The 71,273-nt window shown below is 45.5% G+C and overlaps 4 protein-coding genes across 4 annotated transcripts; 2 read left to right on the top strand and 2 right to left on the bottom strand.

Annotated features, from left to right (window-relative positions):
- Positions 1 to 23,706: 23,706 nt before the first annotated feature.
- Defb118 (defensin beta 118) lies at positions 23,707 to 29,038 on the top strand. Its single transcript, XM_041670739.1, has 2 exons — positions 23,707 to 23,776; positions 28,788 to 29,038. Exons 1-2 carry the CDS (start codon positions 23,719 to 23,721, stop codon positions 29,036 to 29,038), a joined length of 309 nt encoding a protein of 102 aa, XP_041526673.1. The 5' UTR covers positions 23,707 to 23,718.
- Positions 29,039 to 30,669: 1,631 nt separating this feature from the next.
- On the bottom strand, positions 30,670 to 37,353 carry LOC121459988 (beta-defensin 19-like). The gene is made up of 2 exons (XM_041670074.1): positions 37,296 to 37,353; positions 30,670 to 30,860 (listed from the first exon to the last, which is right to left on the bottom strand). Exons 1-2 carry the CDS (start codon positions 37,351 to 37,353, stop codon positions 30,670 to 30,672), a joined length of 249 nt encoding a protein of 82 aa, XP_041526008.1.
- A 12,140-nt stretch (positions 37,354 to 49,493) lies between these two features.
- Positions 49,494 to 53,228, bottom strand: LOC121460032 (beta-defensin 122-like). The gene is made up of 2 exons (XM_041670150.1): positions 53,174 to 53,228; positions 49,494 to 49,639 (listed from the first exon to the last, which is right to left on the bottom strand). Exons 1-2 carry the CDS (start codon positions 53,226 to 53,228, stop codon positions 49,494 to 49,496), a joined length of 201 nt encoding a protein of 66 aa, XP_041526084.1.
- Positions 53,229 to 62,301: 9,073 nt separating this feature from the next.
- On the top strand, positions 62,302 to 70,423 carry Defb123 (defensin beta 123). The gene is made up of 2 exons (XM_041670045.1): positions 62,302 to 62,359; positions 70,278 to 70,423. The coding sequence occupies exons 1-2, from the start codon at positions 62,302 to 62,304 to the stop codon at positions 70,421 to 70,423; spliced, it is 204 nt and encodes a 67-aa protein (XP_041525979.1).
- The last annotated feature ends 850 nt before the right edge of the window (positions 70,424 to 71,273 follow it).

Raw genomic sequence — 71,273 nt, 5'->3', positions numbered from 1 at the left:
TCAGGCTCTCTTTCTTCTTAATGGCTGGATAATCTCGAGTTGATCATATCTGTTGCTCCACACCGCACACTCCCGGGGGTTTTTGCTATTGGATCACCTGCAGTGGACATGCAGGATGTTTGTTATGCCTTGACCACTGTGATGTGAGAGAATAAATGTCTTTAGAAGATGCTGGCTGCATTTTCTCTGTGTAAATTCTCAGGACTTGGACTCCTGAATCATACAATAGCTGTTCTGAGTTTTTCTAAATGCCCCCAAAACTACTCCGTATAAGGGCTGTACCAATTTGCATTTGTCAAACTGAAAAAAATAAATAGTGTAATCATTTAAAAAATGCAGTTGTCCTTTCCAGCTAGGCACATGCAATCATGGAAAGTTTGGGGGTGAGTCGGTGTATTTTTAACTGATACATAAAAGCACATAGATAGTACGTCTCATAGGGCCCATGAGATGTTCCGATGCTGCCGTGCTCTGGTGCAGGATTTAAGCCAGGGGAAACAAATCCATCCATTTTCAAGCAATCACTATCTCTTTCGTGGTGAAAACACCCAGAACGCTGCCTTCTAGCTTTTTGAAACAGAACATATATTTACTGTTAGAGGAGAATGTTGAAAACGAAAAACTGCCCCCTTCAGCTGTGAGAGCCTTTCTGGAGCCTTCCTCAGGCCTGAGTGTCCAGTGTCACAGATGCAGGGGGCAGGCTCAGGAAGACCAGGCATGGGCCTGAGTTTCCAGAGTCACAGATGCAGGGGATGGGCTGAGCTCAGGAGGACCAGACACGGGCCTGAGTGTCCAGAGTCACAGATGCAGGGGGACAGGCTGGGCTCAGGAGGACCAGACACGGGCCTGAGTGTCCAGTGTCACAGATGCAGAGGGACGGGCTCAGGGAGACCGTGTTGACTTTCCCCAGGGCCCCACAGCTCCAGAGAACACACATGGGGATTTAGCTTTTTCTTGAACAACATACGTTTTCCTCATTAAGACAGGAATCAAACAATGCAGTTGTACCCATATTCTTTATAATCATTCAGAGTTTAAATGTGCCTAGCACTGGACTTAGGTTAGAACCCTCTGGGATCATTTTTCTTGGTTATTCTGTGTTGTAAGGAGGCGTTGGAAGAGCCAGTGAACCTCTCTGATTTTTCATCTTCCAGAAAAGATAAAATATCACAGATTCTATCAGTGTGACAACATCTTTTGATTGCCTCAATGGAGGGAAATGTGGCTTTAAAACTTGTAATATAGCTGAGTGGTGGAGGTCCATGCCTTTAATTCCAGCACTTGGGAGGCAGAGGTGGACCACTGGGTTTGAGGCAGCCTGGTCTACAGAGCAAGTTCTGCGACAGCCAGGGCTACACAGAGAAACCTGTCTTGAAAAACCAAAACAACAAAAACTTGAAATATAGAAATAAACACGTGATTTTTTTTAACAATGGAAAATGCAGCTGTAGGAGTTCCATGGCAGAATTTTTGGGGTCACTTATGTATACTATCAGATCATCTGCAAATAGCAATAGTTTGACTTCTTTCTTTCCAATTTGCATCTCCTTGATCTCCTTTTGTTGTCTTATTGCTCTAGCTATAACTTCAAGGACTATATTGAATAGATAGGGAGAGAGTGGAAAACCTTGTCTTGTTCCTGATTTTAGTGGAATTGCTTTGAGTTTCTCTCCATTTGATGCTGGCTGTTGACTTGCTGTATATTGTCTTTATTATATTTAGGTACATTCTTGTATCCCTAATCTCCCCAAGAGCTTTATCTTGAAGGGGAGTTGTATTTCGTTAAAGACTTTTTCAACATCTAATGAGATGATCATTTGGTTTTTTCTTTCAGTTTGTTTATATGGTGGATTACAATGACAGATTTTCGTATGTTGAACCATCCCTGCATCTCTGGGATGAAGCCTACCTGATATTGGTGGATGAACTATACATCAAAAACAAATAATCCAATTTAAAAACGGGGTGCAGATCTAAACAGAGAATTCTTAACAGAAGAATCTCAAATGGCCAAAAAACATTTAAGGAAATGCTCAATTCTTAGTCACCAGGGAAATGCAAATCAAAACGACTCTGAGATACCATCTAACACTTGTCAGAATGGCTAACATCAAAAACACTGACAACTTATGCTGGAGAGGATAAGGCTAAGGGGAACACTCCTCCATTGCTGGAGGGAGTGTAAACTTGTACAGCTACTTTGGGAATCAGAATGGTGATTTTTCAGAAAATTGGGAATCAGTCTACCTCAAGACCCAGCATTACCACTCTTGGGCACATACCCAAAGGATGCTCAATCATATCACAAGGACCCTTGCTCATAGCAGCGTTATTTGTAATAGTCAGAACCTGGAAACAACCTAGATGCCCCTCATCAGCAGAAAGGATAAAGAAAATGTGGTACATTTCTACAATGGAGTATTACTCAGTTGTAGAAAATCAATGACATCACGAAATTTGCAGGCAAATGGATAGATCTAGAAAAAAAAATCATCCTGAGTGAGGTAACCCAGATCCAGAAAGGCAACCATGGTATGAACTCACTCATAAGTGGATATTAGATATAAAGCAAAGGATAACCAGACCACAGTTCACAGCTCCAGAGAAGTTAGGTAACAAGGAGGACCTAAGAGGGATGCAGGGATCACCCTGGGAAGGCAAAATAGGTGAAATCTTCTGAGTAAACCGGGGGCAGGCTAGGGAGCGAGGGGATGGGAACATAAGGGAACAAGATGGTCGAGTTGGGGGAGGGGCGGAGTGGGAGAGCAGTAATAGAGATATCTTGATAGAAGAAGCCGTTGTGGGGTTATGAGAGAACTGGTGTTAGTGAAATTCCCAGGAATCTACAAGGAAGACCCCAGCTAAGACTCCTAGCAATAGTGGAGAGGGCACCTGAACTAACCTTCCCTGTAATCAGATTGGTGAATACCCTAAGTATCATTATAGAACCTTCATCCAGTAACTGATGGAAGCAAATGCAGAGATCTACAGACAAGCACCAGGCTGAGCTCCCGGAGTCCAGTAGAAGAGAGGGAGGAAGGAATTATATGAGCAAGAGGGGTCAAGATTATGAAGTGGGGGGGGGGACCCACAGAAAGAGCTGACCCGAGCTCGTGGGAGCCTACAGACTCTAGATCCCTTACCATTTCTGAGGAGTGAATTGGGGATGGGTTAGGGAATCAAACTCAGGCTCAGTTCTGACAAGTGTTATACCATGTTGAAGAGTTTGCCCCCACCCCCCGTAGTTTGTGCTTTCTTATCTTTAATATGTACAGTATTGTGAGGGTTAGGGATGGGTGGGAGGAACAGAAAGAGGAGAGGGAGGGGAAACTGAGGTTGGTATGTAAAATGAATAAAAATTTAAAAACAAAAGAAAAACCCGGTCACAGAGAGACGACGTTCCTCTCTGTGGCCACTAGGTAGCGCTGCATCTCACACTTCAGTTTGCAGTAGCGGCTTTGCTTCCTCTCTAAATCCTTCCCAACATGCTGCGCTCCACTGGAACTAGCAGATGTGGAGTTTTGTAGTCTCTAAGTCAAGGCTGCAGAGTATGCATTGCTGCTGGAGTTATCTTTTCAGCATCCTCACAATATTGTACATATTAAAGATAAGAAAGCACAAACTACGGGGGGGGGGGGGGCAAACTCTTCAACATGGTATAACGCTTGTCAGAACTGAGCCTGAGTTTGATCCTCAGAACCCACGTTAAGAGTTGGAGAGCACCAATCAACAAAGTTGTCCATGGTGTGCGTGCAAACACGCTAACATTATTCCCATCCCTCCCTCCCCCTCTGGCTTTCTCCTCTTCCAAGGAACTCACCGGTAGTAGAGAATAACTTTAAACCCCTGATCTCCCTGCCTCCAGCTGTGTGGATTATAGGGATGTACCACCACACCTGATTTTTGTGTTGCTGGCGATGAAACCTTGGCTTCGTGCAAGAGAAACATGCAATCTATCAGCTCAACCTAGTTGCACTTCTTTCTATTCTTTATTGAAAACGTCTTCAGTTGTTTGGAACTTTTCCTTTGACCCAGCGCACCCCTCCAGAGCCCACAGACACTTCGTCCCCCACTCTCCTTTTTCCACGTTCGAGACTTCCTAAAGTCCTGTCTTCGTCATTCTCATTGCTCCTCTCTCTTTCATAAGCGAATCCGTCCTAGAGATCAGTCTCATCATTAACGTCACGTTGCTTTTCCCTCGGGATGCTCATTTGAGGTGAGAATTTGGAAATTGTGGGTTAAAAGTCAATACCAGCTGCAAAACCAAAACCCGTCTGGTCTGTATGCCATGAATTAACAGCACATTATGTGGATTCAAAAAGAATATTGTGGAGGGCTGGAGAGATGGCTCAATAGTTAAGAGCACTGGCTGTTCTTGCAGAGGACTTGGGTTTGAGTCCCAGTACCCACATGGTGGCTAGCAACCATCTGTAACTCCAAGCCTAGGAGACCCAATGCCTTTTTGGGACACCAGGTATGCACATGGTGCCCAGACATACATGCAGGCATCACATAAAATAGAAATAAATAAGCCTTATAAAAAATAAAAGAGATGGAGCAGGAGGCTTGTTCTTCCAGTTGGAAAGTGCACATCTTGGTCATGGTAGCTAGTCACGGTTTCTTCAGATTATTCACCAGGTTTAAGAGGTCAGCACCGAGAGGATTCTTAGACTCTGGCATGGCGTGTGTCTCTGAATGAACCCTGGGATGGAGGACCTTAGTGAGGTCCTTCTTGCACTGAAACAGCGAGGCAGGATCTTACCCTATCTTTAGATCCTATGTCGGGCACTAGTTGCTGGAGTCCAGCTCGGGATAAGGACAGGGTCTGAGGATGGGTGGATGCAAGAGCAGCAACGGAGAAATCAGACATGGGCACCTCTGAGTTTTGTTTTAGAGAGATGGACAGAGAGGAAGCACATCTCAGTATGGCTTTACCGACTCTGACAACCTGTATCTCACAGGCTTTACTTGCACACGAACTCATTTCCTTGTATACTTTAATCACTGATTACAAAGTCTTTTCACGGTCCATACTTTTTCTAAAGTCTTCCGTGAGTGCATAAGCATATTCAAAGTAAAAGAAACAATATGAGCAACCAACAAAGTTCATGAGAACTAAAATCTAACATTATGATAAAACCAATTCTTTTAAAAGTATCTTTTCTCTTTATTTGGTGTCTTAAAGCCTTGCAGTTACAGAAATACTAGACAGGATGTCTTTATTTAAGTTTGACTAAGTTTATTGATCAGAAGTTATTTCCTACTACCTGTTATAGCAAACTTTTCCTATATTATTCTATTGATCTATTACAATGAATATTTGACCTTTCCATGGAAACCTAATTGCTCAGCCCCTTGTTGAAATTCTTTCTTTTATGTCTGAACGACTGTGTTCTGCTCTTTAGTCCTCCTGCAATCAGAGAAGTCTGCTCTGACAAGACTGCCCAGGCAGCCAGGCAGCCAGCTGAGCCGAATGTTTCTCTTTGTGTCTGAAGCATTAACTCCGGTTTCAATCTAGTCTCTGCCTTTATTATAATCCTGCTAAAGGTAAACGAACGTCAAGATTCCTAAATCTTCTTACTTTACCTCCAGGACGGTACCAAGGCCTATCATTAATTTTATAATCAAGAATCTTTTCCTGTCCGTGCTATTTCCGTGTTTCTGAGACAAAACACAAAAACCCAATGATTCAGTTATAGTTTTTCAGCTTCAAAATTTTCCTGAGATCTTCTTCTTGAATGATTTGTGCCAGGTCGTATTCTTATGTTTACTAGGACCACTAAATTAATAAATTCTTAGAAGACTCAATTTCTTGTACAGCCAACTCTCCCAGGGAATCACTGTAAGCTTTATTCTTATAACATCAGCCTTCATAAGAATTGTTACATTGGCTCAGTTTCAGCCTTCGGTGAGGGGCCCTTAACAGCAAGGAGTTCAAACATTAGATGTGCCAAAGACACGGGCAAGAGCTATGCAGCAAATTCCAGCAGGGCAGTGGAGGGTCAGCCCAAGCTGCCCGAGCACTGTGATCTCTGTCAGGCCAAGCCTGTTCATAACAATAATTTGGCAGAGCAAAAAAGGACACCATAAATCTGCACCCGGAGCTGGCATGGTGGCTCATGTATGGAATCAGCACTCAGCAGGTACAATGAGGATGACAGATGCAAACTCGAGGACAGCTGGGGCTGCAGAGCAAGAAAAAAGAGAAAAACAAAACTCAACAAACAGAGAAACAATGAGACAGCCTACCTCTACCCAGTGGCATAAATACCCAAATTAATAACATGCGTATGGATGAAATACTGCCTACAGGTTATGAGAACCAAGTTCATAAATGCCATATACTGACATCATGATGCAGTGTACCCAAAGACCCGTTTATGTTTGTATTTATATTCCTATACTCTGATAATTTATTATAACAGACAAAACCCTGTCCGATCTACAAGCCAACTGTGAGGAATCTGGGGATTTACTTCAACCAGTTTGCAAAATGATAAACAACCTAAAAGTCTCTGGCAAAGTGAAAATCTCTTATTTGCATTTCTCTTTCCCACGAGACAAATTCAAAGAGAATAAATATAGACTTCTTTTAACCCACACTTCATCAAACAATAAAAGTAAAAACACTTCCCCTGCTTGGGAGGATTAATGGGAACTCACTATCGCTCTAACAATCTCTCAGCCAAGTATTCTCACAAGGGATATCGAGATGGCATTTCCAGTTACTCATAAACCTAGCCATGGCTCGTCTGTGTTCCTCGTGTCCCCTCAGAGGAACACAGTGAGGTTATTAACTAATATTAGAGTTTTCTCTCTCATCTGAAATCTCTTTCAAGTAGACGCCATTAAAATAGTTGTGAAGATCTTGGAGATTTTGATCAGGTCGGCACTTGTTCGTTATTTATATATTTGCTATTTTACTTCTGAAAGATCATAAAATGTCTTCATTTCTAGCAGAAGAAAACTCTCCATGAAAAATAAAATTGAATCATTTTTCCGACCTTTTGTGGTGTCAGTTTAGCCTACCACATCCTCTTTTTCTTTTTTTTAAAGCACTTTGAGTTTTACGTGTATATATTTAAGGACTGGAGACACGCTCGGCCATTAGGAGTGCTGGCTGCTCTTGTAGAGGCTGGACTCCCAGCGCCCACATGCCGGTCACAACCATTTGTAACTCTTACTCCAGGGGATCTGACACTCTCTTCTGGCCTCCACAAGCACCAGGTATACTGTGGTACACAGACGTACAGGCAAGCAAAACACTTGTGCATACTAAACAAAGTTTTTATAAAGTGTTTATTTTAGTGCTGTGATGCTTTGATATAGTAAAGGATTATATGATTTTAAACAATTATTCGATTTCTTTACTTGCAAAGAGCTTTTCCAAGCAGACACCTGACTGTCTCTGAAGACTTAGTTCTTTCATTGACTTGCTGTATTTGCGTGTTAAAAAGCTTATCTGGTCGCTCAACTCAATTGCTTACCACCTTCCTGGGCAGGAGAATTTTCCCATGAACTTATAATATCAGGAATGCGTTAGTGTGTTTTCTGAGTCAATCAAACCTTTATCCCCTTTCTGGTAACCCAGAGACAGTCTGGAAAGGAAGTTCTGGGCGCGGAGTTATCATTTCTGTGCAGCCGTCAGAGAAAAGGCTTCTGCGATGTCCGGTGCCCAGGCAGCCTCAAGGAGACAGAGACCTGGTTTACGTACTCCTCGCGCGTCCTCCATTCGGTCTTTCGATTCTCAGGTTTAAACACAGAGGAAAGACTCACAATCAAACAACAGAAGGAAACATAAACTCTCAGAGAAGTTCAAAATCGCATAGCAATTCCTTTCTGAGACCAAGGAGAACTGCAAGAGGCAGCATTTTAACCTGAGTGTCCTGTGATTCCGAAACCGACCTCCAGGAGGCAGCAGCTTCACACATTGGACGAGGCAGCACACGTGTGATTTTGCTCACTAACCCTAGACTAAGAGGACTCATTTACCTGGGAGCAGATAAAATCCCACCCCAACCATCACCCACACCTAGAGGGGTTACTGCAGGAAGACAAAAAACAGGGTTCCCTTCTGCCACTATGATGCTCAAATACAAACACCCCAGAACGTACATCAGACCAAAGCGATCAAACGACAACAGTTACACCATTTTAAAATCCCCAGTAGCTTCACAAGTTCCTGGAGAAAGTGCTCTGTTAGTGTTTTCAGATCCCCAGAGGAATTACTCTTGCCCTCTTTTGACAACTCCCTGAGCTCAGCTCTGTATTGCTTGCTTGGTTTAGCCTGTTGAATGGCATCATTTGTTAGGTGGTTAGAAGCTCTCAAAACTTTGTTGGAAAAAAAATGGGGGGGCTATTGTGTTCTCTGCATTCATGGAGAAAGTAAGAAAATACCAATCAATAACCGCTTTTGAGTATAATGAAGACAAACCACCCTATTCATGATATTGATGAAGCAGAATTGTCACTTTAGATGGAACCTTCTAGAATATATGTGAGTCAGGGTAAATGGAAACAGGGAGCAGATTGAAAGGAATTGCTGTCCCAAGCAATCTGAGCATCAATTTGAGTTAAAATCAAAACAAGTTGAGCATCAGAAAGAACATTGTTGCCTCAAGTATCAATCATTGTGGCCTCTCTCTTCTGCGGGTTAAAATACTTGGCCCTAGACAAGAAGCAACTGTATGAGGAAGCTGAAGGGTTAAAACAACCTGTGAGAGGCTGGGGCATGGCTCCACTGGCAAATACTTCCAACGCAAGCCTGAGACCCAAGTTCAGATCCATATCACCCACATAAGAAGCTTGGTGTGGCGGTGCACACTTCCAATCCTGGTGCTAGAGAGACTGAGACAGGAGGATTTCCTGAAGCTCACTGGCCAGCCAGTCTAGCCGAATCACTGTGTTCCAGGCTCAGTGAGAGACCCTGTGGAGGGCAACAGATGAAATCCCACCACGAACTCTGATGTCCACAAACATGTGCGTACGTGTAGATGTCTACTGTTCATATACATGCATGCACCTTCTACACACCCTATAATCTCCCCTGCCAGCTCATGCGGCTGCTGGGACTCCAACCCAGGACCTCTGCAGGAGCAGTCAGTGCTCTTAACCATGGGGCCATCTCTGCGCCCTCCTTTATTAATGTTTGAAGTTGGCCTGCAAACTGATTGGGTCCATTCTGTGTTTATCTGCTTTGTTCTAGTTGATTGTTCCCCCCACTGCCCTCCCATGTGTCACCTGCCCCTCTAGCTGGCTCCCTTTCTTCCCATAGTGTCCTCTTCTACTTTGCTGTCACGAGCATTTCACTACCTCTCATTCCCAACCCGTAAGGTGCTTTTTCCCCCACTCCCATGATTCCCTTTCTAGTTTCATCTCTCTCTCTCTCTACACACACACACACACACACACACACACACACACACACTGGAGCGGGGGCTGGGTTCCTCAAGTGGTGTATATGTGAGCCTGGCTTCTTTCATTTAGCATCATAATTTCCAGTACCACCTGCTTTCCTGTTATGTTTTATGTTTCCTATGTATGTTATGATTTAACTTTTCTTTTTTTTAATATTTATTTATTTATTATATATACAATATTCTGTCTGTGTGTATGCCTAAAGGCCAGAACAGGGCACCAGGCCTCATTACAGATGGTTGTGAGCCACCATGTGGTTGCTGGGAATTGAACTCAGGACCTTTGGAAGAGCAGGCAATGCTCTTAACCACTGAGCCATCTCTCCAGCCCTGATTTAACTTTTCTTTATGGCAGAGTAATTCTCATGTAGCTCTGGGTGGCCTTGAACTCACAATGCACCACCATGCCTGGCTATCATTCGATTTCCTGATCATGGCCATTCTGACCAGGGCCAGATGGATCTCAAAGCAGTCTTAATTTGCATTCGTCTGATGGAGCCAATGGAAGTCCACTCAGTTAAAAAGGAGATAGATATGTGTAGTAATAAGGGCGGCGGGGCCGCTTCCCCAGCACCCCAGCCGCCCGCTCGGCTAGCTTATGCCCCAAAATAATTACACAGACACTGTATTCTTTTAAGCACTGCTTGGCCCTTTAGCTCTAGCACTTACAGGCTAATTCTCACATATTAATTTAGCCCATTTATAATCATCTGTGTGTAGCACCCCAAGGTGCGCTTACCAGGGAGATTCTAGCCTAGTCCATCCTGGGTCGGAGCTTCATCCCGGGAGCGGGGCATGGCGTCTCTCTCAGGCGTCTGCTCCCAGGAGGAGAGCAGAGCTGTGGAGTCTCTGAGCTCACTTCCTGTTCCTCCCAGCATTTTGTTCTGTTTACTCCTCCCACCTATCCTCTAACCAATAAAATGGGCCAGGGCAGTGCCTTTATTAGCCAATGACCTTCCTCCATCATTTCCCCTTTTTCGGTTTAAACAAAAAAAAGGCTTTAACATAGCAAAATTACATATAACAAAACAGTTATCAAGTAAAAGTTACAATAATCTTTATCATAACTAAGGAAAACTATAACTATAACTAACTATTCTTAACTCCATCAAAGACTCCAGAAAGATATATTACCTAAGTAAACAAGAACTAAGAAACTTCAAACTCTAGAAATGACAGAGACATCTCGCTGCCTGGATAGTCACCCAAAGTTCCTCTGTACCGTTGGGGCATCCATCTTCAGCCTTCAGGCCCATGGTATCCAGCAGACATTTCCATAAAGCAGGAAAATTCAAAGTCAGTTCAGTCACTATCTGTTGTGTCCTGCAGAATGTCTCGCAGACTCTTTCATGAATCAGGAACCCCGAAAGATCATCTCAGCTTAGGCAAGTTCAGTAGTCCTCTCTCTGCGGGTTCTCTGTGTCCAGTTTATGCAATAGACAAGGCAAGAGCAGTTTTTTGCCCAAATGGTTATCAAACTCCATAAGGTGCCTCTTCGATGCCCATCTTCCTCTTGAAGTACATTGGTGCTGCCAGGAGCAGAGTGTCTCATTGTCATGAAAAGTCCGAAATTATTAAAACATTTAAAATGCCATATACTATAATCTTTGAAAAATATGAAGAATGCCTATCTAAAATATATCTATGTACATCTAGAAAATCTTAACTAACATGACTACAAACTTGACTATTATGATTATCTATTAACAATCTATATTTCTAATTATACATTACATTTTTTTTTTTGGTTTTTCGAGACAGGGTTTCTCTGTGGCTTTGGAGCCTGTCCTGGAACTAGCTCTCTAGACCAGGCTGGTCTCGAACTCACAGAGATCCGCCCACCTCTGCCTCCCGAGTGCTGGGATTAAAGGCGTGCGCCACCATCGCCCGGCTATACATTACATTTTTAAATGAACTACACAATCACAGTTCCTTAATCAAGATCAGAAACACATATACATATAACAAAATTGACCTTAAATCACTAAAACAAAATCCATATCAATGTAAATTATTCATATCTCTATCAGATATGGATAAAGTATCACTTAGCTTTTCAAAACTCTGACCAAAATACCTGGCATGAACCCTTAAAGGAAGATAAGTTTAATCTGACTCACAACTTCAGAGGGCTCAGTCCATGGTTTCTTGGCCCTAAGTATGCAGTAAGACATTCATGGTATTGGGCGATGGGGGAGAAAGGCTCTCACCTGTCGGACAGGAAGCAGAGAGGAAGGGGGAAGGCTGGTACATCACTGGATTCTTCTATAGTCTCCTCTTATTACAGCTGGGTCTCCAACCCATGGGACCGTGCTGCCCACATTCAGGTTAGGTCTTCCTGCTCAATTAATCCTCTCTAGAAATGTCCTTGCAGAGACAAGCCTTACAAATCTGCTAGGTGATTTTTAGATCCATTCATGCTGACACGATTACCCATCTCCTGTACTAGCCATGCTCCCATCCCCGCAACCCATTAAAATCCTTTCCCATCCCAAAGTCTCTAAAGCTCTCCATTCCCTGGAAATCTGTTACCTTATTCTCAGGTAGAGAGGAGAGGCCGACCACCAGCAGCCAACATAAGTTTATCTTCCATATGAAAGAGCAATTTCCCATTCCCCCGGAGGTTTAAGGTCACTGTTGCCCTGCTGATTTCTTAACTGCCACCTCATGAAAGGCCACAGCCAGAAACAACCGTCCCAATCATACCTCACCCTGAGCCGCAGATACTGGGAGAGATGTGTCCACTGCCGCCTTTGGTCACTAAGATATGGGTATTGGAGGCAAGACTACAGTAGAGAGGACAGGAAGATAGCTCAGCTGGGAAGGTGCTTGTGGTACAAGTGGGGGGACCTGAGTTGGGTCTCCAGAACACACACAAAAGAGCCAGATGTCATGGCATACATTTCTAATTCCAGTTCTGGAGAGGCCCTGGGGTACACTAGTCAGCTAAGATAGCCAAATTGATAAGCCCCAGACCAGTGAGAGACACGGTCTCAAAAAGCGAAGCGGATAGTAATCCTGAGAAATGACACCTGAGGTTGGCCTCTGGCCACAACACACACACACACACACACACACACACACACACGATAAAGAAATAAGCTAAATGGTTAATTAAATTCAACAAAACAGCAGTAGATGCTCAATATGCTTGCTGCGTCCCAGGTATCAGAAGCCTCGGCTTGGTAAGTCATCGCACAGGTGAAGGCACCACCTGGCTATTCACTCCCCTAACTGAGAGAGAAATTCAGCAAAGAGGAGCAATCTCTGGCGTCTCTGCACAAGATGGAGGTCCACTTCTGTGTTTGTGAGCTTGCCACCGTGATCTGCTAGATAAAGAGCAGTATCTTGGGTCACTTGTGTGAACAACACAATGAGATCGTTATTTGGTTAACTGAAGAGGATGCTAACGCTCATCAAGGAGATTATTGAAACCTGTCACAAAGTGCTGAAGGGCACAAGAACTCTGGGCTCCCGAGATGAAGAGCAGAGAAGGAAACCTCTCCTAGAAAGGGAGAGAAACCATAGAGAGAAGCCGAAACTGGAAAAGGGCGGGGGGATGATTCATGATACAAAGGCCTGGGGCTGCTGGGGGGACATGATGCCCTGGAAGGGACTGGCATTCTCTTCTAAAACGTGTGTGTCACAGAAAGTGTGTCAGTGTCCTAAACCTCTGATGGCAGATGGTGTGGGTCTGAATCCTAGCCCTTAGCCCAGGGGAGGTAGTGACGGTCATCTGTTTTAGATGCCCAATTCACCCTGATTTGTGTCAGAGTGATTATCATGAGATGAAGAGTGAGACCAAAGATGAGGAGGCCATAGCTCTGTCCCTCTGGCTCTCTAGGATGAGAATGTGTGACCACCTGTCTCTGCTTTCCTGCTCAAGATGCAAATTCCAGGATCAACTCACCCATCACAGTGCCTGAACCTGCCTGGTATTTTCAGAAGCGATTGTCCTGTGATTATCGGCTCCCCAAAGGGTCAGGGAGTGCCGCCAAAGCCATTCACACCTACTGTATCCTCGAGGAAGCAAGACTAATAGAATAACCAGATGAAAGTTTAGATGTCGGCGCGACAATGACTTTCAAGAAAGTACAGGTAGAGCAGACGAAAGATCTTCTAGAACTCGAAACAGTACAGCCAGTTGAAACTCCCAGTGAGTGGAAGGACAAGGGGTGCTAACGATAACCAAACCGTTGATGGATAAAGCAAGTGGGAGAGAAGGCTCACGGTGGCCAGCGAAGCTGATTTCCACAACTGAAGAGAAGTGTCAATGTTTATATGGCAAGGGTTCACCAAATCCCAGGTATATGGAAGGAAGAAGCACGGATATGACACAAATTCTTTCTTAATAAAGAATTTTTACTTTATGTGCATGTCGGTGTGAGGCTGTCAGAGTGAGGCTGTCAGATCTTGGAGTGATAGATAGGTGTGAATTGCCACAAGGGTGCTGGGAACTGAACCCCGGTCCTCTGAAAAAGCAGCCAGTGCTCTTAACCCCTGAGCCATCTCTCTCCCCACCCCTCCTTTAAGTTACAACCTCAGGATCTTCCACTCATTTGAACCGAAGAGGTAAAAGGTGCAGTGTTAGTCACTTTCCTGTTGTTGTGGTAAGATACCATAACCAAGGCAGGTTATGGAATGAAGGCTTTGTTTGGGGCTTGTGGTTCCAGGGAGATTGACTCCATCACTAGTATGGCAGGGAAGTGGAGCAGCAGGCAAACATGGTGGCAAGCTGGAAGCTGAGAGTTAACACCTTGATCCACAAGATAGAGCTGAGAATGAACTGGGAATGGCATCGTGTGACTTTAAACCTCACTGCCCTTCCCCAGTGATGCACTTCCTCTGGCAAGACCACACCTCCTAGCCCCCCCCCCCCCAAACAGCTCCACCAACTAGCATCAAGTATTCAAACCCCCCAGACTATGTGGAGAAGTTGGTCTCCAGCCAACTATGATGGGAAGTGGCATGCGTAGTATAAGAAGCTGACCTCATGGCATGGAGATTAGGCTAGTCTCCGGAAGTTATGAAGAGCAGGAGCAGGAGGGGCTGGAGAAGGGCTGGCCACAGGAGATTCAGCTACTGTTACAGGAAGAGTGCACTCTGGGCTTCTGTTGCCCAACACTATGTAAAAATACATTCATTCATGTTGTTAAAATATTCTTTCATGAGGTACCTATATTGACATCTCTACCCTTAGAAACACAGCAATAGGACAATTTCTGCCCACAAGGAATCTTCAGCTGGCCTCCATGCAATGTCACACATGTTGATGTACAATGACACGCCCACACATGCAAGGAAGACTTTCTAGTGTGCATGGCCTCTCTGTGTATATGTCCATGATGTGTTTGAACGTCTCTTCCCTTCTCCGCCTTCCCTCCGAGTTCTTCGAAAACTGTGTGGAGCAGTGAACAACCGCTTACTGCTGTTTGCCAAGAGCCAATGCTCTTAATACTTCTACATCATTCATCACTCATGGCTCACCTTCTGGACTCCACCCCATGGAAGTAAATAAAACCCGAGTCCAGAGCCCCATCACAGAATGTTCTGGACTCTTGGGTGTGTCACATCCTTCTCAAATATCATGAAATACTTGCTCCTGACTCTTATGGTATTTTTTATCCTGTTCCAGCTGTTTCCAGGTAAACAGAACCAAGGAAAAGGATGAGAGAGTTAGGTTGGTGGAGTTGCTGGTGGGATGTTTGCTGTCCTTCCATCCATTGTGGGCATGGTTCTCTGGTGTGGCTGAAATCTGCTGGACTACTTGAGCTGAGCAGAATGCTTTGGGAGTGTGTCTGACCAGCATCTCTGGAGCTGTGGGATTGGGCAGAGTGTCTTTTAAGAAATCCCTTTCATATCCGGCTCTTTACCCTGCTACTTTGTTTCAATCAATGTTCCGATGATCCAGCCAGAGGGCTGTCTTACTTCAGCAATTTTCCCGGTTTCCCCTGACGGCGAGCCCTGAAGCCTTCCTTAGATGCCGGGTTCTATTATTACTTCCCATGAAGCCCCTGTTCTGTTCTGGGATGAAAGTGTCCACAGAGCGGTCATGTGGAAGAGAATGTAGACCACACTGCATCTTTTCAGCCACAGAAGTCTGATGTTTGGTTAATGATTTACAATACAGTTTCATAAGGAAATGGTCAGAGTTTTGGAATTACTGTTTGTACAGGCTATATGGTTTTTTGAAAAGAGATGACACCCCTCTTCTCATATATGAAAGCCCATTCTCAGTGTGCACATAAATCCATATAAATATGCATGGGAATGGAGTTCCTTTTGGTAAAAATGTAAGTCCATTGCTTTAAAAATATTTACCTTGGCAATACATACTCAACATTTTGGTTGGCACATGCATATCTGCCTTGATGCTTCTAGAAGTCATATGTTATTCCCTCATACGGATAACTGGAAGTGTATACATCTATTCCTTATTGTGGGTAAAATTAAGTATTTCCAGATCTTTCCTAAAGCAAGCAAAAACTAACAATGAGTTTTGCAAACTTGGATGAAATTTTCTAAATAATTCTCTAGAGGTCAACTTGCTAGGTCAAGAGTAACTTTATGATTTAAGGTTTTTTTTTTTAACTTTATTTTATGTGCATTGGTGTGAAGGTGTCAGATCTTGTGGAACTGCATTTTCAGACAGTTGTGAGCTGCCATGTGGGTGCTGGGAATTGAACCTGGGTCCTCTGGAAGAGCAGTCAGTGCTCTTAACCACCTCTCCAGCCCCTGATTTAAGTTTTTATGAGTACTTTTTCAGAGTCTCCTTTGAGCCCTACATATCTGGAAGAAGTCATTCCCTCCCTAGTGTTTTAGGCAATCTGAGAAGGTATTCATCACGCATGTAAAATTCTGGAAGTCTGTTATGCTTCCATTCAAAGTCAAATTTTGGCTTTCGTTGGTATTCTGGTGATCCAGCCTGCTGCATTCCAAAGTGTAATAAACTATTATAATTTTAATCAGCTTTCAAAGCTCGATACAAATTTTATTTCTTTTTGCTTTGTTTTGTTTTTTCTCTCTTTTCCTCTCTCCCTCCCTCCCTCCCTTTCTCCCCCTTCCTCCGTTCTTTCTTTCTTTCTTTCTTCTTTCTTTCTATTCCTGAGACAGGGTTTCTCTGTGTAGCCCAGGCTGGCCTCACAGAGGTCCATCTGCCTCTGCCTCCTAAATACTGGGGGAAAAGTATGTGGCTAACCCTGGCACAGGTTCTTGTATCTGCTAATATGCATAATCATGCACTTAACATAATTATATAGATTTTTCTCTAGCTGCCCCCTTTCACCTATTTTCATCCTAACATTTAAATGACATTTTTAATTAAAATTATATGTGTTTCCTCTTAGATTACAAAAGGCAGTAAATTTGGAGGGAGGTAATTTTTTATTAGTTCCTCTAGGATTTTCATGGTCTATTTTGATTGTATTCATTCCCCTTCCCCTAACTTCCCAGATCCCCTTTCCTTGCCCACCCAGCTCTGTGTCCTCCTTTTAAAAGCAGCAAATGGGTGTAGCCCAGCAGGCTCATCCCAAGGTCTAAATGCCTCTGTTGTGGCCTTCTGAGTCTGGGATTAGAGGTGCTCACCCACCATACCTGCTGATTAAGTACCTGTCTGATTAGAAGCCACTGCTGGTTAAGTACAGCTTTCTAAGAGGTCAGTTTTCTAAACCCTGTATATTCTTAGCTACAAAGAAAACAGAACAGTCCAGGACTTCATCTCATCTTAGAATAGGACAACAGATAACAACCAGTGTCATAGGGATGTGGGGAGGGGACCGTGTACACTGTTGGAGGAAGAAGATGAGTTCATGCTGCCAGTATGGAAATCAACATGAGGGGCCCTCCAAACACTAAAACCTGACCTAGCACATGGCCCAGCTATACCACTTCTGGATACATACCTGCAGGACTCTAAAGCAGCACACCAGAGATATCCATACTCGGGTGTTTTAATGCAGTCGCTCAGAGCAGCCAGGTTGCAGAGTCAGCTTGGATCTCTGTCAAAAGGTAAGTAAAGTGCAGCAGATATACCCGTGGAGCTTTAGTCTACAACCATTACAAGGGATCAAATTACATCGTTTTCCAGAAAATGACTGGAATCTTGTGAAGTCATACACAAAATAGACCAGTATCACACGTTTTGTCCCATTTGTGGGTCTTAGAACTCTTTATAATTGCATAAACTGTTTCTATCTGTTAGATGCTATGAAAGCTGAAGGGAGACCAAGAGAAGGGAGGAGAAAGGAGGGGGGAAACTAAGGAGCGGGAATAAGGCTGCTAAACTCAGAGTCCATGACCACTGTGAAAGACGTCTCCTGTGCGAAGCCAGCACTTTGTGCAGTGGACAGACCTTGATGAGAAACCTCTGTGACTCTGGGAAAACTTTGTGGCTGAGGACACAACATTTGGGTGCTGCAAATGCACAATGACATTGGATGTGTTTTCTGGTTCATTTATTTCATTTTTCTTAATTAAAATGTGTTTCATTAAAAAATCCATTTAGGTTCACTTGACAATCAACAGCCAGATTTTAAAAAGAACATTTTGATTTATTTATTTTATTTTATGTAGATGGTTGTTCTGCCTGAGTGTGTGTATGGAAGGCCAGAAGAGAGCATCAGATCCCCTGGAACTAGATTGATAGTCAGTCGTGAGTCACCACGTGGGTGCTGGGAACTAGTGCTTCTAACTGCTCAGTCATCTCTCTGGGGCAGCAACAGACAGATTTTTGACAGATGGAACGCTGATAACAACGCCCATGAGATCTGGGGGCACTTGGAACCACCCAGGTGTTTCCTGTGAGGTTACCAACAAGCCTTTCACAGACCTGTTTCTATCTGTGGTGATGTTTCAACCTTGGGCTCTTTAAAAAGGGTGCCGTCTATTAAGAATCTACTGTTGGGAAGTCTTCCACAGATGCCAAAGCATCTTTTTCATTTACAGCAGACAGATTCTCCCAGCCCCCATCATCTGTGGACTCATCAGAAGTCCTAATTTGCAAGTCCATTTCTGATTGGCTGAATCCAAAGCTCTCTAGGGGTGCTCCCAGCAATGTATGATTTAGCAAGCCTTAAAGTGGGGATCAATGCATGATTTTCTACAGCTGTATTTCTGGGGTACCCCATGCTGATTTAATTAGATTGCCATCTCATTTTTGAAGTCACTTTATCAAGCTATGATATGAGGGAGCAATATGTATCTGTGGAAATAACTTAGCTGGCACAGAGTGACGGTACCCTATTGTGCACATAAGTTACAGGATCCCACAGCTTCTTACTGAGTAACCCCAGTTCCCACTAGCTAGTGAGCCCCTTTGGCATTGGTGGTAAGATCGTGGAGACTATGGCATAACCCACCCTTTCTTTGCGATGCTTGCATGATCTTCTTTAATGAGTCCAGGGCTGTGGTGGCGATAGCTGAGAGAGTGACCCCGTGGATCTTCTGGATGAGCCCCCGTAGCTTCAGCTAACAGCCTCTCTCCGCTCTTGTCAGTCTGCAGGTGCCGCAAAGCTTGCTGGGTCATCAGAGGACACTGCAGGAAGTACTGCAGATCTGGGGAGCAGGTGAAGAAACCATGCATCAACGGGGACTACTGCTGCACATCAAGCAAGGTGGAGTCTTTGCCACAGGCCCCCGCAAAAACAGTCAGGCAGAATTTCAAGGGCTATCCCAAAACCATGCCGGTCATAGCCTTTATGGACAATGGTGAAATAGGGTTAAGCTGAAAAGAATTTGGTCCTCTGCAGAGCAGGGCTTGCCAGCTCCAGTCTCTCCCACGGGCCCATTAAATGTGTGACCTCCTCTCTGCTGTCTTCCTTCTCTGCTCTCACAGGGCTGGTGGCAGACCTTGAGGTGCCAATGCACAGAACAAACCTGTGCTGAACATTCAAAGAGTTAGATGGAAACAGAAAACTTCCGGCACTCTTCTTCAAACATAAATACCAAATTGTTTCGTCCAAGGCAAGCCATTTCTTCTGGGCCTCCTTGTTTGTGCCCCATATCTGTGGCTCCATGTTCCCCATCTGAGTGTCTTCCTTTCAAGGGGTGATGGGGAAGCCACTAAGGACACTCTTGTGTTACCCTTGTTTTCTAGTTTGATGTGAAAAATTTCTTGGTGTTTGGTTGTTGTTACCCACAACTACCAGGACACAAAGGGTTCTTTACATAACATGGAAAATAGCTATAATTAGTCCATCCCATGCATCACTAGATTGTCTTCCACCCTAGACTTCTGTTTTATGTCCTGCCCGAGTGAAAGGGGCCTGGGAGTCCTTCTGCCCACTGGGTTGAAGAAAAATGAGCTGGGAATGTCTCCGTGACAGAACTCTTACCTGGCCTGTGTGAGACCTTCTATTCAGTCGTGTGTGTGTGTGTGTGTGTGTGTGCATTTGTGAGAGAGAGGGAGACAGACAGACAGACAGAGAACATGCTGGAAGATAATACAAAATGTCCTTCAGTTTCTTTAATAAATGATGCAGGAAAACTGGAGATAGATACAAGTAAATACAGAATGAGATACAGATGCTATAGATAGATGCCTAAGAATGAAATCCGATTGCCTCACCATCCCTCACAAAGACATTACAAAATGACTGCAAGGAAGCATGGTAGAAAGAAACACAGCCCCTAGTCTAAGCCATGATGCTTTAAACTTTACTCAAAATATCAGGAAACAGAAGTGGAAATAGACAGAGGGGATTACATCAAACTAAGAGCCTCTGTACAGTCAAGGCAACAACTGGAAGCCTGCGGTGACAAGCTACAGACTGGGAGAAGGTGTTTGCATCTATGTACCACATAAGAAGAGATTGATTCTCAGACTATAAAAGCCTGAACTCTGTATAGAAAGGAAACAATGAATGTGGGTTTTAAACAGGAAAGGGGTCTCAACAGAGATTCCTCTAAAGAACACACACACTGGCCAACAGGCGTACAAAAAATATGCCCCCAAATCAGCAAGAAATGAGAGTTAAACCACTCTGAGCTGTCACTGGCACCTGTTGAAATGATTAATGTCATAAATAAGACAAATATAAACTCAAAAGAACCTGGGGACTGGCAAATCTTCACACTGCATCTGGGAATCTAAATTAGGGTGGCCCTTACAGAAAACAGCCAGATGTTGGGGGAGGAGCAAAAAGCAAAACTAAGGCTAAAAATCAAACTACGGAGTGATTCAACAGCCCAACTTCTAAGTATTTATCCAGGGATTTCGCGTCTGTGCACTCCACTAAGAGCCTGGCTTTTAGAAAACCGCTAAAAGCAAACTTGACTTTCCCTCCCGAACTAGACCTGCAATAACACAAGTGGGGTACTTCGGGTGGGAAAAGAGGCTGTAGCTGGATATCAAGGACATCTCCCCAGAAGATGCCTGAAAAGGAACATCCCAAAGCGAGCAAAAAGTCAGGAGAGAGCAGCTATAGACTCGAGGGAGACAGGCAGGGCTTGAGGAGGGAGTGAACAATGCTGTGAAATCAGCCACCACGTCACCCTCAAACTGCAAAAGAGGGTGCTGGAAAAACACAACTATGAAGGATTTGAGAGTGACCGTCACCATATAGTGACGGGCTGATCATTCAGGCCGCATTTTAGTAAGATGAGCAGAAGAGGAAGGGAGAGGGCTGGAGCTACCCTTTCAAAATCTGTGCACATAAAAGGGGGCAGGGATGGTGCCGTGGGCCAGCATGTAGTCCCCCCCACAGCTGTGCAGTGGCTGGGGGACTTTCAGAGATGAAACGACCTAACAATTGTCAAGTTCGATCCCATCCAGTGCTAAAACTGTCTCCGTGGAAACACCATCGCCCCTGCTGACGAATTCTCTAAGCAGCTACTGAGGTGTGGCAGAACAGAAGGCAGTGACTTCAAGAGAGACATGTCCACCCAAACACCATGCCAGGCGCCTGAACAGATCCAGTGAAACGTGAACCAGAACGAAGGACAAAACCTCGATTTATTCCGGGTTTCACTCTTGTGGGTCTTGATTCCAAAGCCCATGTGGTGGTTGTTGTTTAATTGGGGGCAGAGTGGTAACCAGTAGACTCATACTGGTGGGATGGCTCAATGGGTAAAGGTGCTTCCTGGCCAGGCTAAGAATCTGAGTTTGATCCCTACATCCCAAATAAAGATGGAAAGAGAGAAAGAGAGAATTGACTCCACAAAGTGGACTCAAACCGTCACACGTGCACTGAGACACATGTGCCCACACACCCTCCTTTCTCTCTGTCTCTGTCTCTGCTTCATGCATACACACAATAATAATAAAAATAATAATGTAAATTAATAAATATTTTAAGCTATACAAAGAAGAAATAAACAGCAGACTGTAGAATTTGGCCCCGTACATATTCTGCAAGTTATACTTAAGGAAATTAGCAGTCTCAGCTCTTCTCACACAGAAGTTGATCTTCAGAGGCCAGACCTTGTCACCCACACGGGTAAGCACGCTGAGCTCTGACCCGGCTGTCATGAGGAAAGCTCCCAGACAAACTGACTGATTTCTAGACCTCAAAGATTCCAAATTCTCCATTTCATGTGACTCCTCCCACCTGTTGTGTGGCAGGGCCTCATCCTTCATCAAAGCTTTGGTTTTCCCATAATAAAATTGTGTTGGGGTGTTAAGCTTACACTAAAGTTCTACAAACCACAGAATTAGGAGTCTCATACTTTGTGGAATGAGCTAGACCCAAGTCCCACCAAGCTGCACAATTAAATCTGAAGTCTGGGGGCTGGAGAGATGGCTCAGCGGTTAGCACTTACAGCTCTTCAAGCAGACCGCAGTTCCCAGAACCTGTGTCAGGTGGTCACCCTGCCTGTAATTCCAGCTCTAGACCTGACGCCCTCTTCTGGATTCCTCGGGCACTGCACCCTTGTGTACAAACCCAAACACCCACAAGTACAGGTAGTAAATAAAAATTAAAACAAAAGTCATTTTTTTTATTAAATCTGAGTCTGAGTTTTAACAAGGGTGGTCTTCATGATCCTTTGACTACTCCTTCTGGAAGATCCAAGGCCTGAGTGTGCCAGGGTTTTCTGAGGGCTACATTGAATTCAAAAACAATCTTACTCCATAATCTCTGTGGTCATTTTTTCTACCACCACCACTGAGGTGGCCATATTCAGTTTGTACTTGAGGTGTTTCTTCCCTAATTCAATCTCAAGCCACCAAGGTCACAGCTGAATTAATTATAATGTCAATGAACTACCCACTTACCACTCTTCCTTTGGCAGGAAGTTCAACACCGCCTTCAAAACCAAGAGCAACACGAACCCAGCCTCCACCTCCACAGCCCTGTGGTAAACACAAAGCCATGGTGGAAGTGGCTGTAGGGCTATGGGACTAGGCTACCTTGAAGGCTAGACCAGTCTTCTGTATCCTAAAGGCCTATCTAGATGTCGGGGCCTTTGCAGATAATGCCCAGACCCCCAGTGCCCCCAGGGTACCCTTGTCAGCAATATCACCTAAAGTTACTATGAGCGCCTTTGACAAGGAGTATTCTTGGCAGCAGTGGGAAACTTTGTATGGCCCTGTTGGAGTCACGGTATACATTGAATTCTCCACCTGTTATTGCACGCCCACTCTACTACCAAGTGCCTTTCCCCGACAGAATGTAGGTGAGGTGAGCTCTTCAGTTTCTATGTGAACTCGTCGTGGCCATTATCTCTGGTTTCCATGAACCTCCACTGAGCGTGTGCTTTGTGTGTCAGGGGCTTTGTCCCATCCATAACAACCTCCCAGTCTAATGTAGACAGACACCGAGAAGGACAGGTCTTTTGGGGGGAGGAATAAAGAGGGATTTGAGATGGGTTTCTCTGTGTCGCTTTGGCTGTCCTAGGACTTTCTCTGTAGACTGGGCTGGCCCCTAACTCAGAGATCTGCCTGCCTCTGCCTCTTAAGTGCTAGAATTAAAGATGGGTGCCATCACACCTGGCTGCAGGAGAAAGCTCTTGAGAGCAGGCTTAGACTAGAGTGAGGGCGACTGTGGGCAAGGGGTGAGCCACCAAGAGGGCTGGAGATGCTGAGGAGAGAGTCCTAGTGTGAGTTCTCCCTCTCCTGACTCCCGAACAGCTCAAGGCCTGGGACTTATGGGATTTGCACATGCTCTCAGGGCCTGTTACAGATGCTCAGTTCACATACCAGCCAAGGGGCTAATGTTTTGCTTGAATACGCTTTTACATCTCTCTCTGGCTCAGTGCTCATCCCTCTGCCCCCACTCCAGAAAACCCAATAAAAGTCTTGATCAGATTCACACTGTACCCAGTGTTCTGGGTGCCTGCATCTCCCACCTACTACTTCCCAAGAACCATGAGACTTCTGCTGTTGGCTCTTCCTGTCCTTGCTCTTCTACCCCAAGTGATCCCAGGTAACAGAAGCCAGGGAAGTGACCAAAGTGATGGTCTAATGGGCCCTGGCCTCTGGGGGACAGTGTGTGGCTGCTCTCCCTAACACAGCCAGCACCACATTCCTCGCTGAAATGGTGCCTGGCAAGGGTGGGATGGAGGTCAGTCAGGCAATCCTCAGGGCAGCCTCCACAGCCAGAGTTCCTCCACGTGCCATGTGCCCACCTAAAGAACAAGGTTAGACTTTCATCCTCCTCCGTCTCTTCCTGGCCTGTGGAACTCTAGAAAACACCTTCCCAAATCCACAGCCTTATGGCGTCTTGGTCTTCTAAAAGTCTTGCTATCGCTTTCCAGGAGACTCTTTGTCTTCTCGTGTTCTTCAAAATGTCTGCAGAGCTGTTACATGGATGGCAGAGCTGGCTTTCTTCTCCCTTGTACCCTGAAAGTCGAGAGCGTGATAACCACTGTTTTTAAAAGGTTACCCAAAGGCACGGCTGGAACCCTGATTCTATCACTCTGGAAAACCCATCCTCTGCTCCTGCACAAATCTCCCAAGGTAGATTTCAGAACATGGGAAACTCGTTAAAGTGACCAGCATGTTTGTTTCAAAAAACTAAATATACTATCCCCATGACTATACAACGTTCTTGTTTCATTTCATATTGTGTGTCTACCTAGAGTTCTGCCTCATCCTTTACAAATTTAAAAAAGTCTATTGTAATAAAAACCATGGCTGGGCATAGCAGTGCTCGCCTTTACTCCCAGCATTTGGGAGGCAGAGTCAGAGGCAGGTGGATCTCTGTGAGTTCCAGACCAGCCTGGTCTACATCACAGTGAGTTCCAGGACAGCCAAAGCTACAGAGTGAGACCTATATCTAAAAACCAAACAAACAAACAAAACCTAAAATCAAAAAACTATAAACTTATATGAAGTCGTTTAGAACTTCTTTAGCCACCCATGAGAAGGAGTGTATGATATACTTCCCTGTGTGGGTATAGATAAGGATTCACCTAAGATAGGTTCCTAAAAAAGAACTGGTCATGCTAAAGGTAGGTTGACTTTTTCTTTCACTTCAAGAATTCCTCACTTCTATACCTGTCAGGACCCACCAGTAGGAGCCGCTGGCTTTCGGAGCCTTGAGTTGCTTTCAGCTGCAGCAGAGGGCAGAATCAGGGAGAATTCCTTGGGATCTCTAGGAGACTCAGCTGTGTCTGCCCTGCATTCTGATGGGGATAAGGAGAGAAGGGAAGGGGCGTGGAAGAATCTGGGAAGGCAGCCCATGGCCCCAGAAACTCAGGGCACGAATAAGAGAAGGAACTTTGTATGACACACTTTGGGGTGTCTCTAGCCAGACCCTTGAAGGCAAGTGTCGGGACGAGGAAGGAGTATAAAGTCTTCTTTGTCCCGGACACCCCCCTACTTCAGAAATGACAAAAATCAGTCACTGGTGACAGGAGGACCTCCTGAGCCTCTCAAGGACGGGGCATGAGGTCCATCATCAGGACCCATGATCACAGTCACCACCGCACTTGGTGTTATTTCTACTGGTCTGATGGATAAAAGTGTCTCACACTGTTATTTCAACCCGTGTGTATTCCCCAGGAATCAACCCCTGCAAACGGCTTCCTCTCAAGACCTTCAGTCCCCTTGTGATTTCAGTCTTATTACTTCCCCACCTAACTGACTTTGCAATCACCACAGCTTCCTTGCTGATTGGAAAACTTCAAGGACAGCCTGCCTCTGGGTCTTTGTATTTGGGGTTCCCCTGCCTTACATGCTCTTCCCCTAATCACACTCCCTCTCTCACATCCTCTCAAGAGAAGTCTCCCCACTTCCCTGCTAATCACTTATATCCCGCCCCCACAATCTGCTCGCCTTCTTTCCACAATGTGTATCTACAGCTAACTATTAAACATGAAGTCTTTTTAACATTCTTCTCCTATTATCATATTTAAGGTCCATAAAAAAAATCCGAACTATTCACGAGAAGGGCATGTCTGATCTGTTTTGTCTTTAGCAGTTGCCAGCTCTTGCATCTTGAGCAGTGTGGCTGGCACACAGTAGGCACTCAGCAAACAGTGGTTCAGTGTTTCAATCAATGTGCAAAGTCAACAAAAGCAGCTTCTCCTCCCTCTAGTAGCCGACTGCTTAACATGCGTGCCTGATGCAGATGCAGGCAGGCGTTCTTTATATATTTGTGATTAAATGCCCTAGGCGGCCCTAGCCACTGGACGTATCATCTGCAATCTGTCGCCTCTCAGTACATGGACTTTGCCCAGTATAAGTCCTCAACAAGAGAGAAAACCACTCAACTCTGGTCTTACAAGTTCAACTACACAGTGTCTCATACGCAGTGCCTGGGATTTTGTAAAAGGCGCCTCCTGATTCTCACCCAAAGGATCCTCTGTCATTCTCTAATGGTTTAACTCTTTTTCCACACTTCGACCTTTAGTACCAGATGTGGTGGACAATCTGTTTTATTTTCCCCCGAAGACTGGCCTAGCTCTCCCGGCTCTCCACAGCATGTGGAGAGTTTACACTGTCTCACTCCCTTCCGGGGACTCCTTACTGTGTGTGTCAGAGTGTGCTATTCTATCTGCCTGGGCTATTTACCCTTTTGGCAATGGTGTGTATGTGTCAAATACCCTGCCTTTATAGTATGTCAGGGTCAAGAGGGGCAAATTTTTGTTTCACTTTAAAGAAAAAAAAATATAATCTTGGCTGCCAGTGGTCATTATTTTTAATCATAAATTTGAGGTGAAATACTTGAGCCTCCCAAAACTCCCACTAGAATTTGAACAGAATTGCACTACACGTGTGGATTACATTGGGAAGTAATGAGTCCTTGTAACCATTATGTCATTCCATGGGAGAGGGAGCACGTCTTCATGGTTAGAGTTTTAACAGAAACCCCAGAGAAGTCGTGTGCAATCTTAATTTATTACACAGTGAGTTCCAAGCCAACCAAGGCTACATATTGAAATTGTGTCGACCACTACCACCAAAATAAATAAATAAATAATAAAAGATAAAGCTATGAAGAGCACCTGCTTCTGTTCGTGCACAGAAACACTGTTAATTCTTGCAAATTCTTACAAATCAAATTTGTCTTATTTAACTGTTATTAATTACAATTGTCTATTTGTTTTTAAGATATTAGAGCCATGGCTGCTCTACTGTGTAATAATTTTATCTCTATTTCTAATTCTTATACACTTTTTTCCTTCTCTCTAAATAGTGCACAGTCTGCTGCTGTTATTTGGACAATAGTGATAAAAGAGCTTGTTTCGTTTTCCTCTTCTCGATAGAAATGGAAGTTTCTCCATCAGATAACACTAGCTCTGGGATTTGATGTACAAACATCACCAAGCTGAGGAAAATCCAGCTGGTTGTGGTGCACGCCTTTAATCCCAGCATTTGGGAAGCAGAGGCAAATGGGATCTCTGTGAGTTTGAGGCCAGTCTGGTGTACTTAGCAAGTTCTAGGCAAGTCAGAACTGCATAGTGAGGGCCTGTCTCAAAAAAAAAAAGAAAAGAAAAATCTACCTTGTTTTTCTGCATGTAGATAATTAAGTGACGACCTCCTTCATTCTACAAGAGTTGTTTCTTTAATGGATTTCCTAACATTAACATTATTTGCATCTGGGGTTGAATCCTACCTAGTTGATGATGTTATATTAATTTATTTCATTAAAAAAATTTTAAATCTGTATTAAGAAAATAGATCTACACCTTTCTCATTTTAGAACAAAGATGATACAAGTCTCATAAAATAAACCACGTAGCTTTCTTTTTATATGGGGGTTTGTTTTCTAGTTTCTGGAACATTTTACACAAAGTAGCATGGGAGCCTTCTGTGGGGATTTTTATACCTAATTTTATTACATTTGGCCAGAAAACAGAATTGGGGTGCTGAGTCTATGAAACTTTTCAAAGTTTGTTTCCAATGCCCTAAGACCTTGCTACAGGCATGGCCAATGGATTAGAAGTATTGACAGCCTCTAGGGTTTTGTCAGACAAAGAACATACGTGTTCTGCCCCACCAACTGGGTCAGAACCTGCCTTTCAGCAACTACTCTTCCTGCTTGTGGGGTTTGGGCTCTCTCGAGCGCATCTGGGAGTTTTAGAGCCCCAGCCTGAGGGTCCCAGGGAGCAAAGCCTCCTGACTAGTCTAATTCTCGCTAGTCAAATCCTTGCGCCGGTCCAAGCTTCCAATGAACGCTCTGTTTGTCAGCCCCAGTGTAGCTGTGCAGGGATGCTTTGCATTATCTCTAAAAACGCAAATGTTTGCTATGTGCACGTGAGCGTGGTTTCACAGTGTCTTAATGTGTTCGGAGAAATTAGGCTAGTGCAAATAACTCAATCGTAGTCATGAGGTGAAATTTTTAATGTAATTGTTCATGTGTATTTATTTACTTTTTTTTTATTATTATTATTTTTCGAGACAGGGTTTCTCTGTAGCTTTTTGGTTCCTGTCCTGGAACTAGTTCTTGTAGACCAGGCTGGTCTCGAACTCACAGAGATCCGCCTGCCTCTGCCTCCCGAGAGCTGGGATTAAAGGCGTGCGCCACCACCGCCCGGCTTATTTACTTATTTTTAATGGGGGGCAGAGAAGAGCACATGTGTGTGCGCCACGGTGTATTCATGGAGATCAGAGGGGAAAAAAATTGTGGGAACCAGTCAGTCCTCTTGGATGGGGTCTGAGGGCCAAACTCAGGGCCACCAGGCTTAATAAGCAGCAAGGGCTGTGACGTCATCTCAGCAACCCCAGGTGAGTTTCTTGATATGGGTAGCTTGAAACAGGTCTGGGGAGCTTTGTAATGGCTATCCCCATTGCCTTGTAATCAGCAAGTTTCTTTTCATTGTTGAGTGATAATCGCACTCCGAGGAAAGCTAAACAGGAGCCGGAAACACAGCACTACCGAGTTGCGGGGAGGAGCCTAGCCCTGCCACAGCCCAATTTGTGGAATGCCAGATCTATAGCCACGAAGCAACAATAATTTCAAATGACCGGTCTCTCCTTTGATTATTTAGCCTATGGTGGTGAGAAAAAATGCTTGAGCGTATGGGGGAGCTGCAGGAAAAAATGCAAAAATGGAGAAATCTTTCAGGACACGTGTAAACATCACAGAGTCTGCTGCGTTCCAGACACTAGGGAGCGCAAGCGAAAGGTCTCCGTCACTGTCGGCTGGACCACCGGGACCACTGAGGCAACCTCTGCAGCCTATGCAATGGACTTCGATTTTAACTCGGAATTCAAAATACATACAGGAAAAAATTCATAATACTTAGATGTGAGAGACTAGAGTGGGGACTAAACAAAAAGACAACCGGGAGAGGTGGCTGGAGAGCTCTATCTCCGGAGTCTATAAAACACTGAAGCATCCATGAGCTACCACCCCTCCTGATTGTGTGATTCTAAAAAATAAAAATAAAAAAATCCACTGTGTAAAGCATTCAAGTGTTTCCACCGGTAAACAGAGCCTGCTGGGATGAAATTGCAAAGCACAATGCCAGCAGGGACTACTTGCTTTCAGAGGTGAGAGGTTTTAACCCTCTGAAAAGAGAAATAATCCCAGAGGACTGCAAGGACCAGCTAAGAGAAAATGAAGCTCCCTAGATAACAGGGGTGGGGGGGTGGGGAGGAGGCTCTAAACTCAGGAGTAAACAAAGGTAAAAGGGGTATCACAAAGAGCAAGCAAGTTTAGCCCTCCTAGGAAGGCAGCAATGGAAGAAGGGCTACCTAGAGGCACACTTCTGGAACTTTCAAAGAGGCAATCTAATAGAGGTTGGATCATAGCCAGCTCCCGAAAAGAAGCTATACCAAAGCCAACGGCATATTGGTGTAGGCCACAGTCAGAGAAGTAGAGAAAGATGTGGCCTTGGGTGGCTACTCTCCTATTGACAGTAATTAGAATTAAAGAAAGAAATTAGAATTAAAGAAAGAGCAACAAGATATCAGTGGAAAGTAAGACATAAAAAGTAAGTATTATGGCCAGCGAGGTGGCTCAGTGGGTAAAGGGACTTTCACTGCAAGCCCGATGACCCGAGTTAAATCCCTGGGACCCACATGAAGGTGGAAGGAAAGAACCAATTATGCAGACAGTTATACAGAGTTGTCGTCCACCCACTCCATGAGCATGACGGGACACCCTTACAAGGACACACATCATGTTCACACACAATAAGAATGAGTTGTTTAGAAACATAGTTTTTTTTAAGCCCTCTAGAAATTTAGGAATTAAAAGACCTTAACAATCACGGAAAAGGCCATGTATTGTTCAAATTCCTTCTATAGTAACCACCAAACCCATCCCAGCCTCACAACCTGAGGCCACGACCAGACAGCTTACTCCAAATCCAACAGCTCTGCTTAGACGTTCTTCCAGGCTTAACTGACTGTGTCCGCAAGACTACACACCTAGCCCATCCCGCCTGTGGGTCCTACATGGCATAAATTGCGCTGGCTCATCCCAAATCCTTCCCTCCCTGGTCTCCAAAGCACTCTCCCACTTCCACTTCCGGTGGCTGCTCAGGCTCTTCTTTTTTTTTTTTTTTTTTGGTTTTTCAAGACAGGGTTTCTCTGTGGCTTTGGAGCCTGTCCTGGAACTAGCTCTTGTAGACCAGGCTGGTCTCGAACTCACAAAGATCCGCCTGCCTCTGCCTCCCGAGTGCTGGGATTAAAGGTGTGCGCCACCACGCCCAGCTCAGGCTCCTCTCTGAAAGTCATTCAGGGACCCGGACCCCTCTCCCACAAGGTTGCTTCCAGGACAGGACAGACATCTGCCCACACCAAACCCAATCTCTCTCCAGTAGAGGAAAGACAGGCAAGCAATGGCAGGTGCATGAGCTTTAATAAGGAGGAGGAGAGCAGAGAGGGAGTCCCTAGAGGCTTGTGCGTGGCGTCCGCCAGCATTCATGGTATTTTTGGCCAGTGTTTCTCATAGGACCAGTTGGTGTCATCTACACCGGCAAGGCTGATCCGCACGTAGGGCTGGAGGCAGCATGTCTGATAAGTTCGGCAGTAGAAGTAGGGCTGCTCGTCCTTCTTGCAGGTGGACCTACAGAAGCCTCTGTTACCCATGCATTGAAGGACAGGATTTTTGCCTGGCCAACAAACAAAAAAATGATGATAATTAATTTCTGCTCACCTGTGACAAACGGGGCATCAGGAGCACAGAAAAGACCTAAAAGGTGACAGCGAGCGTCACAGTCAAGAGAGACAGCATCAGTGTCCTTTCCTCCACTTGTCCTGCTACACTCAGGTCAAGGCTCTGGACATTAGCGTGAGGAAGACAATGCAGAAAGAGATAGGGGCAAGGGGGACAGAACAGAACAGAGGACCCAGAAGAAAACCCACACAGCTAGACACACCCAGCTTTGGCAAAGAGGCCCCAAACATTCGCTGGGAGGAGGAGGCTTGCTCAGTAACTGGTGCTGGTGGCCCTGAGTGTGGAGCTGCACCGATGGAGATTACATCTGAATCCCTCAGTCTGCACCCAAGTCCTTTCCAAGCAGAACAGGGACCTCGATTTAAAGCTAGAGACCCTTAGAAGTGTTAGGAGAAAACGCCTGAGGATATAGACCCAGGAATTTCCTCAGTAGGACCCAAACAGCTCAGGAAATAACCCCAAGAATTGACAAATGGGGTTAAATTAAAAGTCTCTTGTGCAATAAAATAAACTGTCAGCAGAGCAGACAACAGAACAGGAGGACCATCTTCGTCAGCTAAACCGTGAATGGAGGAATACTATCTAGAATATACAGAGTGGGAAAAACCGCTTTTTGGGAGATGGCTCAGTGGTCAAGAGCACTGGCTGCTCTTCTAGGGGACCCAGGCTTGATTTCCAGCACCCTCATGAGGGTTCACAACTGTCTGTAACTCCAGTTCCAGGGAGTCCAATACCCTCTTCTGGCCTGCATGGGCACTGGGCATATATGTGCTGCACAGATATATATGTGGGCAAAACTCCCACAAACCTAAAATAAATCTTAAAAAAAAAACCCTCAGGCACCAAAAAGCAAAACTGTCAATCAATAAATAGGCCAATGAACTTTTGAAAACTGACAGTTATCAAAAGAAGAAACATAAATGGCTGAGTCTTTTTGAAAGCATTGGATATCCACAGCCATCAAGGAAATGTGAGAAAAGGGACCCTCGCCCGCTGCTGTTAAGAATGAAATGGGTACAGCCACTGTGGAAACCAGCTGGAGGTTTCTCGAACAGCTAAAAATAGAGCTGTCACGTGACCCAGCTATATACCTGGCATATACCCAAAGGGTCATGCAGCACCTTCCAGGACTACCAGGCCACTCAGTGCCCCTGAAGAACACACAGAAGAGAGAATGCCCCTCCCAGCTAGGCTGGCACCAAAGGACACAGACTTTAGAACTGGAACCTCCAAGCATGCTGTGGCAGTGAGAAGCCACACCCTGCTCCTGCCTCCATGTCAAGGCATAGCCCAGATCTTATCCTACACAAAATAACCAGGTCTCGATTAAAACTCACTCATCAGAACCAGGATGATCACACGTCAAATTAGAAAAAAAAAAAAAAAAAGATAACCATCCAAACCTGTGATCCCTCCATGTTCAGAGCACCAATAGTTTGTTCCTGTTCATCCTGAACTGCACCCCACAGAAGCATGTAGCAGTCTCTTTAGTGTGTATATGTCTGTGTGTGTATGAGTGTTTATGTATGTGTATGTGCATATACGGAAGTCAGACGTCCACCTCGGGTGTTGTCCTCAGCCGCTGTCTACCTTGTGTTTTGGGACAGGGTCTCTCAGCGGAACCTGACCTTGGTGGTTTTGGCTGGAATCCTCCTGTTTCTGGCCTCCTGACGCTGAGACAACAGACTCGGTCAGGCGTGTTCAGCTTTGTGTGCTCCCGGGGATCCAAACTCGAGCTTGCACAGCAAGCACTTTGTACACTGAGCCACCTCTCTAACCCGCAAACCGAGGTTATTACAACGCTCTGGTTAAAATATGAGCTCAGAGACTGGAGAGACAGCCCAGTGGTTAGAGCACTTGCTGCTCCTGCAAGGGACCCAGGTTCAAACCCACAATGCTGCCTTACAATCATCTGTTACTTCCAGGGGATCCAATGCCCTCTTCTGACTTCTGAGGATATCTGTCATGTTTGTGGTACACAGACACACAAAATAAAATTTAAAAATCTAAAAATAATTTAGCAAAAAAATGTGGACACTGATAGAGGAAGACACCTGACATGTCAACCTCTGGGTGAGTTCACACACATGCACACATGTGCATTCACCACATGCACACACAAATGCATACTCACACACATGCACACATGTGCATTCACCACATGCATACACACACAAATGCACACTCACACATGCACACATCTGAATTCACCACATGCACACACAAATACACACATGCATGCACACATGTGCATTCACCATGTGCACACATACAAATGTACACTCATGCAATGCACATATGTGCATTCACCATGTGCACACACACAAATGTGCACTTACACAATGCACACATCTGAATTCGCCATGTGCACCACACAAACACACACACATGTACACATGTGCATTCACCATGTGCACACACACAAATTTACATTCACACAAATGCACACTCACACACATGCATACATGTGCATTCACCACGCGTACACACACAAATGTGCACTCACACACATGTGCACTACACAGAAACACACACACGTATGTTCACCACGTGTACACACACAAATGCACACTTACACAGGCACACTTCACTATGTGCACACACAGAAACACACACGCATACATATGCATTCACTATGCGCACGCACACACAAAGGTACAGTCACACATATGTACAACACACATGCATTCACTATGTGCACACAAACACACACAAACACAAATTCACACATGTGCACACATATGCACTCACCATATATACACACACAAACGGACACTCACACACATGCACATATATGCATTTGCCGTATGCATACACACACACACACACACACACACACAAAGATCAGATCAAAATCTTGGAAAAGAATACAAATAAAAGCCCTCATACCATATGTCTGGATACTTAAAAGTGATGAATCAAGTCAGCAAGAGAAATATGTAAGCAATATCTATTCTATGTTCTTCAGGGAAACAACCCTCTGGGATGACCCCATGGAGATTCATAATTCTTGTTCTTTAGTGAAACAACCCTTTGGGATGACCCCATTGAGATTCATAATTCTTGGGCTCCTCAGAGTTCCTGTAGAAACATGGCAGCCTTGGGGCAGCTGCCCACCCTCAACCCAGCGTTCCTCCCCCACATCCTCAGATCTGCATCCACCAAGAAGTAGCTCATGAGAACTTGTGGCCCAAGCTTGGCCATGGCCCCTGAAACAGAATGTAGCTGGCATTTCTCCCCGTGCCTAGTGGCACTTCCCAGAAGGTCCTGTGGGTGCACCTAGGGAACAGACCTCACAGCTTCAGGAAGTAGCCTCAGAGTCTTTGGACAGACTGCACCAGGCCCCACTGATCAAAGTGCAAGCCTGAAGGCAGGGTGGGCCCCATATCTCATCCCCCAGTGGGGAGGAGCTTACAGGAAGCCTAAAGGAAAGGCAGGATGGGGGAGGGACTATGTTCCTAGAACATTCTCGTCCCATATCAAAGGACTCCTATCGGTCTCAATGGCGGGTGTCATGCTTCAAACCTGCCCCCCATCCTTGACCTCATCAACAGCATAGCTCAGGGGTGAACAATTGTGTAAATGAGGCCCCAAGACCAGGATTTGAAGACATCCAGTCCCACAGATTCCCCATCAGGATCTTTAAATTCCCCATTTCTAGTCTCACCCGTGTTAATCCATCCAAATGGTGTAGACTTCTGTCCCTTGCCACCCCCTGCCAGAGCCAAGGAAGACCAACAGTGCCTACTCTGCAAGGGCCTGCAGAAACTGACAAGATTGGCCACAGATGTGTTTACCGAGCCCTCGGACCCTGCCTATTTAATTCTATTTTTCTTTTTCTTTTGTTTTGTTTTGAGACAGGGTTTCTCTGTAGCTTTGGTGCCTGTCCTGGAACCCTCTCTGTAGACCAGGCTGGCTTCGAACTCACAGAGATCCCCCTGCCTCTGCCTCCTCGGATTAAAGGCTCATGCCGCCACCACCTTGCTTATTGTAACCCTAAGCTAAACGATGTTGTTGTTCGACTTTCCCAAAACAAGATGCTGGAGCTCTGACAGGGTTGGAAACAGGATCCGTTGGTGGTAAGAGGCAGAGCCGAGATGAATGAGTGAGAGAATGCTAAGAATGGACACGCTCACCCTGAGTGGACAAGATGCAGGTGCTGTCTGTATTTGGAATGCAAGTTCTTGAGCATTACAGGGTCTTTCGGGGGAAATCCAAAGATTTAGGTTCCACTCAGCCACTTTGACCTATTCCCTCCCAAGATGAACCAATACTCTAGGCATCTAAGGCCCCTTTAAGTCTGTGGTTCCACCCACCCCGTGCTCCCTCAGTTTATATATGTCTCCATAGCTGCTCCTGGGGCTGGTAGGTGACACATCTTCAACACTGTGCTTCTCACCCCATTACCAAGGTTCAGTCTTGATGGTTTCTCTCCACTTCCTCTGAACTCTGTCCTTCCATCTCCCCACCCCAATCCATTATGACTGACAGACACCAAAGTCAATTCTGTGAGTTTTAATGTAGTGTAGAGACTAAAGGATGAGAAGCAACATCCTTTCTACCAATAGTAGGAGCGTCTCTTCTTTCTATGGAGTTTTGAGGATGTCGTAGGAGTGGTCCAGCCAAGGACTCCATCAATGACCATGGTAGGGAGGGTTAGGTAACGCAAAGGGACGCAGCAGCGTTTGCGATTTTGGCAGCGTATGACACTGTCTTCCCCGTCCTTGCACATCACCCGGCAGTGTCCGTCCTTCCAGCATGCATCTTTGGGGCACAGGAACAATTGTTAGGCGTGTGTTAGTATTGCTCGAATGACAGACAAGAAGCAGTGGATGACAGGGGAGCAAGGGAGAAACAGAGATGCACAGGCCCAGGAAAGGCGAGTGGGCCTTGAGAGGGAGAGAAAGCTTTCTGGAAAATTCTTTTTTATTTTTGAAACAGGCTCTCAGCTCCTGGCCTTGCTCTTGTAGACCAGGCTGGCCTCAAACACAGAGATTCACCTGCCTCTGCCTCTAATGCTTGATGGGGGAGAGTCTTTTGTTTTGTGTTAATTTCATTGGTTAAATAAAGAGACTGCCTTGGCCCTTTAATAGGACAGAAGATTACGTAGGCAGAGTAGACCGAACAGAATGCTGGGAGAAAGAAGCCGAGTCAGGCAATCGCCATGATTCTCCCACTCCAGACAGACGCAGGTTAAGATCTTTGCTGGTAAGCCAGCTCGTGGTGCTACACAGAATATCAAAAATGGGTTAGATCAATATGTAAGAGCTAGCCAATAAGAGGTTAAAACTAATGGGCCAAGCAGCGTTTAAAAGAATACAATTTGTGTGTTATTATTTTGGGTATAAAGCTACCCGTGCGGGCGGCCGGGTGCCAAGAACGTAGCCCGCCGCTAATATTACAACAAATGCTTGGATTAAAGGCATGCTCTACCACATCCAGCCAAGGGAAAGCTTTCTTCAAAGTTTCTCCCCATCGATCATCCTGTCCCGCCCCCCCCCCCCAACTTCCTAGTCCTTCCTCCAGAATCAGTGTGTGTGAATGAGGGTTCCACCTAGAGGAACCTGGGAATGATGGGAAAGGGACAATGCCCATCTATGTGCTAGTGGACAGAGGAGACTCAGTTACATCACAACAGAGTCAGCTCCTTAACAGCTGGTGACAGAAGTCAGCAAACCTCAGCTCTGACCTCAGCCCAGGGTCCAGTCCCCTTGAGTCATTCTCATCTACTTAAAACTCAAGTCCCAGTCAGCTTCCTGCCTTGCCCAACTCAGTGCTCCCTGAGGCCTCACTCCAAGCCAAACGCAAATCTAATCAAGTCACCAGCCAGCTCCCTGCCACCAAGCTGCACCCAAGCACCCAGCACACCAGACAACTACCCCACCCTCAGCCCAAGTCCAGTCCAAGGCCAGCAGCAGCTCCACTGAAGCCAAACCTCCCCTCTCCATCTTATTCCAGGGCACCTGGAAATCCAGATCCTCACCTCCAGCCCATGCTGACACTTTCTGTCACCCTAGCCCCTGAGTGTTCCCACAGGAGGAATTACTCCTAACCAAGTCCCCAACCTGAACCCAATCCTTCACCCCTTATCCATCTCCTAAGTTCCCACCAGAATTCTACTCTTGCCCTCAAGGTAGCAGACCCTGGCAAACATCTCTCATGAAGCTACTTAGTAAAGCAGAATTGGAGAGAGAGAGAGAGAGAGAGAGAGAGAGAGAGAGAGAGAGAGAGAGCGCAACATGCACAAGCACTTGGGTTACCCTTTGAAGCTGTGTGAAACGGAAAAAGACTTAAACGTTGACCCTGTGCGAGAGAGAAACCCAGAGACAGGACCCCAGACCTTAGGGTCTTTTAGAAGAACCCATGTTACCTGACATCACCAGTTCTGTTGCCACAAATATGGCAAGAAGCAGGAGCAACAGCTTCATGGTGGCAGTACCCTGGTGAAGGAGGCAGCTGAGCTGCAGGACAGGAACAGCGTTCCCTGGGGCAAGGATGAACCTCCTTTTATCAAGGGCCGTGGGCAGTGATGAGAACAGGAGGGATTTGTCCAAGGTCAGCCAGACCAAAGACAGTGTGTAGCAAATGCCTCAGCATAAGAAGAGAGTGTGGGAAAGTGACTGGCACCTATGCCAGACATGACTTCTCTTCTAGGAAGGACAAGAGTGAAGTAAGTTGTTTGGACTTTTGAGACCCACAATTAGTTCATTAATTACCAGATGAACATGTGTCAAGAAACATTTAAGTTTTAAGAGTTCTTCAGTAGCCGGCCGGTGGTGGTGCACACCTTTAATCCCAGCACTCAGGAGGCAGAGGCAGGCGGAGCTCCATAAATTCGAGGCCAATTTGATCAACAAAGTTAGTTTCAGGACAGCTAGAGCTACACAGAGAAACCCTGTCTCAAAATACAAAAAAGAAAAAAAAAGAGTTCTTCATTCTTAGCTTTCTTCTCTTCTCTTCCCTCCACCACAGATTTTTGTCTCATGAAATCTTAAACCTTCCCATATGTTCTATATCAAGGCCTCAGCCTGCATCTCCCTCTGCAGGACTCCAAGCTTCCCTGAATGGCTGCTGTCACTTCCTGTCATTGTGGGTGTCTCTCACAGGTGGTAGGCCTTCCAGGCATGGCTGCTCTGAAATGGAATCCATTCTCTTGTGGCCTTTATCAAGTCCTGTGGGATTTTCATATTTATTGTACATGTTTCATCTTTGATTCTCTCATGGAACTGCCAGGAACTTGGCTTGAACTGTGCCCTTCAAAAGGTCATGGGCTGGAAATCTCTCAGCATAGGGAGATGGTAGAGCCTGTAACAGGTGGGGCCTCAGTGGGTAAAGCATTTGTTGCGTAAACATGAAGACTTGAGTTCAGATCTCCAACACTCATGTAAAAGCCAGACTCAGTAGCACACATCTGTAATCCTAGAGCTGGGGAAGCCATGGCGCAGTGACCCTAGGGCTGGCTGGCCAGCCAGTCTAGGCAAATCAATGACTCCAGGTTCAGTAAGAGACTAAAAAACAATTGGGAAAGACCCCTGTCGTTGACCTCTTACACACACACACACACACACACACACACACACACACACACATACACACACCAAGGCAAGGCTTAGTGCAAGGTAATTAGGTCACAGGATTTCACAGCTAGAAGATGTGGGGGACTCTGATGTGGGAAGTCCTTCTGTATATATGTTGCTTTTAGGTTAATAAATAAAGAAACTTCTTGGACCTACAACAGGGCAGAATAGAGTTAGTGGGGAAAACTAAACTGAATGCTGGGAGAAAGCAGGCAGAGTCTGAGATGCTGCAGGAGGAGGCAGACTCTGGAGAACCTTACCAGTAAACCATGAGTCTTATGGTAAAATATAAAACAACAGAATGGGTTAATTTAAGATGTAAGAGCTATCTAGAAATATACTTAAGCTATTGGCCAAACAGTATTGTAATTTAATGCGGTTTCTGTGTGATTATTTGGGGTCTGGGCAGTGAGGAATGAACAAGCAGCCTCTGTCAACAGATTGGCACCCAACACGGGGCTGAGTACATCCACATAAAATCTGAGAGATCTTGGAAAGGAATTCTAGACACATAAGAACAGAGTTAAGCAGTTTCTTGGTAGCCACATTTTTTTGGATGGTCTCTGTTTGTTGGCAGTGGGCAGGAGCACCATGGCTCCTTTAAGAGAAGGCTTACTGACTCAGCATAAGAAATAGTGACTCTGGCTCTTTCAGGAGGCAGAGCACCTAGATGGGGTTTGTGGGCAGAATGCTGCAAGTTATTTGGTGGCAGCATGAGCCAATTGCTTACCAGAGTTGGGGTGGTGAGTGCAGCTGCCTCCCAGTGATCCCAGAGCTGACAGTGAATTACCTCTGCCATGTTAAAAGGCCGAGAGAGGCAGAGCCAGTATCCAGGGCTGAGACGACCACCCTGCTTACCATTTTAAAATACATTTTGTCAGAAAAGGATTTTACATACACAATAAAGATAAATTCCAATGGAAAAGATCTCTAAATGGGTCACGGTGTTAAATATAAATGTCCACAAGCTTGGGAGAGAGAGGGAAAAGAGTAAAGAGACAGTAAATGTAATATAAAAGAGTACAGACAGTCATAGATCAAAGGAATAAAGATAATAAAATAAATATTAAGCTTATAGAAAAAGTAATAAAGTAAGAAAATTAAGCCACATAAAGATGGAATATACACAGAGAGTCTGGATTATGTATATTATTATGTCTTCTTTGAATTTTTTAACTGTGAATGAGCTAAGTACAGAGAGACATTTCATTAGACAGGTGGCTAAGTTAAGCCAACATATATATTTTAAAGGTATCTTGACTTCAAAATTTGGGTCTAAGGCTATCTTGCTTTGGAAAAAAAGGTTCTGCTTTTGTTTCCACAGAAGATGAGAATCTGTCGGTTCCTTCCAGACTAATGTGATTTGATGGACCAAGAACCCCTGAAAGGTCACCATGAACACTCAAAAACACTTTGCCCAACAAAAATCAGGAAGCAGTTTGGAAAGAACTATTCCCAAATTCTCAAATATTGTTTATAAATGTTTGTTTACATTTAAAGGGGGAAATGCTATAGAGATGAATGCTTTGCATTGGTATGGATCTTGGTTTATTGATGCAAACTTAAGGTCAATTTTGTTATATGTATATTTCTGCTCTTGATTAAGGTGTTGTGTTTATGCAGCTCATTTAAAAATGTAATATATAATTAAGAAACACAGGTTTAATAGATAGTCATTTATAATAGTTAATCTTTTTTTTTAACTTTATTTTACTTTATTTTTTATTTCCATTACACAAAATTCTTTTTTTTTTGGATTTTTGAGACTTTTTTTAACGGATTAGAATAAAATAAAATTAAAGTACCATGAAAGACGACAGAAAGCCTGTAGGGAAGAACACATGGGGTTAACATGCTATTTTGCAGAGAGCACATTTGAAATCTTCTAGGTAAAGGACAAAGTGTGAAACACTTGGGAAAATATTCTGTATATCATGGCCACACAATCATGGTGACACTTAGATGCACATCTTAAAATGTGTTTTCTAGTGTCCGTGAGTTCTTTCCAACTCTTCCACACCCCTGAAACCCTAGTCATGTTGGTTAGGTTTTCTAGATACATAGAAATATATTTCAATTAGATAGGTATTCTTCAAACTTTTCAAAGACTAACAGAATATGGTATTTAAAATGTTTTTTTTAAAAAAAACTTAGAACTTTACATGACAATGAGACATCTGTTCTTGGCAACACCAATCTACTTCAAGAAGATGATGGGCATCAAAGAGACTCCTTATGAAGTTGATCAGCTATTTGGGCAAGAAACTGCTTTGCCTGCGCTTCTTCATGTTTTTCTGTATAAACTGGACATGCAGGACCCACAGAGAAATGACTGTTGGACTTGCCTAAAGGTGAGACAATACTCTGTGGTTCCTGCTTCATGAAAGAGTCTGCTAGACATTCTGCAGGACACAGAAGAAAGTGACTGACAAACTGTCAATATAGGTGAAACTCTCTTTGAAATTTCCTGCTTCGGGGAAAAGTCTGCCAGATACTATAGGCCTGTAGGCTGAAGATGTGTGCCCCAATGGTACAGAAGAACTTTGGGTAACTTTCCAGGCAGTAAGATGTCTCTGTCAATTCTAGAGTTTTGAAAGTTGCTTACAATGCACTGCCTGCTAACTTAGGTAATATTATATCTTTCTGTGGTCTTTGGTAGAGTTAAAGAATTTATAGTTATAGTTTTCTTTAGTTATGATAAAAGACAAAATAGATATAAATATTGTAAACTTAATTCGTGCTTTATACCTGTTTTCATATGTAATTTTACTATGTTAAAGTTAAAACCTTTTTTATTTAGACAGAAAAGGGGAAATGATGTGGGAAGTTTTACTGTATATGTGTTGCTTTTTTTGGTTAATGAATAAAGAAGTTGCTTGGGCCTACAGCAGACCAGAATAGACCTAGGTTGGGGGAAAACTAAACTGAATGCTGGGAGAAAGTAGGCAGAGTCTGAGACGCCATGTAGCTGCCAGAGGAGACAAACACCAATGAACCTTACCAGTAAACCACAAATCTCATGGTAAAATAGAAAATAATAGAAATGGGTTGATTTAAGATGTAAGAGCAAGCTATTGGCCAAACAGTATTGCAATTAATATAGTTTCTGTGTGATTATTTTGGATCTGGGCAGTGGGGACGAACAAACAGCCCCCATCAACGGGACTATGCTTAGATCCCAAAAGAGTGGGTTGTTATAACAAGAATGAACTTGACCACTGGTCATCTCTGGATTCCTGCTTTGCCATGTGATCTTCAGCGCTGGGATGTCACCCACCACGAGGCCCTTAGTGAGACAGGACAGGTGTGGCTGCCTAATCAAAGAGTTTCTGTCTCCCAAATGGTAGTTTTAATGAATTTGCTTTCCAGAGTTTGATGTTTTGTAAGAGAAGCAGAGAACAGACTTTTACAGTTTCTAACCCTAGCATGGGATTTTACCTGTCATATTCAGATATTAATCCAGCTATTTTAATAGGCATTGCTCCCAAACAATGATTCCAAAACATATACATTGATTTTGTTTTTCCCATTTTTGTGTGCAGTTAAGTGCAGGGACCTTGAATCCTTCTACATATTCTCAGACAGTTTCACCTGCAGGAGCAGCTCCAGTTCCTACCATCGAGGAGTGTGGTGAAGTGTGATGCTATTTCTTTGAAGGAAACCTTCAGAAGTGGCACACGCTGTTTTCAGTCCATTGGCCAGAACCCACTCCCACCAAAGCCAGCTCTGGGGTATGCTGGGAATATTTTCCTTTAGTCTGGGCATTGAAAGCTTGCTAAAAGTCAGGGTCTGACTTATTAAAAGGACCAACACTGAGGAGAACTAGAGATATTTAGAACCTGGCTTTATAAGCAGAATAGTATTTAATAAACATTGGCAAGCCTAATAAATGTAACTATTACTCCACTGAGTAAATGATCATAGAAAATCAATAGCTTGCATTGGGTGGTGCCATGAGTGTGATCACAGAGCCCTTCCAAGGGCCAAGCAGTTCACTAGATTTGGGGATAGTAAAGTCTGCCTCCTGGTTTGCTGTGTTCTTTTTAAATTTTTAAATTACATTTTGTCTGTGTGCTTGCATGCATTCGTGTGTGTGTGTGTGTGTGTGTGTGTGTGTGTGTGTGTGTGTGTGTTCAAATGGTACATATTTAGGACTATCTTGTGTGTGACCTGTGTGCATTTATGCTGCCAAGTGATTTGTGTGGAGACACACAGCCGGTGACTGAGTAGGTGTTTGTAAACACCTCTGTTCTCAGACCTTTAGGCATGGTGTCCACTACCTCGGTCCCCCTATGCCCTGTGACTCTGAAACGTGACAGGGGCTTGGGAATTCTCTTACTGAGCTGGAGATGTGGGACAAAGTTAGGAGGAGCAGATAAAATGAGGGGAGCAGGGGCTGCCACCGGATGAAGACCTGGGGCGATAATGGAGGAGGCGAATTTTGGCCAGAGAACCAACTTGATAGTGATTGCTGCATTGTGTCTGTGGGAGACAAGATGAGAACAGAGTGCAGTGTCCAACTTTAAAAGTCTCCCACACGGGAACAGCCTGGCCTGGCTGGCTCTGAATGCCTCCCCTCCCTCCACCCCTCCAATCTGGGCAGCTATGAGTTCCATGTGGAGGAGGAGAGGGGACACTGGCTATCAAGATCCTACACACAGGCCTGCAAAGGACTTTAGCCTGATTTCACGGGCTCCTCTCACTAAAGTCCTTAAGTCAATAACAATGTCAAAGAGATGAGACCCCAACATTTGAAGTCTCTGATGAAGACCCTTCCCCTCTGTGCATGTACATTCTATCTGTCCGAGGGCCTGTGGGGCCTGTGGCCCAGGGGGAGGCAACATGGATGGCCAAGGTTTAAGAAAGCATGGCAAGAGTATCATGGAGAGGTCAGGATCTGAACCAACCCTCCATCAGCCCCTCTCCATGAGAGACACAGATGCCAGGGCAAAGTATTTTGTCTACAAATTTGTGTGTTTGTGTGGTATTGAGAGTTGAAGCCAGGGTCTGGTACATAGTTTACAGGTGTTCTATCAATCAGGCTACACTTCTGGGCCTTTTTTTTTCTGTAATTCTTCAAAACAGCAAGAAAAACACTAAGAGTAACCCATCACCCTCAGTTCTTAGGAAATGCTATATTGATTTTATTTACTTTAACCCGGTAAGATGTTTATTGTCCATTATTATTGGGTTTGTGCCATCCTGTTCTCAGTTTGATCTCCCAGGACCTCCCCTGTCTAGAACGAGGATCCCAGTCCTTAGCCATGACCAGGTGTAGGGAGTCAAGAATGCTTTGAGTGAATGGGGAAAGATGGGATGAAGGCCTGAGTGGATACACATTCCCTATTGGACATGGGGTTGGTCAGAGGACCAAGACCTCTGACCCCCAGAAACTTGGAAAGGCCAAGCCTTTCTCTGGTTTACACAGAAGTGTTTACAAAATTGACCAGTACGTGACAAGACTGGCAACTGCAGCTTCCTCCTCCTGGAGGTTTACATTCTGAGACTGCGTGCCTACAGAGACCTCCCACCAAGCCTCGCTAAGCCTGCCCCCTGTGCTAAGGGTAATGAATGTGCTGAGATTCCAGGTTGCTGAGGCAAGCTGATGCCACTCCATCCAAGTGCTCAAGGCCCGCCTGCCCCAGCGATTCTGTACCTGTCTGTGTAGTGGTCCTTTCTCCACTCCCTTGCTGCCACCCGTCAGCTTCCAGAACCAAGTCTGTTGGGATGCAGCAACTTTGGTGTTTGTCTCTTTGCTTCTCAGAACCAGGGTATGGCTAAGGCCCTCGGACTGCTCCCTGGGTGGTTCTAAGAGGCTGCAGGATTGCTGTTGCCCATGAAGTTCCACCAAAGCACAGGCTGCTCCCTCTCACCACAGCACCACCGCCCAAGGTCAAACCCATCCCCTCGCTCATCCCAGGAAGACCCAGCCTCCATGTCTTAACTGGGGTGCTCTAGAAACCAAAGAGAAGGCCAAATATGCAAGTTTGTCTTTTAGATGTGGATTTATTATATTGAATTACAAAATATGGTGGCAAGTATCCAACAGTAGTTGCCTTGCAGCTGAGACGGTGAGAAGCCAGTAGTTGCTTGGCCCACAAGGCTGGGTGACCACTAGTACCAAAGGCCTTGTGGGTTTCTTCAGTCCGTGTTGGAGGCAGAAGAAGCTGTCTCCAATGTCAGCAAGGGAGTCAGCAGCAGCGATGGGCAAATTAACTTGGTGGAGAGAGGGAAGGCCAGGAAAGCAAACAGCAAACAACCTTCCTTCTCCCTTCCTTTTTTCAATCTGGGTTGTTACCAGACCATGCCATCCACATTTGGGATGGGTCTTTCCACATCAGTCAAGGGCATCCCCCACAGATGCAGCCACAGCCCACAGGACAACCTGAAGCAGACAATTCCTCTTTGAGAATCCCTGATCAGGCGGTCATGCCTGAGAAGACATCCACCTGAGTTGGCTTCCTTGTGCTTAGGTCTTCCTAACGAAGACAGTGGGCAGGCAAGGAACAGTCTTCTTGTCTGCTCCCGGAACATGTGCACGCGTGCGCACACACACATACGCATGAACACGCCTATGCACACACATACACACGCACACATACACGCACCACACACGCGCATACACACACATACACACATTTTCAGTTTTCCATTTAAAAAAGGAAGGCCACTTAGAACACAAGGTCTGACTTCTCCTTCAGACAGAGCAGGAAAGAATGATGTTTTCACGATGCCCACTCAAACAAAGTAGAGAAAAATCCCAGGCAAATGCTACATAACAGTCTTGTAAGGATCTGTTTGTGTTTGTTTTATGTGTGTGTTTTGCCTGAATATATGTAAGTGCACTGTGTGCTTGCCTGGCACCAGAAGAGGCCAGAAGAGGGTGTCTGAACCCCTGGAGCTGGAGTTCCAGAGGGTTGTGAGCTCGCATGTGAATGCTGGGATTGGAATCCAGGACGTCGGCAAGAGCAGCAAGTGCTGTGAACACCACTAAGCTATCTTCTGCCCCTCTGCTAAATTCTTAGTTTGTCCCTATTCCGCACTATTTTATAAAAAAAAAATACAGTAAACACACGTTTATAGTCTTAATACACACCAATCTTAAGAGCGGGTAGTGCCCCTCTCGTGTGCCATGTGGTGGCACGGGTGAGGGAAAGACGCCCTCCTCCCCCTCGCCCCTTGCCACCTGCAGCTCTCGGGAAAGTGGGCCCTGCTGCTCGCCTGGGCAGCATGGTGGAGTTGACCCAGCTGGCAGAGGCTCCAGTGAGCTGGCCCTGAGGGTAGGAGAGTGGAACAGCTGACCACACCCCCTGCGTCTGCCACTTGGTGGAGAGGGCAAGGGAACGACGCCCTACTTCCTTGCCCCTTCCACCTGTGGTGGGCGAGGGAGTTGACTTACCAGCTGCAGCCCTCACCTGGGCAGCACAGCAGAGCTGACGCTATTGACAGGGGTACTGGTGAACCAGCCCTGAGAACGTGAACGTGAGAAATCCGGCCCCACCCCTCATCTGCCAAGTGGTGGTGTGGGCAGGGGAGAGATGTCCTCCCCATTCCTATTCTTCGCTGCCTGAGGAGGTGGAAGAGCTGACCCTGAAGTCTTAAGAGCAGCTGCAGCACTCAGGAGAGTGGCCCCTACACCTCACCTGGGCAACACAGCAGAGCTGACCCTGACAGCCCAGGTGTAGGAGCTAACCCTGAGGGTATGAAAGCAGGAGAACTAGCCCCACCCCTTGCTTATTGTGGGGGAAGGGTGAACTAGCTGGGGCAATGCTGGAGAGCTCACCCTGGTGGTGAGGTCACGGGAGAGCTGGTGGGATCCAACCCTGAAGCTATCCAGGACCAGAACCAGGGTTATGAGTTGGCCCACCCCGTCTGTAGCTGCTGAAGCATATGAAGGGACTGGTCCTGGAGATCCAAAGCTGCAGGATCTCCACGACACAGGGCAACAACAGGATACCCAAGAGGAGTCCCAGCTAGCACCCAGCATCAATAGTGTAGCAGAAACCAGAGGCCTCGAGCAGACCAGTAACACTTGCAAGTGAAGGTATGAGGACAAAAGTGTTAACTGCATGACTCACTGTGTCACACTGCAGCTTCTATGGCGAGGTTTTTCCTCTTTTCGTTTTTTTCCTCTTAAATTTTACTTTCTAGGGGAGAGGGGTTGCAAGGGCAGAGGGCAGATGCGAAGGGACGGGGAAATGAATGGGATTGAGATACATGATGTGAAAGACACAAAGAACAGATAAAAAGAAAGTAAGAAAAAATACACACCAGTCTTGGTCTAAAGACAAGAACACCTGTCTTTAGTGAGAGAAGCTGCTGTCTGGGGCCCAAGTCATAGTTCACACTATGGCCTAGTGTGAGGTAGGCCAAGGGTCCTGGGTTTCATACCCAGCATGGCAAAAGGAGGGGGGAGTCACCCTTGGCTAGGACTAGGGTACAATGAGACATGTGGCCAAGGGATGACATTTTAGAAAGCATTAGCCTGAAAGTTCCCCAAGAGTAATGGTACCCCGATAGTCAGCCTTTGTTGCTGTGTCCAAGGCAGCTATGCTAGACCTGGCTCGGGCAAAGCTGGTAGCACTGTTGGCTCAGTGGCCATGGGCTCTCCTTCAAACTCGGCTTCTGGCGTCCTTTCCATCTGGGAGTCATCTGCCCTTTGTGTGTTTGTAGCAAAGACAATCGTATCCCACTAAAGAAGGTGCTGAAGACTCTGACCTGACTGCCCCCCATTTTAATCCCAGCACACAGGAGGCTGAAGCAGGTGGGTCTTCGTGAGTTCAAGACCAACCTTCTAGGACAGCCAGGGCCCTGGAAGCTAACCACCGCCACCACTAGCAATCAGAGTTCACCTTCCTCACTCCTCGGCCTCTCTGCTGCTGGTCCCTCTCCTTCCCTAGTGTCCCCCTGGCTTAAGTCCCTTGTCAGTGTAGTTCAGACCCAGTGTCAGAGACACAGACTCCTAACTGCACATCTTCAAATTCAATTTGGACATTGAAAAGCATTGAAAGTCTAAGGCTCAGATTGCTTACCCAGAATTGAATTCAAGGCCACCCCACCCTTTTTTGTGTCTGGAGTGGACACAGAGTAATTGTTGGGGCCCTGTGGAAGATGGGAGACAAAGATGCTAACATTTTATCTGGGCACATTCCGGAGATTATCACTTTCTTACACTCCCTGGCCCTCTGACCGTCCTCCTCTGTCTTCCTATCACCATGTCAGCCTCCCCAACCGGAGACTTCACTCCTTAGTACTTTCTTTGTCTTCTTCCCCCAGAAGCAGCCACTGACCTCCTGGGGCAGATAATGCTTTTCCTCTTCTAGGTGCGGACTTTTCTAACTTAGACCCATAAAAACTGCCCAACCACTGTAAAAGCAAATAGAAAAAATAGAGAAGCAGACAATCAACTTATATCCAGTTGCCGGTGGGCCGAGGACAAAGATGCTGGGAAGGGGAAGGACTTGAGAGTTCCCGGCCATTTCTTGGGTCTGGTTGTTTTGTGACAATGTCTCAATGGCCCTGTTGGCCTGAAATTCCTGATCTTCCTGCCTCTACCTCCCAAGGGCTACCACCACATCCAGCAAAACAAGCATTTTAAAACAAGCTCCATAACCTTTGAAAAATACTCAAGAAATGGCTGTTAAATAAATACCAACTAGAGATGGCCTCCAGAGTTCTCTCCCGCGTACAGGCAGACAGAGCTGGAATTTCAGCCACTCTCAGGGCTTTTGTTATATGGTAATTCTGAGCTCCTAAGCCTAGTGCAGGGTGGCACTCTGGTCCTCTCATGGTTGGATGTGGCCCTGACACTGTTGTTGCTAGTGAGCTGTGTTAACACCAAGGTCAGACCAGGTGGCTGACAGGGGAGCTCTCCAGAGCTGGCGCTTCTACTACAGCATCAGCACCAAACAGCAAAACTCTTCGGTCAGGATTTTACAGGCGAGACAACATGGAGCCACAGCCCCAGCTGTGGTAGCTCAGTCACAAAGACATCGTAGGAATGGAGGAAGAGCCTGTGGACCTGTCACGTCTAGTGACTCAAACTGGCAATCGCCACACCTCGGAGGCTGAAGCGGGAGGCGTGCCATAAGTTCAAGGCACCTTGAATTGCAGAGTGAGTTCCAGGGCAGCCTGAACTCACTTACAGAGTAAGATCTTATGTCAGAAACCAAACGTAAGGAAGTGGGGGTGGGCTATGGACTACATAGACAATGAAGTGTTTGTCAATCGTGGGGGATCAAACCATTTCATTTAAAGGAGAACGGGAAGCAGGAGAGATTGTCTTGTTAAGTGAAAACAAGCTAGGTTTGGGAAGACAAACAGGCTTTCTCTCGTGTGTGGAATCATAAGAAGAAAATAAAAACGACACATATATTAAAAAAGGTTATTAGGGAAGTAAAAGGAGTAAAAGTGTAAGAAATAAGTGAGGGTGAAAACATACTGTATGCCAGGTGAAAATGTCACAATAAAGTCCAGAATCTTGCACAATCAATATACACTAAAGAAACTAGGCACCTGGGGTGTGGATAGGTTACACACAAACAGTATAATACTGTATGTGAGAGAATTGGGGGTACACATATTTTGGCATTTTCAGGGATTGCAGAACCACAGACCACGAGGAATGACTATACTTACATCATGTCTAGATTACTTGTAATTCCTAATACAGTATAAATGCCATGCATATAGTTCTTGAATATATCGTTTACAAACAACGCGAAAAGGTAGCCTGCACCAGTAAAGATGACACTTGCTCTGAATATGTTCCCCGCAGTTAGTTAGCCCCACAGACACAGAGCTCCTAGGAAAGGTGAACTAAACGCACGAATGCACCCTTTTACCACGTGCTTTCTGCTGACGTCTGGCTACGCACACAAAGAGGCAAACACGGAAGTCAGACAACGCTGCTTTAATGAAGCTCGGGAAACAGGCGAGGTGAGACTCTGGGTGGGTCCACCTTCATTTCTGTCACCTCGGGCTTTACAGGGCTAGTCCAAATCCTGGGACAGCTGCGGCACCTTCTGGGGCTTCACACAGCACATTTTGCCACTCCAGCACAAGATGTAGAACTTTTCGTTCTTGGTGCATTCTTCGCGGCAGGCACCCTGAGATTTCCAGCACCTTTCAGGGTTCCCTAATCCAGGGTGAAAACAAGGACACCTGAATCAGACTCACGGTTCCAGGTAGAGACCAGAGAGAAAGCCATGGAAGGAGCTATCACCTCTAGGGGTTTAGGAAGGTCCTACCATCTCACATTCTCTACGGGCACTACATCCCAATCTCAGCCTTTGTAAACGCTCCCTTGGGAGAGCCGTGGACTGCAAGAGTTAACAGCACAGTGGCTTGTGAGATTAACACGAACGTCAGAATCTATACCCTGGACTTGAAATCTGTCTCTCAAACCAGTTGGTAGACTCTGAGGTGGTGGCTTCCTTCTTAAGAATCTGTTCCCTCTTTTCTAAAGGAAATGGAGATGCCTCTGCTGTAGCATAGAGGGGGTAGCTCCATTGGGGCTTGCCTAGCATGCTTGAAGCCCTGGGCTCCAGGCCTGGCATAGCATAGACTGGGAATGATGGCCACATTTGTAATCTCGGCACTCAAAAGTTGGGGGCAGGAGAATCAGGAGTTCAAGGGCATCTTCAACAACACACAGTGAGTTTTTGAGACCAGCTCCAGCTACATAAGACCCTGTCTCAAAAGAAATGAAAATAAAGTGTAAAATAAAACTAATTATTAATTAATTTGTGCAAAAAACACTAGTATTAAATAAATCCAGCTGTGAAATGAGAGGACCTCATCAAAGATTGAGCAGTTTGAGTCATTTTACAAGGAAAAAACTGCACTAGAAATAACACATTAGTCAAAAGTGAACGCTAATGGCATAAGAGAAACGCAAAGTGGAAAGGATATTGAAATAAAGGAGAGAAGCCCGCGACTGGTAAAACGCAGAGAATTAATGGCCATAGGGAGTCTGGCCCAATTACTGTATCTACAATACCCATCCACCTAAGACTTGGGGATATTACAGGAGAGAAGAGGGGAGAGAGTAGGAGACAGAGGACCAGGACACTAGCTGCTACTGCCTTCTAGACGTGGCTGAGATGCTATGCCCATGAAACCCTAACAATATGGCTGCATACAAGCCCTGCATGACCTCATCAATAGATATGGCAGTGTGGATGAGGAGAAGCTCACCAGACTCCACCCTCTAGATGAAGAGCCACAGGCAATCAATGGCCGCTGAGAGGGGGACAATTGGTTTTCTCCAGGGATGAGCTCCCTGATAAGTTACCCCAAATGGTCATTTCTAAGTGCATACATATGAGCAGTATTGTATGAATGACCACATCCAGTAGAATATATATATATGTATACATATGAAGAGGTCATAAATTCAAGATGGAGTGTTGGGGACACAGTGGGAGTTGGGACGAGGAGAAAAGAGATGGAAATTACATAAAATACTTGCGCATGAAATTCTCAAAAAATATAAAGTATTTTAATAAAAAACAAGGAAGAATGGATCCTAACCGCTAGACCATCAGACACTAGAAAGAAAATCGAACAAGAAGAATCAATGGAAAGGGCCAGCCATTGATAAAATATTCAACATACCCAAGTGTGTCGAATTTTCCTAAGTAAAACGAAGAAGGAGACACAACAAACACATCAAGCAATGTTCAATAACATCTCCTCCAATGGAGAAGTACTTGAGAGGCATGCCAAAAGGGCGTAGAGTGTGCCTGAGAGAGTCGAACCAAAACAGGGTGATTGTTGCAACATCACTGGATATGACACAAAAAGAAAACAAAAATGTTTTGGGCAATCGGGCTGCACACACACACACACACACACACACACACACACACCTGTGCACGCGAGGGCAGGGCTAGACTAAAACTTATTGATGATAATGCTTTATGCTAGAATCAAGGTTGGTGTCATGTATTTAAGATACTCGTGCCTTCCAAGGACAAAGGCCAGCAAGGAACTGTTCACATCTGAAGCTGAACAAACACTGCCTTTCCTACAGCCTCTGATGGGGCAAGAGTTCCAGACCAGTAAATCACACACAGGATTAACTGTTAAATACGCAGTGCCTTGTAGAAACGCAAACCAAATGACAAGTTAAAGTCAGGCCACCGGAGCTCAGTGGCAGAGTGCCTACCCAGTATGAACAACAAAAATATAAAAATAAAATGAGTAGGGCTGGAGAGATGGCTCAGAGGTTAAGAGCATTGCCTGCTCTTCCAAGAGTCCTGAGTTCAATTCCCAGCAACCACATGGTGGCTCACAACCATCTGTAATGAGGTCTGGTGCCCTCTTCTGGCCTGAAGGCATAAACACAGACAGAATATTGTATACATAATAAATAAATAAATATTTAAAAAATAAAAATAAAAAAATAAAATAAAATGAGTGCATAAAAGACTCAGGGGCTGTGTGTTCTGATGGAAGAGCCATACAGCACGATAAGAAGACGGAAGTTTACTGAGAACCTGAGCAGAAGTTGTCAATGGCTTGAGGACATGTTACCGCAGAGGTGTTTGTGGTAAGAGAGAGTGAAATAAGGAAGTAGGGTATAGTCCCTCTTTCCCAGCAGGTCAGGTGCGTGACTCAGTGGCAGCATGCATCCACCCACGGGGCCCTGGGTTCCATCCCCACCACTGCAGGGGGGGGGGGGGAAGGAATATAGAGGTAGGTTGTAAATTTGAATCCGAATCTGAAATATCAGTAGGAATTCATGGGTGTTTGTTTTTAATAAATTTCCCCCCATTTATGGACACTGCAAAGCTTAGAGACATTGAGCAGCCAGTAGAAATTAGTATCCAATTCTTGGAAATTGGAAGCATGGAAACTAGTGTTGATCAGGAAATTACAAAACAAGCGTGAAGCAAGCATTCTGTGACACCAGAGACAGAAAGACGCTATCGAGGACAAGTAGGGCTCTATCAGAAAGATCAAAGACTCTCACACTGCCCGAGACTAGGAGCTTGGACTGTGATAGGAAGGATGGCAGCAACAGATTTAGCATGCGGCTTAGAACAATTAGTCTAATCTCTGTGGGTTCAAGACCAGCCTGGTCTACAAAGTGAATCCCAGGACAGTTAAGGCAATTACACAGAGAAACCTTGCCTTGAAAAACCAAAATAAATAAACAAACAAACAAACAAATCATATTTAACTGAGTCTTGATGCATCCACTGTCTCCTGAATCCATCTGCTATTGTGGGCAGAATAAAGGGGGGATTGAAGAAGTCCTGGCGGCCTAGTCATTTCTCCAAGGCAGAATTGTATCACAAATCATAAGAGACAGATGAAATTGGCTTCCAGGTTTATAGGTAATCCCTGGACGACTAACTCCCAACTTCTACTAGCAGAATGGAAGTTCCTGGGGACTCTCAGATGAATTACAGGAAATGAAGAAACTGCTTTTGTTGCACACCAAAATTTCAGTGTGTCCAGTCTTAACCTTTTAGTCAAATTTATCATGTAAAAATCAAAAATGAGAAAAGATAAATACAGAGGAGCGACCTGACTCACAGGTTCTAATCCCAAGATCTGAGACTCTTCCCACTGCCCCAGACATCCGGTCACCCACTCAGGCCCTAAATACCCTGGCCAGACCCACTCTCCAGCTCTGTCCTTCTGAAGGGCTCTAGGTTACCTGGAATGACCTGGGATAGCAGCAACAAAGCCATAGCTAACACTGCAGTCCTCATGGCTTCGGGAATCCGAGGTGTTGGCTGTCTGGAAAGGTACCAGGCAGTGGGAGAAAGTTCTGGATCCTTGTAACCAGCTGGCACTCGTGTCCTCAGAGACCTGTGTGCACAGTCTGCCCTGAGCCAGCTGCCTTCCCTGTCGCTAGGCCTCTACACCCACAGTACTGACCACACACTCCTACGCAGACACTCCCTTTATCCGCTCAGTAACCAGCGAGATTAAATCCTCTGGTCAGGGTATAAGTATATGTCAGTCTCTGTCAGTTCCACCCAGAATCCTCTCCTCTGGAGGGAAAGGAACTTATGAGCCCCTCCCCCTAGATGAGAAGCTGTTCCCAGTTGATAGCAGCTGGGGCAGGAGGAGGGGGCAATCAGTTGTCTTTCAGAGCGGGGCACCTGCTAGATTGACTGTGTCCCGGTGAACGGCTGCACATCCAGGAGTCTACGGGCGGCACAAATTGGACTCATTGGGTTGTTTTTTAAACAGTGGGGCTGGAGAGATGGCTCAGTGGTTAAGAACACTGACTGCTCTTCCAGAGGAACCCACCTGGGTTCCTAGAATCCACATCACAGTCCACAACCGTCCAGGTGCAGCAGATCCCACGCCTTTTTTTTTTTGGCCTCTGTGAGCACTGTATGCACATGGCACACAGGCATAGGTGCAACCAAAACACCCACGGACATACAATAATAAAATGTATATATTTTAAACAAAGGAAGGACATGAAACTGGAAAAATAGAAGGGAGGTGGGAAATGGATCTGAGAGAAACCAGGGGTGGGTACAATCAAATACATCATATGCGTGTATAAATTTTTTTAAATAATCAACTAAAATATTATATTTAAAATGTTAATACATTTAAAAATCCTCGACACTCCACATTTCTTGCCACGCTCTACAAAGCCCTACATTGGTAGCTCTTCTGGTAAAGCGCTTGCCATGCAAGCATGAGGCCCCGGGTATGATCACCAGAATTACATAAAAGAGGCAGAAGCAGGGTATGGTGGCACAAGCCTTTAACCCCAGCACTCAGGAGGCAGAAGCAAGTGGATCTCTGTGAGCTTGAGGCCAGCCTGGTCTACTTCGGGAGCTCCAGAACAGCCAAGGCTTCATAGTGACACAGCTGTCCCCCCAAAAATAAATGAAAAAAAGGATGATACATACTTACTACCCTTGTGCTGGGGAAATAGAGGCAGGCACTCAGGAACCCTAGTGCTCACTGCCACTGGCCAGCCATGAGAGCCCCTGTCTCAAAACACAAGGTGGATGGCTTCACACACACAATCACTCAAATCCAAACACATGTAAACACATGCACACTTTGGAGTCCTACATCATCGAGTGTAGCTATCCACGGCTATCGGAATTCTAACTTAACTTGGATGAGCTAGTTTAAAACACTTTAAGAGATTTTAGCTGGTCATTTAGTCCCTCACAGAGATTGGTCTGCCACTGTCTTCGAGTGCTAGGATTAAAGGTGTTGGCCACCACTGTGTGGCAAGATATTCTCTATCAAAGAAATGGGCTCCCGCTGCCTAAAATGCCCAGTTTTCACAAGAACTTTGGCGTTGAAGCCAAGAAAGCTAGAGCTGAAATTATCCAGCTCACTGTCCCAGATGTGCCACTTAGTTGTGTGGCCTTAGAATGAATCACATTCTCTCTCTACAATTCAGCCTCATTGGTGAGCAGATTAGAGCCCAGGGCCTGTAAAACTCAACCCGACCTTCAGTCGTCTGGCTCCCTGAACATTCAAAATACACAGAAAATGAAAGACTAGGAATCTAAGGCTTTGCCACCAATGTGGAGCAAACTAATTGGGCTTACACCTACAGAGCCTACAGAATCCCACAGCCATAATCACCAATCTTCAGTCTCTTTACAATCTTCTTAATTACAGACTGCTCTTCATTGCCACTGCTGATAGCAACTTTGGATCTCATCCTGGAGTTGGCATCACAGAATCTTAATGATGTCCCCACTCAGCCTTAGAACTTCCTGTTACAAGGTGTGTGTGGCTAACTCGACACAGTTGAGAAGAGAAAACCTCAATTAAGGAATTGCCACCATCTGACTGGTCTATGAACCTGTCTGTAGGTCATGTTCTTGAATGGTTTTTTTTTTTTTTTTTTGAGACAAGGTATCTCTGTAGCCTTGGTGCCTGTCCCAGGACTAGCTCTTGTAGACCAGGCTGGCCTTGAACTCACAGAGATCCACCTGCCTCCCAAGTGCTGGGATTAAAGGCATGTGCCACCACTGCCCAGTTATGTTCTTGAATGTTAATTGACATAGAAGGACCCAGCCCACAGTGGGCAATACCATCCCTAGGCTGTATGAGTAAGCTAGCTAAGGAGAGAGAGAGAGACAGAGGGAGAGGGAGAGAGAGAAGCCAGTAATTAGCATTCTCCATGGTCTCTGCCTCAGCTCCTGCCTCCATATCCCCGCCTTGAATTCCTTCCTTGGTTTCCCTCAATGATGAACTGTAAGGAGTCCTTTTCTGTCCCGCCTGCCTGCTTCCAAATAACCACACAGAGACTTCCTATCAATTACGAAAGCTCAGTTGATAAGTCAGGCTTGCTCTTAGCTAGCTCCTGAAACCTAAACTAACTCATTTCCATCAATCTGTGTGCTGCCCTGTGGTTCATGGCCTGTCGCCTCATCTTCTACATGACCTGCTTCTTCCGAGTCTCCTAGCAACTCTACCCTTCTTCTTCCCAGCATCCTCTTTGCCTGGAAATTCTGCTTAGCTATTAGTTGTTTAACTTTTTATTAAACCATTCACAGTGACATATTTTTACACAGTATAATCAAATAGCTCACGAAATTTCTCCCTTTTGTCTAAATAAAAAGAAAAGGTTTTAACTCTAACATAGTGGAACTATATACAATAAGAAAAATTATTAGATAAGAGTTACATTTACAATATCCAATCTATTTGTATTTGACAGATTCAAAGAAAATATTCCATTATTTATCCTATCTTGGTGAATCCAAAGTTTTGTACCTAATTTACTTTCCATCATAACTAAGAAAATGTATAACTATTACTATCTAGTCTTCAACTTTATTAGAGACCCCAGAAGAATGAAATATTATTTTAGGAAACAGGAAGTACATTGCAAACAACTTCCAAAAATATAGAAGTATAGAGATATCTGAATACGTGAACAGTCACCCAAGGTTCCTCTGCAACAGTGGGGCATTCAATCGTTTGGCCTGTAAGCTTAGAATATCTGGCAGACTTTTCTATAAAGCAGGAATTTCGAAGGACTGTCCTGCCTAGTCTTGGCAAAGCTTGACAGTTTTTTCCTTTGTGTCCTGCTTATTCAGTTTGTACAGCATTCTGTCAGTAATCAAGGCAAGGACAGTTTTTTCCCAAATGAATAGTTTTGTCACAATGAAAGCAAACTCCATTTGGAGGTTCCTCAATGCCCATCATCCTTTCTAAAGTAAATTGGAGCTGCCAGGAGCAGACATGTCTCACTATCATAAAAAGCCTTGGGTTATTAAACATCTTAAATGCTATATTCTGTAGGCCTTTGAAGTGCTTGAAGGCTATCTGTCTATCTGTTTATCTATCTAAATACCTATCTGATATACCTTGAAAACACATCTAACATGACTACAAGTTTGATTATTACAGATTATTAACTACTAACTTGCATTTATTTATTATCCTAAATAGCTTTCAAGGACTAAAACTTTACATTACAATGTTAAATGAACTGCACAGATACAATATCTTAAGAATAGAAACATACATACAGTATAACAATACAAAAATTCATACCAATGTAAAATATTTGAAACCAGTGGTTGTTCAAAAGTAGACTCAACAATACACCCTTTTACCCACCATTTTTATACTATATCCCCCCTTTTTCTCTTCAGAAAGAGATCCCTGAATCTAATCTTTGGTCAGTTTTCTTTTTTCTGATCATAACCAATAACAATTTGTAACCAACCCCCCTAAACAATGACAAACAACCATAACCAACCAAATGGCCAAAACCCACCCCATCTCTTGGAAATGTGGGTGTCAAGTTCTCTAGACTGCTTCAGGCACTAGCATCTTTGGGGGACCATGAGAAAATTAGGATAATGGTCAAGTCCTGGCTAGAAGAGTCTGTGAGACTGGACAACCTCAGCCAGCAGCCTTGAAACTGTTCTGGTTGCAGAACTCTGAGGAAACTGCAGCAGAGGCACTCTGAGAGGCTGGATCACCTGAGCCATCCATTTTCCTTGGTGTCTGGTCCCCTTGCTCTAAAAACACATAAACTTTCAAAGGTAACATATATATCTACATTAACACAAATATGGACACATACAGTCCATATATATACAGGTATCCAAGCCAGCCAAAGATGATTTTTCACTTTATGTTTGAACAAGTGAAATATCCATCACCTGTCTTGTAGTTAATACAGGTTTATTTCTTTATGTTTGTAGCCATGATTTTCAGGGGGTCTCCCTTGATCAAACCTGATCCTTTTTAACCTTGAACAAATCTACAGCCTTTTGTTTTTTGTGGAAATGAAGGTATAATCTCTTTTCTAAAGCAATACGTTATTTCTTTCCATTTTGAAGTTGAGACATGTTTAAAATGTACAGGTTAGTTTAATTGAGCAGTTTCCATAATCCAGTGTTTCTCAGCAACTGTTGTCCACTCATCAGTAATCAAAAACTTGAAAGTCAATACAACGCCATACAGGAGCCAGACTTCCTGTGTATTTCCCATCTCTGTGTGGTTTATGTTCATTACCTTTCTTCTCTCGTTAAAGACTTTACTATTATTTTTAAATTATTTTTATGACTGTCCATATCCTCTTTTTTCTTAAGCCTATACATGCTGTTAAACACACTGTAACCTGTTTAGAGTTTTTTTTTCCATCTGACCCTGCTTTACTCTATATCTGCAACCTTTTCGTCTGCGTGAGCAAAATCTTAAAGCCACCATGCAGCTTAGCTCATGGTGTGCTAGCAGCTGGATCTGCTCCCTCAGTTCCCTGAGAACCTAGCTTCATGGAGGAGGTACGTTTATCGCCCCAGGCCTGGAAAGTTTCTGGGCCCATGCTGCTGTCAGCATTTCTACCTAGTCTCCCGCCACCAAGTAGCCTGCCGCCCACTGCTCATAAACCCCATCTAAGTGCTCATGAGCAGGACCTCTTAAAAGAGCCATGCCTCTGTATGCCGCTAGCACTGAGCCTGTCTGAGAGGCTGTAGTCACCAGAAAGCCACATTTGGCTTTGTTTCTGTGTGTTTGGAATCTTTTTAAAAGCTTTCTTGGGTTTTATGTGGAAATATGTGGCTGAACATTGGATGCCATATGTCTTTTTTTGTTTTGCTTGCCAGTTCCCAAATAACCATACAGAGACTTCTTATCAATTGTGAAAGCTCAGCTGATAGCTTAGGCTTGTCTGGAACTAGCTTCTCTAACTTAAGTGAACCCATTTCCATTCATCTATGTACTGACACATGGCTCGTGGCTGTCACCTCATCTACATGACTCATCTCCACTGCATCTCCTGGCATCTCCACCTTTCTTTCCAGCATCTTCTGTGCCTGGAAATCCTGCCTAGCTAACTATTGACTGTTCAGGTTTTAATTAAACCAATCACAGTAATATAACTTTATAGTATAATCAAATATCTTGCAACAATGAACTGTAACCTGAAAGCCAAATAAATGCTTCCTAAGTTGCTTTCGGTCATTTTTTTTTATGATAGCTGAGCTATGATAAAACACAGCTAGGACAAGGCAGTCTTGAGTTTTCTCTGCTCTAGACCCCAGAAGCAGTCTTCATTCCTGTTCTCCCAAAAGAGAAGAATTCAAACAGGACACAGCGGTAGAGCAAACAGCTAGGGGTTTCATGAACTCAGCTGAGGAGGCCACAATGCACTCTTTAGGAAAAGGGCCAGCTGAGCCAAACAGCAATGGTGCTGGCCCTGGCAGACTAGGGGCTTACGTCTCTCTTTTGTCACCTTCTCCTCTGTGCCTCCTCCAGGGTGGAAACTTCCAGAGGACCAGTGTGCTCTTCCCGGAAGCCCATTTTATCCAAAAATCAGTCTGTTATAAGTAAACACATGATTCAAGAATATGTACAAGACTTAAGAGGTCCCTAAAATTGCAAAGTTCGCTAGGGAGAAGGGTAACTGCGGTCTGGGCCTGCTCTCATAGTGAGGCAGTCCCTGGAGCTGGATTGAGCTGGACCAGAAAGAGCCCACCATCTTCAATTGTTCTTTGCAACTTGTTGGGGCCTTGAACTGGCCCAGCTGGAGACCATCACTGCCCGTCTCTACATTTCATTTCATCGGCCACCATTACCTACCTTTCTGGTCCAACTGAAGTAACCAGGGTGGGAGTTGGGGACTGTTAGTCTTTTCTGACACTAAGCCCTGACTAACCAACATACTCCCTTCTAGAAACTGAGTCCTGAAATCCTTCAGGAACTACACTGTAAGGCTTTTGTCTCCCTAAGTCCTGTTTATTCCTGTTGGGTAGACTGGATAGATGCTTGGATATTATTAAATTCTTTTACAAGATTTTTCTTTGTCCTACAAAAGCCTGAGATGTTACATCCCAGCCATCTCTGAGCCACACAGGGGCTTCCAATGACCTTGGACAATCAACTCTCTCATGATAAAGGGCAGGAGGAAAGCACAGAGCTAAACATCTTTATACGTTAATTCTGAGATTACAGCTTGGGAAACAAGCTGCATCAGCTCCCCCTGAGGAACTAGGGGAGATAACAAGTGGTTACATTCTCCTGCAAGTCAAGGCTACAGTGGTGTGGCTGACCCAGAGACTCATCGAGCGCAGGGATGGCAGGTTGAGGCCAGAGCTCTTAACAACCTTATACTGTGCATAGGTTTGTTCAAATGAATGAGTTGCCACTACCTTCTGCACTGTGCATCAGGAACGGGGATGGATGAGGAAGAGGAAATAGTCTTCTTCCTCTCAGTGATCTTCCCTTTCAGCAAGAAACAAGGAATATTGTAAGAGAGAGAGAACACTTGGCTTTAATGGGCTACCTTCAGACACTTTCAAATTTTAAATTGTCTAATGCTCTTTATTTCTTTTTTGTGGTTTTTTATTGATTTTTATTGATCTCTACATTTTTCTCTGCTCCCCTTCCTGCCTCTCCCCTCCCCCTCCAACCTCTCCCAAGGTCCCCATACTTCCAATTTACTTGGGAGATCTTGCCTTTTCCTACTTCCCATGTAGATTAGATCCATGTAAGTCTCTCTTGGGGTCTTCATTGTTGTCTAGGTTCTCTGGGATTGTGATTTGTAAGCTGGTTTTCTTTGCTTTATGTTTAAAAATCACTTATGAGTGAGTACATATGATAATTGTCTTTCTGAGTCTGGGTTACCTCACTCAAAATGATGTTTCCTAGCTCTATCCATTTGCCTGCAAAATTCAAGATGTTGTTATTTTTTCTGCTATGTAGTACTCCATTATTTTCCTTATCCATTCTTCGGTCAAGGGGCATTTAGGTTGTTTCCAGGTTCTGGCTATGACAGACAATGCTGCTGTGAACATAGTTGAGCACATGTCCTTGTGGCACGGTTGAGCATCCTTTGTATATATACCCAAAAGTGGTATTGCTGGCTCTTGAGGAAGGTTGTTTCCTAATTTTCGGAGATATCCAGAGGGGCTGTACCAGCTTGCATTCCCATCAGCAATACAGGAGTGTTATGTTTAGTGTTTTGATTATTATGTGGCAAGGGGACTATTTTTTTTTATCCAGTCTGGTGTTCTGTAAGCCTCTTGTATCTTCATAGGCATATCTTTATTTAGGTTGGGAAAGTTTTCTTCTATGATTTTGTTAAGTATATTTTCTGTGCTTTTGAGTTGAACTACATCTCCTAACCGCTAACCACTTCTCAGTGACTGCCACAAACAGACATCAGTAGCAGGGGAGCCAAGAATCTCCCCAGAGTCCTGCACCGCCTCATCGCAGTCCTAGGGGTGCTTCAAGTCTTGGCCCCTTACCCTGGAAGTTAACTAACACCCTCTGTTCCTTGTCAAGTCCTTGCTTTCCCAGATCCTCGAACGACTACGCTGAGACTAATTTTGCCATAGATTCCTTATTCTGTGAAGCCGATAGTGACTCTCCTCCAACTGAAACTTCACAGGAAGTAAGAGGCAGCCGGCCACCGTGGTCCAGTTGTAGGGCTGGTCACTGGGTCCCTTCCCAGGCCTTCTTATTCTCTTCCTTGTAAACATTCCTGAAAGAACTACTTGACACACACTTTCATTTGCCTTTGTGTAAATCTCTGGCAGCCCACCCACTATTTCCTGTCCCTCAGGATGGCTCAGTCACTATCTTACTTTTAAGCTCTGTGTGCGCCTTGATTCTCTTAACCTCTATATCAGGAGGGTCCAGTCAAGGAGAATTTGCATAAACAATTGGAAGAGATAGTTTATGGCGAGAATTGTTTCCTTTTGCTGGAAGGTTGGAATATGAGGACCCTGAAGAGAGTATTACTAACTACAGGGGCAGCCACCTTGCTTCAGCTAAGGGAGCTAAAGAAACCAGACCAGAGTTCAGAGAACATCTCTTCCTGAATCCCCAGGGAAGGGGCTCATCCCTGAGCCCAGATCAACCCTGTGCTTGGCTGCTGCTCGGAGCGGCCTCACATGCTGTCATTGAGTTGGTGTCCCTCCTTCACCCTCCGGTGTTTGTTCCTCTTGTATCTACCTACCCTTGACCAGACTTTGCCCTGCCTGGAACCCCATTTCCTGTTCTCTGCCAGTGTCTTTGGTAGCCACTAATGGCATTCGTGTGCGTGGCGCCCCCTTGTGGTGCCTTGAATAAGGTGGTGCAAAGCTGGTTGGGGAAGGCTTGTGCTGTGTGGCCTTGGACCTTAGCTGCCCTCACCACCCTCCTGGTCCAAAAGACAAAGGGATGCTGTGGACTCTGTGGGTGTGGCTCCACACTGTAGACCCGGGATACAGGGCTGTTCCTGTGGGCTGCTTCTGGCGATCCAAGGGACTTCCGCCAGAGAGTCTCGGCCTCCCCGGCTGGCCACTGACTTTGCCACCACTTTGAACTCGAAGCTTCACCACCATGAAGCTCCTGCTGCTGACCTTGGCAACCCTGCTGCTCCTGTCCCAGCTCATTCCAGGTAATGCAGATCTCCTCAGGGAAGGGGCCGGGCAGGGAGACCCTGGCCTTGTCAGCGAACACCCAGGGGCAAGGAGGACCAGCTGCCTAGGGTCTCGGAGCCATCACCATTCCCAGGCCCCTTGCCAGGTGCCTGATCTTAGGTACCAGCGACAACATCCTGAGTATCTATCTCATTCATCACCCACGCCATGCTCACTCGGTTCTACCAGGCGGGGCAAAGGGCTAGTGTGGGGTCAGAAGCAGCCAAAGAGAAGGCAACAACTGATCTCTTGTAAAGCAGTCCCCCGAATGTTCTAGGCTTAGTAAAAGCCGCTGCCATGGCCAGAAGCTTGTGTGTGCAGCTCCCCCCTCTCTGTACCGTACTTTGTGCCGGAGCCAGGATTATGGAGGAAAAGGGCATGGCTCTCAGACACAGTTAAACAGTATTGTTCCCAAAGCTATGACAAAGGGAAGCCAGGGAACTGGGCACACGTGAGTAGGGCCTGAGGTCAGCAGAGTCCTGGGAAGTGACGTGAAATTAGGTGAGGGACGGGAAGAGGTGGGGAGGGAAAGGTGTGGGATAAGCATAAGTAGCATCCCTGGGTGGGGGGAGCATGCGGCCTGTGGGGACCCAGTGCTAAGGCAGGGGTGAGTGATGGGAGCAGGAGAGGAAGCAGCCTGAAGTTGCCTAGAAGGCCAGGTGAGCATCATGGGAGAGTTTAGCTGGAGAAGGTCACCCCTATCCTTCCAACCCCCCCCCCACACACACATATACATGCACCAGCTACATGCCCCCTCCATTCACTTGTCAGAGCTTCTGTTCACCCCAGGACTGTCGAACTTTCCAGAATCAGAGCATACTATTTTTCTAAACAAGCTGACCTCAGTTTCCTCCTGTGACCCTGAAACACCCTTCACTAAGGGAGAAAGAAAAGCCAAGCGCCCAAGTTGGCAAGTGGCTCACCACTGTCTGCCTGTGACCCTCACCAGTGTTCAGAGGGCCGTTTGCATGTTTCTCCAATGACCGTGATGACATTGTGTGTGTAGTCACAGCAGGTGAGAGGCCTTGCGTGGAAGCCTCATACTTTGGTAGCCCTCGGCCTTTGTCTCCGATAGCTCACAGTCAGGTGACTTTGTGCAAACCCACCAGGCTTTACCTAGTCCTGGACTTTTCTTGGTAAATTTTGCTTCTTGAAAGTATGGCCTTGCTATGACCTGAAACAACTCATTTAAGCTGACAACTGGCATCCTAACCATTGTTCCCCAGTGCCCCACAGGACAGAGATTGTACTCAGTTCTACTTCGTAACAGTCAAAGGGTCTCGGGATGAAAGGGGGCTGAAATGTACACCACTCAAAAGTGTATGAAACAGAATCAGTGAGATGACTCATCGGGTCAAGGCACTTGCTGCCAAGACTGACAAGGAGAGCTTCAGCGCCAAGCCCCTCGCGGTAGGAGAGGACTGGCTCCCGCAAGTTGTCCTCGGTGTGTGCTCGCAAGAGAGCAATAAATAAATAAATAAGTGTAATTTTTAAATGCTTAAGGGCTAGAGGGATGCTTCCGTGAGGAAGAACACTTCCTGTGCAAGCAAAGGGACCTGAGTTTGAATCCACAGCTCCCACATAAAGAGCCAGACGGGGCTGCACATAGCCCCAGTGCTAGGAGGTAGAGACAGACAGATCCAGGGACTAACTAGCCAGCCAGGCTAGACAAAGGGGGAATTTCCAACTCAGAGAGCCCTCACATCAATGTCACAAGGTGGGAAGTGATAGAGAACACCCCACGTCCTCCTCCAGCCTCTGCATTCATGAAACACACACATGCGCATGCGCGCACACACAAACACAGACACACACACACACACACACACACACACGGTGGTTCATCTTGACATGCTTGAATTAAAAACTGAGGTCTCGAGGCAGCTCACAGCCATTTGCAGCTCCAGGTCCCGAGGTTTGACACCTCTTCTGGCCGCAGCTGTTATACAGATGTGGCACACACACATGCAGACAAAAACATTTACACACATAAAATAAAAACAAATCTTTTTTAAAAATGAGAGCTCAAATGCTGGGTTTTCCTTATCTTTGTTGTGAAACAAGGCAGAATCACGGGTACAGAAAGCAAACACGCTGCCCAGCAAATGCAGCCAAGGACAGGTCCTTGTGGCACCACACAGCTCAGTCAGCTGAGCCCCCCAAGCCCTTCCCACACACCCCACCATAGCTCCCTTCCTCCCCTAAGGGTCCTGACTTGTACAGCGACCAATTTTTTTTTTCATTTCTTCATGAAACACTCATTGCCAAGGTGACATCCCAAGACACCTTTTTGTTTGTTTTTGATTGTTGAGACCGGATCTCGCTGTGTGGCCCCAGCTCGCAGGCATCTATTGTTAAAATATGCCTTTTAATAGTTCCCTGACCTTCACGGCTCTGTCTTTACAAGTTCTCCTGAAATAGCTGGTCACTGGCCGGTTTCCTCCCACAGTGAGGATTTGCCAATTGCACTCAGGGTAGAATTCATAGTATCCCTCTGATGTGTATCCCTGGGATTCACTCAGTAGCCCCAGGCTGCCCTCAGGTTCACAGAGAGCTGCCTGCCTCTGCCTCCTGAGGGCTGCCACCACACTATTCTTAGTGACCTCAAATTGTCCCATCCTCATCGGGGGTGGGCTCTTTGATTTGTAAGCTTTATTCTAAATATCCTAGTTGCTTGTGTAATGTCAGTCTGTCTTTAAGAAGACCCTCCCCCCACAGTCCTGTAATATCACCACTCTTCCCTGCTGCGAAGGACACTGCATCCCCAAGGGTCGGTGGGGTTGGCAACACCTTACCCAGTGACAAACACTCTTAACCTGTAGGTTCTCGACTCCTTCGGGCCGCACATAGGCACGTACATTATTTGTTACGGCAGGAGCAAAATCACAGTTATGAAGTAGCAATGAAATAATCGTGTGGAACAAGCATTTCATGTACAACGTGAGGAACTGTATAAAGGGTGTGGCAGCATTAGGTAGGTTGAAAACCGCTGGGCACGGAGGAAGAGAAGAAGGGTGGGGCTTAAGCGTAGCATAAATGGTGCTGGGGAGGCTCCCAATCGAGGCTGGACCACAAGCGGTTTGTAAAGGGCTGACATTCAGACCCAGGCTGACCCATGCCTCACTATTCCAGCACTTGGGAGGCGAGACAGTACAGGTCATCATCCCTGTCCTCCCCCTCCCCCAAAATAAAATAGAGCGTGAGAAAAGGAGAAAGGGAGAGCGAGGGGGAGAATTTGTCTCATCTGCCCCTCGGCACCTCCTTGGCACCTAATGGATATCAAAGCTGTTTGTCTGGGCTGGGAAACCTGATTCCTTGGGGAGAACTGTGGGATGTTCCATCCTCGGGAACAGGATTTCAGATACAAAGTGTCAGTGGGGTCTTTGTTTCAGAAAACCGGGTTTCTCCGCATTCTGACCCTTTGTTCAACAAAAGGGTCTGGTGAGTTTATACCCGTGTGACAGGAAGTTGTAGACTGCCCTTGTCCAGTCCCTGCATCTATCCTGAGTAGGCTCCAAGGTTGACATTAAGGTTATGCCTTCTTGGTCTGCCTTCTGATGCTAAGCGGCCAATCCACAGAGGATACAGGAATCTTAAAACAGTGGGTGTTCCCTCCCAGCCCTTACAGCTACACAGGCTATCAACCCACAATGCATTGCTCTCATGTCCCTTTAACTGTCTGTCTTACGGCAGCTGCCTTTGCTGCCCGGGCAATCATATTCAAGGCCTCCTAGGTCCTCAACAGTGCTGTCCCTCTGGACAGCAGCTCCAGCCCTTACTAACTACTTTTTTTTCTTTAAATTAAATTGTTCAATTAGAGGACAGAATAAAGGGTTTGCTCTGACATCGTCACACGTGTACATCGGTGCACTTGGCCCGTATTCACCCACCGTGTGAACACTTCCCGAGGAGGTGCAAACAAGTGGCTACTCGCTCCACATGGCACCAGCGACACACCAAAGTTAGATTCCATCCGAGCCCAGCTTAGGGGGCTAAGCAGTTTACTGGGCTTCCGCTATAGGAGCATGAGTGAGGGTTACATACAAGAACACAGGTGACCCCAAAGTTCCTGTACCTGGATAGATGGAGTCCCTGCCTCAGCTAGCCTTCCTGCTCAATCTCAGTGGCTCCTGAGCCAACACGCAGATGGGGCAGAATTACACATAGCTGGGAGAATATGCAAGGCGGAAGTGAGAGTCTGGTTTCCTTCCCATTCCCTCCCTCTATGAGGGACTTTGAGTAGGCCCAGCCTGGAGGGTCTCTTGCAGGAAGTCATGGCTGCTCTGACTAAGCTGGCCATGGTAGGGCTGGAGAAAGACTCTGTGGTTAAGAGCACTTGCTACTCTTCCAAAGGGCCTGGGTTGGGTTCCCAGCACCCACATGGTAGCTCTCAATCTTTTGTTACTCCAGTTTCAGGGAATCCTACATCCTCTTCTGGCCTCCTTGAGTACTACTAAACCAATGTAGTTCACATATGTACGTGCAGGCAAAACTCTCATACACGTAGAATAAAATAAATGCATCGTATGTATGGTAGTGGCATAGGTTCACAGTGACGTCACTTCCACACACCTGATTTGCCAACGGTCAGTTCCTGGACGGCCCGGGACTCAGTCTGTTTATGCCGCCTGATAGATGGAATGCTATGATTGGCAGGCCTGTCACATGCTGGCTCTTGCTGTGGGACATGGGTCTATGACCTGAAGAAGAGATCAGGGACATTTCCTGGGAAGATAAAAAGCCAGGCACCCTCTACGTAAGAGGAGAGTGGAGGGGGTCAGGATACGGCTCTCCTCAGCTGTGATCCTACTGCAACAGCGAACCCCAAAGATTCTAATTTCCTCAGAAACCTCTGGGCTGAAGCCCTGGGGCCACCAGTGGAGCCCGACTCCCCCGGAAGAGATCCCATGACCCCACACCCACATCTTTTCATTGTTTTCTTCAGCCTTATTGGTTGCCCCCCTGGAGAATCCCTCGCTGCTCTGAATGCTTATCTCAGAGCACTGGGGATGCCAAGATTCTTGTTTCGCCTTTTCTATGAAATTGTAACATCAAGACAGGAAAGGGAGAGAGGAGGCGTCTTTGCTGGCCCAGTTCAGCCAAATAGTAAATAAATCTGTTTTCCTTAAGGAAGAAAGTAGAGTAATAGCTGTATTTTCAGAGAGCGGCATTCCACAGCACACTCACCCCATATTCCCACACATGCGTGTGTGCGCGCACACACACACACACACACACACACACCGCTACTCTCCCTGACCCCACCCTTCCTGGTCTCCTTCCTACTCCCCAGATAATCCCCATCGGCTTCCATAGCTGCATGCATGTACCACGGCAGGTATGCACACCAAAGGACAACTTTTGGGAGTCAGATCAGGAAGCAGGGTTCTGGCTACTTGTGATTGTATCATGCTTGGGATTTTCCAGACACTATTTCTTCCTCACACACTCTTCTTGTCTCTCCCCTCTTATTCCTTTGGTGGTTCAACTACGGGCAAGTTGACCTGCTGTTAGCAGTCCACAGTCAGCAAGGCTTTAGTCTTTCTCTATTTCATTTTGAAAAGTTTGTTTTGTGTCTTCAAGTTCACTTATCTTTTTTTAAAAAAAGACTTTTCTGATTTATTTAGTTAGTTAATGTTTAGTTATTTAGTCTTGTATAGCCCAGGCTGCCTTAGAACTCACGATAGAGTGAGACTTGCCTCCTAGTCTTCCCGTCTCCACCTCCTGGGTGCTGGAATTATACCTGTGTACTGGCCAAGTTTCTGTATTTGTTTTTCTCTTATGTGTATTTTACTCTCACATATGTTTGTGCACCGTATGCATCCTTTGTGTCTGCAGAGACCTGAGGAGGCTGTTGGATCCCCTGGAACTGAAGTTACAGCTTGCTGTGAGCTGTCACGTGGGTGCTGGGAACCAAACCTGGGTCCTCTGACAGAGCAGCAAGTGCTCTTAACCTCTGGTCCCTTAAACGCTACAAGCTTTATAAAGTCTTCTGGCTTTGATGGGTGAACACAAAGGGCATTCACTGTCCTGAGGACAGTTCCCCAGACTTTGATAGTTTCCTCACGTGTGTATTCAGATGAGCGTTCAAAGACAGGAGGGTTCCTGCTGGAGATCTGCGCAGTGTGGGCATGTGGATTTGTTTGTTTTGTTTTGTTTCTCTCCTCTTTTCTCGCTCCTCTTGTCCCCATCTGAAGTTTTTAATGCTGATTAAAATAGCTGCTGTTACTCTTTTTAAATTTTTTATTAACCTTCTCACTGAGGCACTTCCATGCATGGGTCTGCATGGGTCTCACTGCAGCACTTCTGTGCATGGGTCTCACTGCAGCACTTCCACGCATGGGTCTGACTGCAGCACTTCCACGCATGGGTCTACATGGGTCTCACTGCGGCACGTCCGTGAATGGGTCTCACTGTGGCACTTCCATGCATGGGTCTCACTGCGGCACTTCCATGCATCTATATCATATTTTGAGTCTCTCCTTCCACTTTATGCCCCACTTTCCCCTCTGCCCTCTGGATACTTCCCTTCCTCCCCACACAGTCCTTCCTTCTGCTTTCGTGTCTATATTACCCTCTCTGCTCCACGTTCCCATCTCTAGACATCTTCTCCTTTCACAGTCCCCTTTCTACCTTCATGGCATGCATGTGTGCATGTATACATTTGTGCATACATGCATGTGCACATTTAATACTTCCACAGCATGCATATGTACATGTTTACTTTTAATACTTTTATAGTGTGCATGTGTGCATATGTGCATATATACATTTAAATCTGGATTCTATACATAAAAGAGGCAATGTTTCTGAGCTATATATAACATCATAATTTTCAGCTCCATCTATTTTCCTAAAAAATAATCATGATTTCATTCCACTTATAGCTGAGTCCAATCCCCTGTGCACATGGACCTCGTTTGCTTTATTCATCCGTGGGCGGACATCTAGACTGATTCCATATCTTGGCTATAGTGAATGGTGCAGCCATAGACACAGATGTGCGAGTATCTCTGATAGCACAGACTACTGTAAAAGCCCTGAGCATATTCAGGAACGTTACAAGTGGGTTCTATGGCCATGCTAGTTTCAGCCTGCTGAGGAACCTCTATACTGATATCCACAGTGGCTGCGCAGGTTCTCCCTCCTACCAGCCGTGAACAGGAGTTCCTCTTCTCTCACGTTCCTGCAGGCATTTGTTGTCGTTTCTTTCCTTGGTGACAGCTGGAAATGTTGTCCTCCTTCTGTGCTCTAAGGAAACACCCAGAGAGGGCAAGGCTGTTGCTGAGGATGTAGGAGCTGGAACTCCGAGCCTCCCCTCCAAAGGCTTCCCTTTCCCTTCTCCATGTCTGGGCCTCAGTCAGACTTGTCGGAAGGAAACCCGTGATTCAAATGGACCTTAAAGATGTCATTCCTCCCAGGGACACCAAGACATCTGTAGGTCAAAGAGGAACTGGCGCTTCATGGAGAAATGGGTGTGGGCCTTTGTTGTGTCAGGCAGCAAACAATGTCACGCCACACAGCCTGCGGTTGGACATCATTTCTATCTGTTCCCCTTCTTTGGGCCAACCAGTGTAGCTGTCTCCTCTTGTGACTATCAGAACTCTGTTTCTTTCTTGGTTTGTGGTTTTTTTTTGTTTTTTTTTTAGACAGAGTTTCATGTAACCCAGGCTGACTACAACAGTACTTTAAAAGCAGATTTTCAAGTCATTTGTCATTTAGTCCAGATTCACAGTCAAAGAAGGTAGGGGGGAAATGGGGTCAGAAAAACAACAGTAGGTAAGAGGGGTCAAAGGGAAAGCGGAGGGTCTTTTCCCACCTGTGTCAGCTCCTCCAGTCCAGAGCCACCCTCTCCTTAGGACTTCCATGACCTCCTTTCACTCCTCTTTCTACCAGGTGATGCTCAGAGATGCTGGAACCTCCGTGGCAAGTGTCGCCATCGGTGCTCCAGGAAGGAGAGTGTCTACGTCTACTGCACAAATGGGAGGATGTGCTGTGTGAAGCCCAAGTACCAGCCGAAGCCAAAGCCGTGGATGTTTTAAGTACCCTGAAGACTGGAGAATGCAGTTTGCAAAGTTGTCCTAGGTTGAGCTCATGGGTTCTTGTGCTCAGTCAATAAATGCATCCGGCCACCCCTGTGTAACCTGCTCGCCTAGACTAGCGATTTTCAGGTTTAGGAAGTCAAAACTATAATAACCGCCATCATAATAAAAATGTGGCATCTCTGTCTCTCATGGGTGAATGGTGGAATGTTTTCAAATCCATGAGGCATAGGATCACACAGCCACTAGGCAACTAACAGAGATGTGCTTGTGTGCATTTGTTATTTCTAGAACTATTTAGGCAGAAGGCGTAAGGTGCGATCATTTTCAGAGGTTGACTCCATCCGTTCTCAGTAATCCCACTGCCCTCATACAAATGACCTTTGATATTGTTAACCTCTGTGACCTCAAAATCATTAATTTGAAATTCTGAAGCCGGGCGGTGGTGGCGCACACCTTTAATCCCAGCACTCGGGAGGCAGAGGCAGGCGGATCTTTGTGAGTTTGAGATCAGCCTGGTCTACAGAGCTAGTTCCAGGATAGGCTCCAAAGCCACAGAGAAACCCTGTCTCGAAAAAACCAAAAAAAAAAAAAAAAAGAAAGAAAGAAAGAAATTCTGAGACCTTCCTTGCATAAGACACAAGAGTACTCCATCACCTTGATATGCAAAGGTGTATTAACAAGCATTTCAGCTGCCTAATAGGAGAAACTAACAGCCATCAGCGAAGGGAAGATGTGTCTGTACAGCCATCAGCGAAGGGAAGATGTGTCTGTCTGTACAGTGTTCTAAATGCTGTCTATTGCTGTGATGAGACACCTTGACCAAAAAGCAAGTTGGGGAAGAAAGGGT

This window comes from Microtus oregoni, unplaced genomic scaffold (assembly GCF_018167655.1).
Source record: "Microtus oregoni isolate MIOR12 unplaced genomic scaffold, Mior012 000020F_ref0000438, whole genome shotgun sequence".
Taxonomy (NCBI): domain Eukaryota; kingdom Metazoa; phylum Chordata; class Mammalia; order Rodentia; family Cricetidae; genus Microtus; species Microtus oregoni.
The sequence above is the reverse complement of the archived record's forward strand: the minus strand, read 5'-3'. Positions and strand labels throughout refer to the sequence as shown.

Coding starts and splice junctions, on each gene's coding strand:
- LOC121460032 (XM_041670150.1), bottom strand. CDS start 53,228: ATGAGGACTGCAGTGTTAGCTATGGCTTTGTTGCTGCTATCCCAGGTC. Junction 49,640..53,173: donor GCTATCCCAGGTCATTCCAG/GTAACCTAGAGC, acceptor ACCCTGGATTAG/GGAACCCTGAAAGGTGCTGG.
- LOC121459988 (XM_041670074.1), bottom strand. CDS start 37,353: ATGAAGCTGTTGCTCCTGCTTCTTGCCATATTTGTGGCAACAGAACTG. Junction 30,861..37,295: donor AACAGAACTGGTGATGTCAG/GTAACATGGGTT, acceptor TTTGTTGGCCAG/GCAAAAATCCTGTCCTTCAA.
- Defb118 (XM_041670739.1), top strand. CDS start 23,719: ATGAGACTTCTGCTGTTGGCTCTTCCTGTCCTTGCTCTTCTACCCCAA. Junction 23,777..28,787: donor TCTACCCCAAGTGATCCCAG/GTAACAGAAGCC, acceptor TTGATTATTTAG/CCTATGGTGGTGAGAAAAAA.
- Defb123 (XM_041670045.1), top strand. CDS start 62,302: ATGAAGCTCCTGCTGCTGACCTTGGCAACCCTGCTGCTCCTGTCCCAG. Junction 62,360..70,277: donor CCTGTCCCAGCTCATTCCAG/GTAATGCAGATC, acceptor TCTTTCTACCAG/GTGATGCTCAGAGATGCTGG.